Below are 71,202 nucleotides of genomic sequence, written 5' to 3' on the forward strand. Positions count from 1 at the left end.
GCCTATCGAATCTGATTGGGCGCCGATCATGGAGTTTACCTCCGCGGATATCTTTCAGCACTCGCCGTTTGGCGATGTGCTAAATTCATTAAGGTCTCTCTCCTTGTCAGGAGAACCTTGGCCGAACTATATCCGGCTAGAATGGGATGCGGACAAAGAAATTCGCTCCCCACCCACCACCCACTTAGTAGCCACTGTCAACGATTTAACCGACATGCTCGATTTCGACTCCGAAGACATCGACGGCATGGACGACGATGCAGGAGAGGAACAGGAACCATCGCCCACAGGGCGCTGGACAGCCACTTCATCACATGACATATACATGGTGGATACACCCAAAGAAAACAATGACGAGGAATGGAAGGACGCAGCAAAGGATAGCTCCCTCGAGAAGCAACCCAAGCGTCGGCGTAGGCGCCGCTCCAGATCCCGCCTCGGCAAAAAGAGCGATAATAGCGCAAGAGAAAATAACACCCCAGTCGACTCCAGAGGAAACGACAACCACACTGACCCAGCGATAGAGCAGGATGAACAAGCAAACGGCGAACATAGTACGGATCCGCTGTCCGAACACGGCGACGCCGAGGATAAAGCTCATCAACCTCCCCCCGGAGAGGAAAACTGTCCAGACGAGGATGCACACATCATCCCGGAAAGGCACTTGGAACAAGAGAACCTCCGCAGAAGGCTTATTGCCACCGCGAGGAGTCTGAAGAAGCAGAAGCAAAGGCTTAAGGCCGTGCAGAATACGCTCAACAGTAGATGGAACAAAGTGCTTGACACTGAAGAAAAGTATGGTGGTAGTTCCCACACAAAGAGCTATCCAAAGCGCAAGCTGTCGTGGTTCTAAGTCTGACAGTAGAATGGGGGGTAGGGATGTAGAGGCAAGATCCTAGCTATGGAGAAGTTGTACGCACAAGTTTTACGAGTTCAGGCCCTTCTCGGAGGAAGTAACAGCCCTATGTCTCGGAGCCCGGAGCCGGTCGACTGGATTATATGCGTGTGTGTTACAGGGGGTGCGAACCCTTGTCCCAGAGGAGGGGGGTGGCTTATATAGAGTGCGCCAGGACCCCAGCTCCCCTCCGTTACACAGGGTTCAATGTTCATAAGGAAGGAGCGTTACAGGTAACATCCATAGTAAAGTGCTATAAATGACTATTAAGTCTAAGGGTAAATGCCCGACCGTTGTTGCGTGGAGTGGCTTTAGGTCTTCTGCACGTCGAGTGGTTTAGTGGTCGAGTGACCTAAATAAGGGGGGGTCTCCGAGTGAATGGTAGGTCGAGTGGATTGCACTCGACACCTTTGTTGGGTCCCCTCTATTTACTCTTGAACCTCTTTGCTTCTAGGACAAGGACCTTAGGTAGGACGTATAGGTCAGGCCTATTACCCTACCCCAGGTCTATGTCCTCATCATTAGCCCCCGAATGGATTGAGGCCCGAGTGAAAAGAAGGTTGAAGTTGACCTTGCTTTGACTCTTGCTGTCATCTCCAAATGGATGCGAGTTGTTGGAACTTTGGCTTCGTTTCAGTCGCCTTGATCGATTCAGAAATGGCCGACTGGTTTTTATAACGTCATCTGTCGAGTGTTATCCTTGACATGGAATCTTTGGTGTGATCGGTTGTAGGGGATCCCGGATTTCGCGGGATTCGAAATTTTGGTGGAAGTGCGCAAGGCGGAGCGCGCCGTGGTAAGCGGAGTAGATAAAATAGGGCGTTTCAATTTCTGCACCACCTTTTTCGCCACGTATCCCGTGTGCGACTGTTAAGGGATTTGACAGGATCGTCCGGGCCCATGCGTCAGCCACTCGGAAGTAGGCCTTTAAAAGCGGTGAGGCTGAGGCATCCGCACTGTGCGTGCCCATTCTCCTTCTTCTTCCTCTTGCTCCTTTACCTCGTTCAGCTTCTCCACTCTCGACGCCGCCGCTCCGCCGCTATGGGGAAGGAGAAAACGGCGGCGCTGGAACGCGCGAAGAAGGCGACGGGGGTGGCGAAAAGCAAGAAGATGAATCGGGGATCTTCATTACGCTCGGGGCTGCCGTCGAGTTGGATCCAGGGAGATTGGATCCGATCCTCACTTCGGCAGGAAGACTTGGACGATATGGCCGAGTTAGGGCTGATCGTCCATGAGTCCGCGCGGCTGCCGGAGGGGGAAACGGAGCCACAACCGCGACCGGGTGAGTGTGTTCTGCTCGCCACTCATGTCGACCGCGGCTTCTCGCTTCCTCCACACCCCTTCTTTCGAGGTTTCTTGAATTTCTTCGGGGCTCAACTCCATCATTTCACTCCCAACACCATCACATACCTTGCCGCATTCGTGTCCATGTGCGAGAATTTCCTGGGGTGTCAACCGCACTGGGGTCTTTTCGAGCACATTTTCACCATCCGCTCCCAAACAATGAAGAAAGCGAACTCGAACGACGAGAAAACCCATGTTATCCAGATGTGTGGGGGTCTGGGTATTCAGAAGAGGAAGAGGAGTTCCTTCCCTTCGATGACTCTTCCTGAGTCGGTCAGGGGCTGGCAGTCGACCTGGTTCTATTGCCAGGATATCGTGACCCCAGGCCAGTCGACTGGACTTTCCCCTTTCTCTTTTGATCGTGTTCAAACTCCATCTTCGTTGAAAGTGACCGCCGCGGAGAAGGCGGAGACGGGCATGCTGGTCGAGAGAGTAGTTCAACTGATCAACCAAGGTGTCACCGGCATGGATCTGCTGGAGGTGTTCCTCAGTCGGCGCATTCAACCACTCCAAGCTCGTGACCACTCCATGTGGATGTACTCCGGGGCTGGTGATACCGCTCGGGTTCATCCGGAGGAGGTGGCGGCCAAAACAGTGGCCCAGTGGCTGAGGGGCATCACCGGGAACAAGGACAACCCCAGGGGCGCCAGGAGAGTCAACCCTTTCAGCGACAGCAACCAGCCAGACAAGGTTTGGCCACTACAACTGATTGAATTTGGATGTGTTTTCTGACTGTTTGTTGATCCGACTGATTTCCACTCGGCTCCTTGTTTTGTAGATTTATACAGAGATGTACTCAATGCCCAATGGCGAACAAGCTCTGGAGCAGGACCATGAAGGCGAGGACAGCGCGGAGGAGAGCGGCGAGTGGGAGTCACCAGCCGACGATGATGAAGATGAGAGCGATGAGTCGGACGACGAGGAGGTAGCCGACTCACCACCTCGTTCCGAACGTCGATCCAAGCAGCACCATGATCCCGCGGGCAGGCGCGGCAAGGCTGTGGCCTCGAGCGCTCCATCTCAAAAGCGCGCTCGGTCTTCGACTCCAGAATTGGCTGAGAAGGTCACCAAGCAGCCCAAGATCAATCCTTCGAAGGCTCGGAAGACCTTGCCTAGAATCAAGATGGACGTTCCTGTTGCTTCTGGGTAAATGTTCTCCCCGTATTTTCTTGTTCTGACCGATTCTCTTGTACTGACCGAGTGGATGATGAACCTTTACAGCCCGGCCTCGGCTGCGACTGATATGGATATCGACAAGACCCCAGACGACGAGGAAACCGACGACGCAGCTACCTCCAAAGCCAGTAAGTCTGCCCGACTCGAATTTATTTGGACGACTGGATTGTTTGTCAGCTATCTCTTTGACTTTCTCTGTTTGTTGCAGCACCACGGGACGTTGTTGTGCTCCCGGACGATGAAGAAGAAGTACCGCTGAGGGGAAGGAGGAGGAGGGACAAGGAACTGAGCGGGAAAGCGCCTGAGGCCCAGGTTCCTCAGTCGACTGAGATGCCTGGGATGGCAGTCGAGCGATCGACAGATCCGGCACGTACCAACGTCACTTCCGTTATCCCGCTGTCGACTGATTGCCCATCAGGATCAGCTGCTCAGACTTCGTTGCACCAATACAACTCCACGCATCAGACCCAGCGGTTGCTCCGACTGCTCTGCCATCATCGCTTTTCACTGCGTATCAAACCCCAGACGACCCACCGACTGCCGCCAAGGAAGCTCTTCTTCAGTTGAACCTTGTGATGGGGCAAATGAAAGTGGTGCATGAGGCCAGTCAGGTGGCCTTCAATGCCGGAGCTGCTCTGCAGACCAATGTCCAGGTTAGTTGATTTCTGATTGATCATATTTCTCATCCGATCACCCACTGGGGTGTGACTATTTTGAAGTTGCACGAGTCAATTTGAGTCGTCTTGAATTGAATCTTTGAACTGGGTGTAGTCCCCGAGACCATAGTTGACTGCGGGCAGTCGACTGTGGTCTGAGAATCTGAATTTTGTCACTCGGTCTAGACTAGCCAGGTCGAATGACACCAGAACCTGTGGGGGCACGCTAAGTGCACCCACTGGGTGTAGTCCCCGAGACCGTGGTTGACTGCGGGTAGTCGACTATGGTTTGAGAACTGCTTTTTTTTTACTCTCGCGCTGGGCAGACCATGTCGAGTGTTTATTCAAACCAGTGGGGGCACGCTAAGTGCACCCACTGGGTGTAGTCCCCGAGACTGCCGTTGAATGTTTGATTCGGTGGTAGTCTTAGAGTAGCTATCACTGTGATATCTTTTTATCTCGGTCAACTGATATGGCTTATACTGCAGAAATCTTGTGATCTTGGGGCTCAGCTTTCCACAATGAACAAGCAGCAAATCAGCCTCAACCTTGATCTGGAATTGGCCAAGAAGAATCTCAAGACTGCTCGTGATGAAGTAGCTGCCATGGGAGGTAACCAATCGTCAACTGTCTTTCTCACTGCTGGCACTTTTCCTTTCCATTTTTTGAACGGAGTGACTCCACTCAAGCAGATGTATGTAGTGAAAACCATCAACTCCAAGCCCGTCTGAAGAATGTTATTTATTTAGAGAAAATGAAGCAGGCTTTGGAGAAGAAGGATCTGGATCTTGCTGCTGCACAGAAGGAAGCGTGAGAGAAAACGGCGCTTGCTGACAAGAAGCTTGCTTCAGTCGGCAAGTTAGAAGAGGAGAACTCCAAACTGAAGACTGCTGTCTCTGACGCCAATCGGGAGGTCGAGCGACTGAAGAAAGACAAGGACAAGCTGACTGACGAGCTTGGGAGCCTCAAGGCCAAGAAGGGCGAGTTGGAGTCTTATCTGGGCCAGCTTGCTGCAAAGCTGGTCCTAAAACTTGAAGGTACTGATGATTGACTGACTTATTACGGTCGACTGTCAAGCTTGATTATATCGTCGACTCACCATTTACTCAACTGTGTAGAGCTTTGCCAAGACTTTGAAGCGGAAACTGGGCGGGTCGAGACGGGTCTCGATCCCATAAATTGTCCAGTCAAGGATGATGTTGCGATGAATGTGCTGCGGTTGGAATCTCGCATGGACAGCGCGGTTGCTTATCTTGCCCGCCTGAAGGCAGCGATGACTCGGGTTGATACTGAACTCTGGCCTCAGGCGGAACTGTCTCAAGACCTCGAGTCTCTGATGGCTCGACTGAATCAAATACCTGACCGAGTGCAAGAGTGGAAGAAGTCATCTGCTCGCTGTGGCGCTGATGTCGCGTTGTCCTTGGTCCGAGTGCACTGCAAAGACGTCAAAGAAGACAAGCTGGCGGAGCTCAAGGTTGCTAACACAAAGAGGCACACCTTCCAATCCTTCATGGACACTTTCCTTGACGCCGCCACTCGCATTGCAGACAGCATAGACCTTGACAGTTTCTGCGACCCAGCCAGTCCTTCTCCTGACGCGTGACCGAGAAACATTATGCTCCACCTTTATTTGCCTCGGAATGCCGAGTGATTGTGTAATCGTTAAACTTCTTCGGGCTTGATGCTCGAATACTTTTGATCCATCGTCCGGAACTTTAGGATTTATCTGAACTTGGTTTATCTCTGAATATGCTTGTGTTTGCCTTCGAGTGGAATTCGCTTTTCAATTGGAATAATCTTTGTACTTGAGATGCAGCTATTGTACTTATGGCGCAGCTCCGAGGAGAAGGTTGCAGTCGACCTGCACCTCGCCGTCCTTGCGGATAGGGAGGGAGCACACGTTGTACTTGTGGCGCGGCTCCAAAGGAGAAGGTCGCAGTCGACCTGCACCTCGTCGTCCTTGCGGATAGGGAGGGAGCACACGTTGTACTTGTGGCGCAGCTCCGAAGGAGAAGGTTTCAGTCGACCTGCACCTCGTCGTCCTTGCGGATAGGGATGGAGCGCACGTTGTACTTGTGGCGCAGCTCCGAAGGAGAAGGTTGCAGTCGACCTGCACCTCGCCGTCCTTGCGGATAGAGATGGAGCGCACGTTGTACTTGTGGCGCAGCTCCGAAGGAGAAGGTTTCAGTCGACCTGTACCTCGTCGTCCTTGCGGATAGGGATGGAGCGCACGTTGTACTTGTGGCGCAGCTCCGAAGGAGAAGGTTTCAGTCGACCTGCACCTCGTCGTCCTTGCGGATTGGGATGGAGCGTACGTTGTACTTGTGACGCAGCTCCGAAGGAGAAGGTTTCAGTCGACCTGCACCTCGTCGTCCTTGCGGATAGGGATGGGTTTCAAACTTGGGCGAGTACTGGACTGCAGCTAAGCCCCCGAGTGGGAGGGTTGCTCACCACTCGGTAGGATTTTTCAAACTTAGGCGAGTACTGGACTGCAGCTAAGCCCCCGAGTGGGAGGGTTGCTCATCACTCGGTAGGATTTTTCAAACTTAGGCGAGTACTGGACTGCAGCTAAGCCCCCGAGTGGGAGGGTTGCTCACCACTCGGTAGGATTTTTCAAACTTAGGCGAGTACTGGACTGCAGCTAAGCCCCCGAGTGGGAGGGTTGCTCACCACTCGGTAGGATTTTTCAAACTTAGGCGAGTACTGGACTGCAGCTAAGCCCCCGAGTGAGAGGCTTGCTCATCACTCGGTAGGATTTTTCAAACTTAGGCGAGTACTGGACTGCAGCTAAGCCCCCGAGTGAGAGGGTTGCTCATCACTCGGTAGGATTTTTCAAACTTAGGCGAGTACTGGACTGCAGCTAAGCCCCCGAGTGAGAGGCTTGCTCATCACTCGGTAGGATTTTTCAAACTTAGGCGAGTACTGGACTGCAGCTAAGCCCCCGAGTGAGAGGCTTGCTCATCACTCGGTAGGATTTTTCAAACTTAGGCGAAACGGATTCGCGGCTAAGCCCCCGAGTGAGAGGCTTGCTCACCACTCGGTAGGATTTTTCAAACTTTAGGCGAAACGGATTCGCGGCAAAGTCACCCACTGGGGGATTTCAGACGCAAACAAAAGCAACAACAACCATTTAGGAAGACTGTAAAGCTCTTGTCTTTGATAAACAAACTACAAAGGTATTTCTTATTACATCTCATCCGAATGAGTACTTAAGTATAAAAGGGGCGGAGCAGCTCCGCGTTCCAAGCCCGTGGCTCGTCTTTCTGATGCTCGACATTGTAAAGATGGTATGCTCCATTGTGGAGAACTCTGGTGACAATGAAGGGACCTTCCCAAGCAGGGGCGAGCTTGTGTGGTTTCTGCTGATCCACTCGAAGAACCAAGTCTCCCTCTTGAAAGGCTCGGCCCCTCACGTTTCTGGCGTGGAATCGACGCAAGTCTTGCTGATAAATGGTCGACCGGATTAAGGCCATCTCTCTTTCCTCCTCTAGGAGATCGACTGCGTCCTGCCGGGCCTGTTCTGCTTCATCTTCAGAGAAGAGCTCGACTCGGGGTGCATTGTGAAGCAAGTCACTCGGTAGAACAGCTTCAGCTCCATAAACCAAGAAGAATGGAGTTCGGCCAGTCGACCGATTGGGAGTTGTCCTCAATCCCCAAAGAACTGATGGAAGTTCATCGACCCAGGCGCCTGCTGCGTGCTTGAGATCACGCATCAGTCGGGGTTTCAGTCCTTTGAGAATCAAGCCATTTGCTCTTTCTGCTTGTCCATTCGACTGGGGGTGGGCGACTGAAGCATAGTCGACTCGTGTGCCTTGGGAAGCACAGAAGGCTCTGAACTCATCAGAATCGAAGTTCGACCCGTTGTCAGTGATGATGCTGTGCGGAACTCCATATCTGAATGTCAATTCTCTGATGAAGCTGACGGCAGTACTGGCTTCAAGATTCTTGATAGGCTTGGCTTCAATCCATTTGGTAAACTTGTCGACTGCTACAAGCACATGAGTGAAGCCGCTCCTACCAGTCCTCAGGGGTCCAACCATATCCAATCCCCAAACAGCAAAGGGCCAGACGAGTGGAATAGTCTTCAGGGCTGACGCAGGCTTGTGGGACATATTGGAGTAAAACTGGCAGCCTTCACATTTGTCGACTATATCTTTCGCCATTTCATTTGCTCGTGGCCAATAAAATCCAGCTCGGTATGCTTTGGCCACAATGGTCCGAGAGGACGCATGGTGACCACAGGTCCCCGAGTGGATGTCGTTGAGGATCACTCGACCTTCTTCTGGTGTTATGCATTTCTGGCTGACTCCGGTTACGCTTTCCCTGAACAGTTGTCCTCTTATCACAGTAAAGGCTTTGGATCGACGGACGATCTGTCGAGCCTCTTCTTCATCCTCTGGGAGTTCCTTCCTAAGGATATACGCAATGTATGGCACTGTCCAGTCGGGAGTGATGACCAAAACCTCCATGATCAGGTCGACCACGGCTGGGACTTCGACTTCAGTCGGATCTGTGGCACTCTTAGGCTGCGGGGGCTCTTCAGTGAAAGGATCTTCTTGAACTGAAGGTGTATGAATGTGTTCCAAAAACACGTTGCTGGGAATGGCTTCCCTCTTGGAACCTATCTTTGCCAAATCATCGGCTGCTTGATTTTTCAGTCGGGGTATATGATGGAGCTCTAACCCCTCAAACTTCTTTTCCAACTTCCTCACCGCATTGCAGTAACCAGTCATAGCTGGGCTTCTGACGTCCCACTCCTTCATCACTTGATTGACTACCAAATCTGAGTCGCCGTAGACCATGAGGCGACGGACGCCGAGTGAGATGGCCATACGTAACCCATATAAGAGTGCTTCATATTCCGCTTCGTTATTGGAGGAATCAAAGTGAATCTGGAGAACATATCTGAGCTTGTCTCCTCGGGGGGATACCAGTACCACCCCAGCACCGGAACCATTCAGCATCTTGGAACCATCAAAGAACATGGTCCAGTGCTCCGAGTGGACTTGAGTCGGCAGTTGCTGTTCGATCCACTCGGCGAGGAAATCTGCTATTGCTTGGGACTTGATAGCTTTCTTTGCCTCAAACTTAATATCCAAGGGAAGGAGTTCAATCGCCCACTTTGCCACTCGACCAGTTGCATCTCTGTTGTTCAGAATCTCTGATAATGGAGCGTCGCTGACGACTGTAATGGAGTGGTCAGAGAAATAATGTGCAACCTTCTTCGTGGTCATATAAATCCCATAAACAAGCTTCTGATAATGTGGATATCTTTGCTTTGATGGAGTCAAAACTTCAGAAACATAATATACTGGGCGCTGAACTTTACAGGCTTTTCCTTCTTCTTCCCGCTCGACCGTAAGTACTGTACTGACGACTTGTCCAGTGGCTGCAATGTAAAGCAGTAAAGGCTCTTTGCTGATTGGGGCAGCAAGCACCGGCTGGGTGGAAAGCAGGGCTTTGAGCTCTGCAAATGCTGCATCAGCTTCAGGAGTCCACTCGAACTTATCAGACTTCTTCATCAGTCGGTAAAGAGGCAATGCCTTTTCACCGAGGCGAGAAATGAATCGACTTAAGGCGGCCAAACAACCTGTAAGCTTCTGGACATCGTGCACACGCACAGGGCGTTTCATTCGGAGAATGGCACCAACTTTCTCTGGGTTAGCGTCGATCCCCCGTTCGGAAACGAGGAAGCCGAGTAATTTTCCGCCCGGAACTCCGAATGTGCACTTTGATGGATTAAGCTTGATATCATACCTTCTGAGGTTGGCAAAAGTTTCAGCAAGGTCAGCCAACAGGTCGGAACCTTTACGTGACTTGACCACAATGTCATCCATGTATGCTTCCACATTCCGACTGATTTGAGTGAGTAAACACTTCTGAATCATCCTCATGAATGTGGCTCCAGCATTCTTCAGGCCGAATGGCATGGTGACATAACAGAAGCACCCAAATGGAGTGATGAAAGCTGTTTTTATCTCATCGGGTCCATACAGTCGGATCTGATGATACCCGGAATAAGCGTCCAAAAAGGACAAGCGCTCACACCCTGCAGTCGAGTCGACTATTTGATCGATGCGGGGGAGAGGAAAGTGATCTTTCGGGCAGGCCCGATTGATATGCTTGAAGTCAATGCACATGCGAAGTGAGTCGTCCTTCTTGGGGACCATGACAACATTGGCTAGCCACTCGGAGTGGTAAATCTCTCGGATAAACTCAGCTGCTAGGAGCCGAGCCACTTCTTCACCGATTGCTTTTCTCTTCTGTACGGCGGACCGTCGAAGATGTTCTTTAACTGGTTTCACTTTTGGGTCGACTCGCAAACGGTGCTCAGCCAGCCCCCTGGGAACACCCGGCATGTCAGAAGGTTTCCATGCAAAGATGTCCCAGTTCTCACGGAGGAACTGGATGAGCGCTTCTTCCTATTTGGAGTCGAGTGTTGTCGAAATGTGAGTCGGAGCAGCATTGGGATCGGTCGGGTGAATATGAATCGGCTTCGTTTCACCAGACGACTGAAATGCTGAATCCGTGGCAGGCTTCTTAGCTCGCAACAAATCACTCGGATCTGCATTTTTTTGATACTCCTGCAATTCCACTACTGCCATTTGCGCATCGGCGATCTTTGAGCCCTTCTGGAAGCACTCTTCTGCCTTCTTCCGATTGCCAGTGATAGTGATCACTCCTTTAGGACCAGGCATCTTCAATTTGAGGTAAACGTAACATGGTCGAGCCATGAAACGTGCATAAGCCGGCCTGCCCAGAATAGCATGATAAGCACTCTGGAAATCCACGACTTCAAACGTCAACTTTTCTTTGCGGTAATTCTTGGAATCACCGAAAACCACATCGAGGGCGATCTGGCCGAGTGACTCAGCCTTCTTGCCAGGAATAACTCCATGGAAACTCATATTGCTTTCACTGAGTCTGGACATCGGAATGCCCATTCCTTTCAAGGTCTCCGCATACAGTATATTAAGGCCACTGCCACCATCCATCATAACCTTAGTCAACCGAGTGCCTTCGACGACTGGGTCGACCACCAACGCTTGCCTCCCATGGGTGGCTATGTGTGTCGGGTGATCAGACTGGTCGAATGTAATGGCAGTCTGAGACCACTTCAAATAACTGGGCGTCGCCGGAGCGACCATGTTCACTTCTCTGTTGATGACTTTCAGTCGACTCTTGCTCTCAACATCAGCAAAAATCATCAGAGTGGAATTGACGTGGGGGTAACCATCATCGTCCTCTTCCTTATCCTCAACTTTGTCCGATTCTTTCTCCTTCTCTTTGGGCTGTTTCTCTCGGAACTGCTGGATTAGGAGCCGACATTGTCGAGTGGTATGTTTCGGGTAAATGAGATTACCCTCCTCATCTTTTTTGGTGTGAATGTGGCATGGTAAATCCAACACATCATTTCCATCTTGATCTTTTACTTTCTTGGGGTTCCATGGCCCTTTGGGCTTCCCCTTGAACTTTCCTTGAGTCACGGCTAAGGCTTCTCCGGGAGCAGCTGGCTCGGCTTTGCGCTTCTGCTTCCGACTGGAGTTCCCTCCCCCGGTTTCGTGGGCGACTGTTTTGTGCTTGCCACTCCGGAGCCGATCCTCCTCTTCACCATTAGCATACTTGGTGGCAATTTCCATCATTCGACTCAGAGACATATCTCCGGTCCGACCGAACTTCAGATTCAATTCTCGATACTTGACGCCTTCCTTGAAGGCACAAACTGCTTGGTGATCAGACACATTCTCCACCGTGTGGTGCAACGTGATCCATCTCTGGATATAATCTCTCAAAGTTTCATTCGACTTCTGCACACAAGACTGTAGCTCTGTTAGCCCTGCTGGCCGTTTGCATGTACCTTCAAATGTTCTGACAAACACTCGGGCAAGCTCTTCCCAGCTATAAATACTGCCAGGTGCTAACTGATTCAACCACGCTCTGGCCGAGCCCTCTAACATCAGAGGAAGGTGCTTCATGGCCACTTCATCATTGCCACCACCAATCTGCACAGCCACTCGGTAGTCCTCAAGCCAAGTGTCAGGCTTGGACTCACCAGTGAACTTGCTGACTCCAGTCGCCAACCTGAAGTTGGGAGGAATCACTGCTGCTCTGATGGCTCTGCTGAAACACTCGGGACCTGAAACATGCACCCTGCTGCCGGTCGGGTAATCTCTATCGTGGCCATCTCTGTGTGCTCTGTTCCTGTCAACCAGACCTTGAACGAGAATGGATCTCGCGTCAAAGCCCGGCTCCCGGGGGTCGACTGGAATCCTTCGCCCACCACTGTGAGGGCGTCTGTCATCGTGTTGCCGAGGCGCGTATGACCCACTCCTTGGGGGAGGCGTGGGTACTCGACGACGATCATACTGCTCACGGTTTCTGTACTGATCCTGTCGATCTCCACGTCCCTCACGCCTTGGAGGTGATCTTGGGCTGTGAGCCGACTGAACTGTGTCTGCCATTACAGATCTACTATGAATCCTATTCCGAGACTGTGACACTGCTGTGTTCTGCTCCCCCGCCGCCCGGAGCAAAGCCCGGATCTGCATCAAACCTCTACCAGCCTCCGACTGGGAAGGCTGAATCGACTCTGCTATTCGGGCAGCAGCTGTGAGATTCTGGATCGGAGTTCGATATACCTGGGTTGGAGGCGGAAAAAGTTGTCGTCGACTGGATTCAGGAACTCGCTGCCGAGCACGCTCGTCGAGTGCGTGCTGGAGATTCTCCAGTCGAGTGCGCTCAGCCAAGTTGGCCAGGCGCGCCTCCTCCAAGGCCCGGGCCTCGGGGGTTTCTCCAACGATAGGAGTGTGAAGTGCATCCATGTTACGGCGGCGAAGCTCTTCCCTCTGCTGTGAAGAGAGGGGCTCGGGGCGGTACTCCTCGTGGAAACGCGACGGATCGCCTCCGCCATCACCACCGTCGTCGCGGGGGAAGCCAGGAGGACTGCGTGGTCCGTTGACCATCAGGACTTCCGCCGCGGGGTCACTGCTGTCGCACTCGGATGCGGTCTCAACGGAGCCAGTCGAACAGGCCGTAGAGAGTTTCGTCGGGCTCGATTGCCGCGACTTGGGGGGTGGCCGACTGGCGAGCCACCGCGTGCCTCACCCACCGCTGGAGCCTCGACCGACCGGAACGCTTGTGCCGGTGAGCAGCAGGGAGTGAAGACGCCACAGGAGCCGGCCGATACTGGGTCGACGGTTGCCGCAGGAGGACACCGCGGACGCACGCGCGAAAGTGCGTTGCCCTGCGGATGGGGAGCACCTCGACGTCGAGTGGAGCTTCTTGGAGCCAAGCGGAGTCGTCGGCGACGAACACGAGCGCGCCGAGACGGATCTCGCGGCCCTCGGCCAATCCTCCGCCTGAAACCATGCTGATGGGGATCGGAAAAATTGCAACTTCTCCAACAAGTCGCTAAGACACCTGCCCCACGGTGGGCGCCAACTGTCGTGGTTCTAAGTCTGACAGTAGAATGGGGGGTAGGGATGTAGAGGCAAGATCCTAGCTATGGAGAAGTTGTACGCACAAGTTTTACGAGTTCAGGCCCTTCTCGGAGGAAGTAACAGCCCTACGTCTCGGAGCCCGGAGGCGGTCGACTGGATTATATGCGTGTGTGTTACAGGGGGTGCGAACCCTTGTCCCAGAGGAGGGGGTGGCTTATATAGAGTGCGCCAGGACCCCAGCTCCCCTCCGTTACACAGGGTTCAATGTTCATAAAGAAGGAGCGTTACAGGTAACGTTCGTAGTAAAGTGCTATAAATGACTATTAAGTCTAAGGGTAAATGCCCGACCGTTGCTGCGCGGAGTGGCTTTAGGTCTTCTGCACGTCGAGTGGTTTAGTGGTCGAGTGACCTAAATAAGGGGGGGGTCTCCGAGTGAATGGTAGGTCGAGTGGATTGCACTCGACACCTTTGTTGGGTCCCCTCTATTTACTCTTGAACCTCTTTGCTTCTAGGACAAGGACCTTAGGTAGGACGTATAGGTCAGGCCTATTACCCTACCCCAGGTCTATGTCCTCATCACAAGCTATTGCCTGAATTTGATGATGAGGCCTTAGAGCCCACACAGCCGAAAAACAAAACGGCCGACCGGTCGGATCAACCACCTCATGGCCGCGATAGAGCGGCTAACAAGGCCGCACATAAGTCAGGACACGACTCACGTGAGGACTTGCATCAGAAGACCGGCATGACCAGATCCATCTATGGATCAAGGAAACGCGCTCTAGCGCACAACCAAAACCAAACACTACAACTGTCAGAACGCCATGACACATCCAAATACAGGGGTGTCGCACACCCCCTATGTTTCACCGATGAGGTGTTGGACCACGAATTTCCGGAAGGATTCAAACCCGTGAACATAGAGGCGTACGACGGAACCACAGACCCTGGGGTCTGGATTGAGGACTTTATCCTCCATATCCATATGGCTCGCAGAGACGATCTCCACGCCATCAAGTACTTGCCCCTCAAGCTGAAAGGACTAGCTCGGCACTGGCTGAAGAGCCTCCCCAAAAACTCAATTGGAAGTTGGGAGGAGCTTGAGGATGCTTTTAGGGCTAATTTTCAAGGGACCTATGTCCGACCTCCGGATGTAGACGATTTAAGTCACATAATTCAACAGCCTAGAGAGTCAGCCCGAAAGCTTTGGAACAGATTTCTCACTAAGAAGAACCAAATCGTCGACTGCTCGGACGCCGAAGCCTTAGCAGCTTTCAAACACAGCGTCCGAGACGAATGGCTCGCCAGACACCTCGGCCAAGAAAAACCGAGAACAATGGCAGCTCTGACAAGCCTCATGACCCGCTTTTGCACGGGCGAAGATAGCTGGCTAGCCCGTAGTAGCACCAGCGACCCAAGCACATCCGAAGTCAGGGATGGCAATGGAAAACCATGACGTAGTAAAAGCAAGCTTCGAAATAACGAAGACAGCCGAGACAACACGACGGTAAACGCCGGATTCAGGGGCTCTCGACCGGGTCAGCGGAAAAATCCTTTCAAAGGCAGTAGAGATGGACCGTCCAGCCAAAACAAGATTCTAGACAAATTATGTCAGATTCATGGCACCCCCGATAAACCTGCAAATCACACCCACAGAGAATGCTGGGTCTTCAAGCAGGCCGGTAAGCTAAACGCCGAACACAAGGGGAGGGAGACACCAAGCGAAGACGAGGACGAGCCTCGCCAGCAAAGCACTGGGGGACAGAAAAATTCCCACCAGAGGTCAAAACAGTGAACATGATTCACATGACGAAGAGGAGAAGCAAACATGCACTCCGAGACACACGCGCCGTAGAGCCCGTCACCCCTAAGTTCAACCCCTGGTCGGCCTGCCCGATCACTTTTGATCGCAGGGGTCACCTGACAAGTATCCGGCACGGAGGATTGGCTGCCCTGATGTTAGACCCAACAATAAACGGATGCCATCTCACACGAGTCCTTATGGACGGCGGCAGTAGTCTTAATCTGATATATCAGGACACAGTCCGCAAAATGGGGATAGACCCAACAAGAATCGGCCACAGTAATACTACCTTTAAGGGAGTAATACCAGGCCCAGAGGCCCGCTGCACGGGCTCTCTAGTACTAGAGGTTGTATTCGGTTCTCCCGACAACTTCCGAAGCGAAAAGTTAACCTTCGACATCGCTCCATTCTGAAGTGGCTATCAAGCACTACTCGGAAGAGCAGCTTTTGCTCGTTTTAATGCAATACAGCATTACGCTTCTCTTAAGCTTAAGATGCCCGGTCCACGTGGCATCATCACAATTAGCGGAAATATCGAGCGTTCCTTATGCGCGGAAGAACGTGCAGCGGCTTTAGCAGCCGAACACTAAACGGCCTCTCCAACCAGAATAAATGATCGGTCGTCAAGACCGCGGACACGGCTAGATGAGTCCGGCACATCACTAGCTGTAACAGCTTAGATATACCTAAGATTGGTTCAATGGATTTACCCTCATAGGCGGTACCAGGGGCTTCCCGCATGTAAAAGGACTACAGTTCGGCTCGACCTTACTTATCTTGATTTATAATGGTTTATTGAGAATAACCAATATTTTCGCACGACAACTTTCACCTAAGTTCTTATCTTTTACAGATGGTAATCGTGCTACACCCTTCCAGGATACGGCACAACAGAGACACAGGCGCAGACGTGCAGCAGGGCCCCGCTCAAAGGCTTCTTTCTAGATTAAGACCCTACGTAAACCTTTTTTACTGTCTCTGTTGCTTCACATCCTCCGGATACTCAGCATAACCGAGAGCGATGCTGACGTTATTGGCATTTCACCACGTCAGAACGATGCACGTACCTGGACACTCAGGGATCATCATCAAGGGCATTATTCAGCCCGACATATGTTGTAAAGACCGAATACCTTAGGGAGTGTTCGGCGTCGCGAGTTTGGCCTTATATGCATCAGCTCCGAATCATGTCTTTGGTCAAATGTTGGGTTTGCCCGGCTCCCGTGTTTTGCTACCTTACGTTCCACTCTATCGGCTAAGGTGGCACCGGGAGAACTATTGCGATTGTGCCCTGGTTCATCCGGATGAGCACCTCAGTAGAGAAAAGCCGTAACCTAACTGTCATGATAAAGCGCAAGACTGGTCAACCACTCGATGACTTAGCGGAATCTTCGGGATTCCTCCGCATTAACGAAGGGCCGTTTCCCGGTCATGTATGTACGTGCCCTGTATTCGGATGAGCGTGGAGGTACCAGGGGCTATATAGTAGTCCCACCGTCAAACTCTTATGGCTAAGTGAAAGTGTTAAAGCAATATAGTCCGATTGTCTCGTTCGCTGCGCTATCACCTCCTTAATGGACCAAGACGTTGGATCAAGTGTGAATACGCATTTTTTTTTTTGCGAACACTCCCGCATTATATGCGTGGGGGCGGAAGCCGACGACTACAAACTTTCAGGTTATATACATATATACACAAACGGCCGCACAGGAGGCATCATAATACTTTCAGGCAAAAGTATAAACACAGCCTTTATAATTTAATAAGCATTGTTCTTACAATTGAGATACATGTCACTAGAACATGATACGCTTCAAGCACTGAGCCTCTATTACACGAGCGCCTTCTAAGACTTCCTCAAAATAGTGCTCGGCTGATACCCGGCCTACCGTCGAACTCTGGGATGCAATAGTGGTGGCCTCCATCTCTGCCCAGTATGTCTTGACACGGGCAAGAGCCATCCGCGCACCCTCTATGCACGCCGACCTCTTCACAGCGTCGATATGCGGCACAGCACCAAGGAATTGTTGCACTAGGCCAAAATAACTATTCGGCCTCGGTCCCTCCGGCCAAAGGTGATCCACGACGGACCTCATAGCAAGTCCGGACAACCTATGGAGCTCGGCCCGCTCGGCCATTTGTTCATTTAACAGCAGCGGACGCGTCGGAGTGCGGAACTGTGACCAGAACAACCTTTCCACTACATGATCCTTCTGATCTTTGAAAAACTTGGTCGCATCAGCGGCACTCGCCGCTAAATCCAAGTACGCGTCTGCAGAACTCCATAATTTATCCAGAGGGGCATACTTCGGGTCTCCAAACCTCGTCCGCAACAAAAAGGGCTTCCCAGCCGCAATATCTCCGGCTTGACGGAGTTCTTCCTTCACCGCTCTGATTTGCGAGCGGGTTTCCTTGGCCGCTTCCATGGCCTCCTTCAGTTCCGCCGCCTTCGCTTGACTTTCCTTTTCAAGAAGCTCATACCGGTTGGCGGCATCTTTCAGCTCAATAGCCATCTTGGCTATTTTCTCTTTGCTCTGGCAATGGGCAGCCTGTTCGGCTCTTATCTCTTCGACCGCCTTTAGGGTGGCCGCATCACTCTTCCTGGCTTGTTCCTTGGCTCGGGCAAGTTCTGCCCGAAGGGTCTCCACGGCGACAGCTCCATCTGCAGTCACAGCACATTACAGATACTAGCATCATGCTCCTCTTAATATGTATTGATCCTAGGAGAATACGTACCATGTGCCTCGTCAAGCCGCTTGTTTACAAGCACGATGTCGGCATCTGCCGCTTCAGTTCGGCAAACTTACCAGTCCGGCTAGCCACCGGACCCGCAGCCACCTGCACATGAAAGCAGCACGGTTATTACTTGGGACTATGATCCTCTATTCGCCGTCTTTTTTTACAGCAACCAGAGTCTCAGGGGCTACTATCTGCATAGGCCACACCTAGCGTGTGCAGTATCGTCCAAAAAATATATATTACTTCACGTACCTCAAAGCCTTTCAGCAGACTCATAAAAGCTTCATGCAACCTGCTTTCGGCGGATGAAATCCTCTCAACCACCGTGCCCATTAGCGCACGATGCGTTTCTGAGATAGCCATTTGCTCCAGAAGATTCATCAGTGCGTCTGATCACACACCGGACGGTTCCGGACTCTTTCTGTTGCTCTCCTTAGGAGCCGAATACCCCGTACTTCGGTTGGCCGAAGGTTTACCTTCTGGCCTTGGCGGGTCAGGAGAAATCCTCCATGACGACACCTCAGGGTCGCTCGCTTCACGAGGCAGGGAGGCACGGGGAGGTGTTTCGCTCTCCATCATCTCCAAAAGAAGATCCCCCGAAGACGAACTCTGTCGAGAAGGGCTACGATCCGAACTACAAGATACACGCCTCGGTTATCATTCTCGGAAATAAAGCAGGATATATTTACTATAAAGTACTTTCGTTTACTTATAGCTCGGTAGAGGGCTGGTCCCCTTGCGGGTACTGTGCGGTAAGGATGCCCTCCGGGGTAGGACCCTCCGACAAAGGATTCTTCCCTCGCTTGGAAACCATTACTTCCAAGCCTTCAGAGGCGGTCCTCTTCCTTCCCTGGGGAGAGGGAATTTTAGATTCTTCCCCCCAGTTATCCTCCTTCGTGGAGGCACTAATTCCCCGGTTTGGATGAATAGTGAGTGAGGCTCGCTCTCGGCTTCGTTCTTCCTCCCTTTACCTCCCCCTGATGGCGCTTGATAAGGCGCAAGCTCAAGCATCCTGGCTAGTACAGGATCCGGTGAGCCCTCGGGAAGGGGGGCCGGACACCTGATCATCTTCGCCTTTTTTATCCAGTCCTGGTTAAAAGGCGACTTTTCAGAATGATGTTGTGATAAATTAAAAGACAACGTGTTCGGCCGCGGAATTACTTACTTGAGTGTCTGGACGATTGCAGTTCAGACCCGCATCCTCGGAGGTGTCCGGACGCTCTATTTGTCATCCGAAGAATGATCTGTACATCTCTTCGAGCGTCACGCCGAAGAAGTGCTGAATAGTTCGCGGTCCTTCCGGGTTGAACTCCCACATACGGAGAGGTCGACGTTTGCAGGGCAGGGCTCGACGAACTAGCATAACTTGCATTACCTTAACAAGGCCGACATCTCTCTCGAGGAGATCTCGGATGCGGCTCTGCAATGTCGGCACATCATTTACTGGCCCCCAGTCCAGCCCCTTGTTGGCCCATGCGCTAGTTGTGGCGGGGGGCCCGAGCGGAAGGCAGGGGCGGCTACCCACTTAGTACCCCGGGGAGCTGTGATATAAAACCACTCCCATTGCCATAAACTGGACACCTCCAGGAAGGAACCCTTTGGCCATGGAACATCAGCGCCTTTGCTTATTACGGCACCTCCGCACTCTGTGTGTCGCCCCTCAATCACCTTCGGCTTCACACTCAAGGTCTTGAGCCATAAGCCGGAGTGTGGGGTAATGTGGAGGAAGGCTTCACACACGACGATGAACGACGAGATGTGAAGGATGGAATCCGGAGCCAGATCATGGAAATCGAGCCCGTAGTAGAACATGAGCCCTCTGACAAAGGGATCTAGACTGAAACCTAGCCCTCGGAGGAAGTGGGAGACAAATACGACACTCTCGCCAGGTTCAGGAGTGGGAATGACCTGCCCTCGAGCAGGCAGCCTGTGCGAGATTTCGCCGGTCAAATACCTAGCTTCTCTTAGCTTCTTGATGTCCTCCTCTGTGATGGAGGAGGGCATCCACCGACCTTGAAGGTTGGATCCGGACATGATTGTAGGTCCGAAGCGCCTAACCTGAGCCTTGGGTGTTGGAACTCGAGGTGGGGGAAGGATTCGATTGAGCGCGAGAAGAAGGGGACAGGCCTAGGCCTCTTTATAAAGGGGATGAATATCAAGCATCCTCCGCGTGGCCGTTTGGGACTTGCCTAAAATCGAGGAGTCATACCAACAGGCTCGATGGGGTTACCCAAACCCGTATTGATGAGAATCCCGTGAAAAAAGGGACACGGTCTCTGCTTCGACAGGACGTGCCAATAAAAACCGCCTCGCAACGCGTGCAATGGCAGGCTCAGAAAAACGGTTCATCATGACCAGTCCACGGCAGTACGTCACATTATGAAAAGCTGTCGGCATATTAGATTTGTGGAAATATTATTCTCTCTACGGTGGTATGTGGAATTTGTTTTGCAGAGCCGGACACTACCCTTGTGTTCAAAATCTTCTATGGAGTATTCGGAGGAGGAACCCGCCTTGCAATGCCGAAGACAATCTGCGCGCCGGACTCATCGTCATTGAAGCCCGGTTCAGGGGCTATTGAGGGAGTTCTGGATTAGGGGGTCCTCGGACAGCCGGACTATATCCTTTGGCCGGACTGTTGGACTATGAAGATACAGGATTGAAGACTTCGTCCCATGTCCGGGTGGGACTTTCCTTGGCATGGAAGGCAAGCTTGGCAATACGGATATGTAGATCTCCTCCCTTGTAACTGACTCTGTGTAACCCTAGCCCCCTCCGGTGTCTATATAAACCGGAGGGTTTAGTCCGTAGGACAACAACAATCATACCATAGGCTAGCTTCTAGGGTTTAGCCTCTACGATCTCGTGGTAGATCAACTCTTGTAATACTCATATCATCAAGATCAATCAAGCAGGAAGTAGGGTATTACCTCCATCGAGAGGGCCCGAATCTGGGTAAACATTGTGTCCCCCGCCTCCTGTTACCATCCGCCTTAAACGCACAGTTCGGGACCCCCTACCCGAGATCCGCCAGTTTTGACACCGACAGGCTTGATTAGTGAATGAATGATTGTAGAGGCTTTTTGTTGATGAATCCAACATCTTTGGTTGATCCGGGACCCGCAACAGGGTTTATCTCTGCCAAACTCTCTCCTCAAGGTACTTACTTCTGAGTCTTATGCAACCCGCAATACTCTTCCGTAGTATTTGTGTTCTTATTGACTAAAGCAAGTTCGAAGCCTTTGCACTTCCGTTCACCTTTTTTTTCGTAGCCTCTACGGTACCAAGCATTTCCCACTCTCACACTGAGACTTGGTGCACACTTCGCAGGTACATCCAAAACCCATGGGAGGACTTTCTCTCGTTATCCTACACATAAAAACACCCCGTTTGAACAAAATAGCCACCATACCTACCTACATGGCATTTTCATAGCCATTCTGAGCATATCGCCATGCCATATTACATTACATGATTAGAGCCATGTTTTCATCTGCCTTGCATGATTATAGTATGGCTAGCTCGATATTTTCATGGCTTGTCTCTTTTTGATATCTATGCTACGCCGGATCATTGCACAAGCTAGTACACCGCCGAAGGTATTCATCATAGAGTTTCTCTCATGTTTCGGTTTTGACTTATGATTACATTCAGTTGAAGTGAGTCATTGTAAGGTGTTGCTCCTACCAAAAAGAGAGAGAGACAAAAGATGCACCACGGAGGTGCCACAGAAAAGAGAAAAAAAAAAGGAAAAAGGAAAAAGGAAGAGGGAAGGATCAACACCATTATTCTTTTAGTATACACTCATGCTTCAAATTAGCATCACTTCATGCATTGTCAAGTAGAAGTTTCATGAGCTTCATGTTTCATACTAGTTGGGAACCTACAGTATAGAACTTTGCTTATATATTTCAATGACGAGCATCCTCAAAAGCTCGAGATCTTTATAAGAAAACAAGTTGGATGCACCCCCACTTAGTCCTTTGGAGAGCTTTCACATATTCATAGCTCTATGTGCATCCTAGTTGCATGGTGATCCCTACTCCTTGCTTGACATCAATCATAAGGCCTTCTCCATAGCCTAGTGGATAGTTGCGTTGATGCAAAACTTTCTTTGTTTTTGACTTCTCAAAACCCCAACCATTTTTTGTTTTTCCCTTAGGTGCGAGGCATAGGCTTGCGCTCAGTGTTGCATAGGTAGTTGAGTGGTTGAATAACGCAGACAGTCGATCTTGCTATTGTACCTGGTAAGCCTCGGGTTGGTGTTTTTGAAGCAATCGCTAATGCTTGATTTCTTTTGTCTATGATAGTTATTGTTGTGTTCCTAAGATAATATTGACCATCTCTCTAAACCTTTGGCAATGGGAATTTGGGCTCCACAAAAATATTTTCCTCTATCTTGACCTCCATGGCAATGGAACTAAGAGGATAACTTGTATTACCCCCTTGCTGGTTAACTTTTGCATGCTTGCACGATGAACATGGATATCACTTTTGGGGTTTGGTTCAATGTATGCTTTAGAGTTGGTAGGATGAGCTTTTGGTAGTCAACCTTCTTACTCGAGAACAATCAAGGTTTAAGTGTGGGGAGGTGATGGCTCTATATTTTACGCATTTTTAGAGCTTATTTGTTGCATGTTCTCTTCATATATTATGTCCCATGGAACCAAATAGTTGTCCATTATGCATGATTACCGATATTTATACTTTTCCTTGTGAGCATTGCACATATAGTATTTTATTTTGTTTTTATTAGTTTTCTTTCTTTTCTTGTGTCTAGAGGTATTTTGGAGCAACCGGACCAATCACGATGAAAGGACCAAGGATGCGTTCAATACAGAGTCACCCATGGGCCAAACTTAGCCATTCCAGAGGTCAGAAAAAAGTGATTGTTTCCCAAAGTGCTCCAAATCAATATCTAAGACCAGGAATGGATCGACGTCATTCATACAAAACGAATGAGCCCAAGAACGTCAAATTTTGAGTTCATACAAAGAAATGGAGGTCGTTTTACCAGAGAAGGTCAGAATAAAAGACGGTGTTTCATGCCACCGTGGAAGCTCGTTTCGCTGGTCGTATGACGTGCACACATCTTCGAAAGCTGCCTCTCCAGACGGGATTCTTAACCGATTTCGTCCCCATTCGATCCCATGAGATCCTTGGCTCGTAAAGAAGGAATTCAAAGAGGATAAGGCTCATCCAGAGCCCTTGGATGTAGCCCATCAAAGGAGGAGGCTAGGGAGGCACCTTATATATCATCTACAACCCTAGCCGTTGTCTAGACCATGCCATTTATCAAGAACACATCCATCTCCATCTCCATTGCTGCTCCATCACCACCATAGAGGAAGGGATAAGATCAAGGGAAGAAGAGAGGGATCCACCATCGCGAGCACCGGCCTTGGGGCCGGTGCCATCTCCACCGCATCGGCACCTCCATCGGCGCCGCCCCCGTCATCACCACCGGCGCCGCAATGCCTTCTTCCTTCACCGACTCTAGGTCGGCTTGTAACTTAACTCTCTCCTTTATGTTTGAGTATATGTATTTCTTCTGAAGGATACAGATGAACTACTTTATGATTAGAATCATTATGATTCCTAAGTGATCCAATATGCTCTTGTTCATGTTCAAGTTAGTATTCTCGCGAGTGTTGAGAGGAGGTCTCACTCGCACTTTTGCCGTGATTGGCTGTGGAGGAACTACTGTCGTTGTACGGGTTAGGATGATGAGGGAATTTGAGGTGATACTAAAACCTCACTTCCTTAATTGACTGTTTGTGATAACCGGCAGGGGAAGCAACGGTTGGTGGCATATGTAGCATGAAGTCTACTTTAGAGTAGAACATGTCTGTACCGAGGAGCAGCCACTTATGCATATGAAGGGTGGATAGAGGATACGAAAGAGAGCGTTTGCTCTGCACTACTTGCACGGGTCATATTTGTGGTGATGACTCCGGAGTCCTAGAGAACACTTTGCTAGTCAAGCACCTTCATTACTAACGTAGTATATTTTTATTACTGTTTACCTTCTTATTCGTAATTTAGTTAAACACCATTTTTATCTAGTTTCCCTAGCAAGTTATAGAGTATACTATTTCCAAACTCCGGTTTGGGTGCGTACGTAGCCGCATGAAGTGACAACGTAGTTGTGGGGTCTGTGATGCCTTCCAATCAACTCCTTGTGGGTTCAACACTTATCACGAAAGTGCTACAACAGCCCTGTGCACTTGCAGGACATCAGATGTTTACTTTTTCATACATGCTCTACATTTTTTGTATACAACTAAAAGAATGTTTTCACATTTTTTAAATACATATATAACATTTTTTACAAAACACATTTGTTTAAAATACACATTGGAAATTTTTCTAAATAACAGAACATTTTTTCTGAACTATGCACTTTCTACATTGTACAAACGTTTTTCTGAAAATGTCACGAACACATTTTAACATTTTTGAAACAAATTAACATTTTTTAAATGTAACAAAAAATTTCAATGTATGAATCATTTTTGAGTTACACGTACATTCTTTTACAATGTATAACATTTTTTTAAATGTCACGTGCATTATTCTAAAACATTTTTCGTGTACATGATTAAGATTTTTCATACACAAGAATAAAGTTCATGTAAAGTATGTAATTTCATGTAAAATTACGTATATATAAAAAAGGAAAACTAATATGTGAATAAAAAAGGAAGAAAAAAATTACACAAACTAAACATGATGGTAAGCCATGGTAGGACTCGCCAATCCCTATTTGGCACTGCAAGCGCCGGCTCAGGGCATTTTCGTAGTGGGCTGGCCCATATACATTCTGTCTTTTTTCTTTGTTTTTTCATCTTTTTCGTTTTTTTCTTTTCCGGTTTCCATTTTTGTTTTGTTTTCTTTTATGTTTTCACTGAACAATTTTCAAATTTGTGGATTTTCCCCCAAATTCATGAACTTCTTAAAAAACTTTTAAAATAAATCGTGAAACATGAACTTTTATGTCAGGATTTTCTTTTCAAATTCACGTCTTTTTCAATTTTCATAATATATTTTTAAAAATTATGACCTTTTCAAATTTCACAAGCTTTTTTAATTCATGAACTTTTTTCACATATGTGAACTTTGTCATCATGAACTTTTCTAAAAGGTAATGAAAATTTTCCATTTCCACGAACTTTTTATAGTTTGTATAAACCTATTCAAATTCATCAACTTTTTTCAAGTTCATGAGTTTTTTTGCAATTTTTGCGAATCCCTTTTTAAAAACTTCTTTTTAATTTTTGTATGATTCATTAGTGAATTAATAATAATAACAATAAAAAGAACTAAAAGCAAAATTCTTAGTAAATCTGCACGTTCTACATTCATTGACCACCACAAACTAGAAGGAAATGCAAACGAAAAATAAAGCATTTTTCAGAGTTGATGACATCAAATTGAGAGATGAGAATACAAAATAATAATAAATCTGAGAATTACACAAAAGAACAAAAAAATTATTGGCTAATGGAATAGATCTAATTAATTACTCCATCCGTAAACTTTTATAAGACATTTTAGATCACTATTTTACATAGGTACTCCCTCCGTCCGGAAATACTTGTTATCAAAATGAATAAAAGGAGATGTATCTAGACGTATTTTAGTTCTAGATATATGTCTTTTTATCTATTTAGATGACAAGTATTTTCGGACGGAGGGAGTAGTAATTAATTGGCATGCATCCATGCATCTGAACAGCAAAACATCTCAGATACTATAGTGGTACATTTGGCGGCAAGTGGGCAAGTCGGCAAGATCAGCCCCTTTAGGAAGCTACTTGCCTGGAAATATTCATTCGTGAGCCACCTGCAGCTGGTTGTTAGAGTATCGGCAGTTTTGTCTTGTGTATGTTGAGCTCTGGTGTGCTCGTTATCTGCCTCGTCGTCCACACACAACGAGATCCTAAAACCAACACCTATAGGCCCAGGTATAGTTCACGTATTATTAATTTCTGCATGACCCAAGGCTCACATCTGGCTACCAGTAACATGAAGCCGTAAGGCACGGAATATCTTATTTGACACTCTTTGCGTCAAACTGCCGGCGCTTCTCACAGGCGAGCAACCAAGCAGCGACACAATGGGCCGGCCCAGTTTTTGCGCGTACAACCGCAACTAGCCAGTCGGTGTTTTTTTTTCTTTTACTGGTTTTTCTGTTTTCTTTTGTTTTTTCTGTTTCTGTTTCTTTTTCTTTTTCTTTTTCTTATTTTTCTTTTCTTTTCTTTTTTTCTGTTTCGTTTCTATTTTTCCTTTTCAAGGTTACTTTATCTTTTTTGAACTAAGTTCATGTTCGAAAATTGTTCTCAAATTTAGAAAAATGTTCGACATTTAAAAAATGGTCATATTTCAAAAATTCGAAAATGTTCGTGATTTACAAAAAATGTTCTTGTTTTTCATAAAATGTTGCGAATTCTTTTGTTCAGAATTGTCACAACTTTTCAAGAAATGTTTGGGTGTTAAAAAAATGTTCGTGATTTCAAAAAATGTTCATGCTTTCAAAAAACGCTTTTGTTGAAATTTTATTGAATGGTTCTTCTTTAATTTTTTTCACATTTTCAAAAAATGTTCATGCTTAAAGAATCTACAGGAATCTCAAAAACAAATATCATTTTCAAAATCTGTTCACAATTCAAAAAATGTTATTTATAAAATTTGTTCAGGATTTCAAAAAATGTTCGGGTTGATTTTCATCTATATTTTGTCGCGCACGAAAGGAAACGAAACAACAAGCGGGTTGGTGGGCCAAGCCAGTTGTGCATCAACCCTGTGCGTCGAGCTGCTGTATGACACAAAATGCGTCACATAGGAGGTCCTGTAAGGCACTATAGGACCGGTTCGGAAGTCAGTCACTAAATGGGCATGAACGGAGAGATTTTGGACTACAACACTGCCAACCCATTTATTTATTGTCATATTCCTAAAAAAAAAGTCATACTGCTCAATTTTGATTATTTATTGTCACCTCCCTCAAAAAAAGATTGTTTATTGTCACCGTTGCAGTTACTAATCTTCTAGTGCACGTCTCGCCTCCTTCCTCACCGGCTAAATCCAACTCCGGCCAGATCGGCCACTCATCTTCAGTCCATTAAGAGAAACCAGATCGACGGTGCTCTTCCACTGCCCGATGTGTACCTCTTCCTCATCTGCCGTTGCCGGTGATTCCCTGCCCGGATTGCGGCAAGCAGATCAAAGCTTGTACCAATTTTGAAACAATCAAATTGTCTCCAGGATTTTCGGCAAAACCGCAAATCGCCTTCTCGAGTGCATTAGCTCGATTAGGACACAACATCCTGCCTGATGCGGCAGCACCAATCCCCACTCTGCAAAATAATCCATGTAAACAACGAGTGTCAGGTGTAATATATCACATAAACATCACAAGTCATTTTACAACCAAAAAATTGAATACTCTGGTGCACCGCATAACAGTTTACTCAGGATGCATTCTTACAGCCATGCAGTTCAGATCACGCAGCAGATTTTAACAAATGTACGGGCTAATTTATTAATCTGTCCATTCTTTTCATACTTAAGGCTTAGTATCAGACACCAGACAACAATCAGGATCAACAAGAGCACAAACTGTTATACTAAATCTGACACTTTCTTTACTCAGGGGTAGACTATGTCCATAGTTCACAGCAAACAAGACTGATTCCTCCAATTTTGGTGGGTCGAACACAGCACGTTCCTGGTTGCTACAATTTTCCACTTACATATGAAATCATTCAAAAAATCACCACTCATATACTGTCTCGCTTTTACATATGAATAGCCCAATGTGTCCCTACAAATTGCACATCTGCATAATGCCATACCTACGCGTCCACCCCAGGAGCTTTCGGGTCGTCCTGCTTAATCGGCTGCTCAGATCCTTGCAGCGAATGCATTCGTCGCCGCCTCCGCCGCACAGATCTCCCCGTCTGCACTCACTTTCCTCATGGGCGCCAGCTGTTCCATAACCAGTGCGACGAGTGGGGTAGTGCAGAGGCTCCATCGGAGCTGTCAGTCACCTCTTTCAGCATGTACCGCGTAACGAAATCGGCAAAATGTAAGATCCATATCAGGGTGCACTATCAAAATCACTCGGAACACATAGAAATTGGTCACCCGCAAAAAAAAAATCACTCGGAACACATAGAAATTGGTCACCCGCAAAAAAAATTCACTCGGAACACATAGAAATTGGTTATATTCGAGCAATCTAATTGGCTGCATCAAAAACTCCATCTTCAGCACCTACCTTCTTGTTTCGTACAGAAGTTTGTCCGCCGAGGCCACCGCTCTCCCTGGAAGGATCCACGCGCATGAGGTAGGAGATAATTGTATCCTGCACCCCATCCATGCATTAACTCGGTTGCTGTCGCAATTCACGGAAAGCAAGTTTCCCGATCCACGGACCGGCATGGACATCGACGCCCCGAGCCATGGCTCTGTTTCACTGGTGTCAGCCTTCGAGCCATATTAGAGTACCCTTGGTTCGTTTGGGCTTTCAGTTCATTAATCTCTTTAAACTTGCATTCTTTCACAGAAATGGCCTGATGTTCCATTGTCTTCTCTTTCCTTGCAAACTAAAATATCAGATTTTTTTAAGATAAGATGTTACATAAAAAAATACAATAGCACGAGAAAGGGAATACAGTCAATACACCATCACATAATTTCTCTAGATACTATTCAAAAATAACCTACAATATATTAATCCAAAAGGCAAAAACATGCTAAGGGAACATTGTGAGGTGTGGTACCTTTTCTTTTTCTTGCAAACATTAATTGCCTCTCTTAATTTGGGTGATACAGATGAACTTGCAACCTGTTTCGTTTCCAAGTCATCATCTGCAAGTTTTTGAACATATACTATGAAGTACTTCGGAGGAGTATTGATCTGTATATTTACTATGAAGGACACCATTAGAGTAGCCGAGATGTAATTACCAGGTAATTCCCTGTTTTAAAAAGACGAAAATCATATGTTGAAAAAAAAGTCAAAACATGCTAGAGCAGGAAGTAGTTTCTATTACGTGAGGAATTCATTATGGAAGGCGCAAGGCAGCAGGGGCAGGTTAGGCTGTGGCTAGACAAGGGCAGTTCGATGTCCTAGAAGGATGCATCTGTTTTGGTAGTCTCCGGATTCTAGTAAGGTAGTATTTGAGTCAGATTCCTGTTAGAGTCCGAAGTATGTCGAAGTAGTACTAGTCCATGTCCTATATAAAGGACCTACCCGTGTAAGCTTAGAGCATCTCCAATAGAAGATGCAAATTTGAAGATGTAAAATTTACATCTCCAAAAAGTGCTTTTTGCATCTCCAACAGATGATGCAAAACGGAGGTGTAAAAGAGCAACTCCAATAGAAGATGCAGATGGAGAAGTAAAATTGTACTTCAACTAGTACTCAGGCGGCGGCGGTGGGCGAGGCGGCGGTGCGGGGCTGCGGGTGGCAGGGCGGGGCTGCGGGCGGCAGTGCGGGGCTGCGGCCGGATCGAGCGGCGACGGGAGTGCGGGGCGGCGGCGGTGGTGGAATCGAGCGGCGGCGGTGCGGGGATGCGGCTGGTAATGCGGCCGGTGATGCGGGCGGGGCGGGGATGCGGCCGGTGATGCGGGCGGGGCGGGGATGCGGCCGGTGATGCGGGCAGGCGGCAGCGGTGCAGGGATGCGGCCGGTGATGCGGGCCGGGTGGTGGCGGTGCGGTGATGCAGGCGGGGCAGCGGCGACGGTGGAATCAAGTGGCAGCGGTGGAATTGAGCGGCTGCGGAAAAACACCCGATTCGCGGCGTGCGGCGATGGCCGGCGGTCGAAACTGGCGGTGGGGTGCCGGAGGGGTCGGGCGGGCGGCGACGACAGCGAATTTGGGCGAATTCGGCCGGCAGTGGAGTTGGGCGGGCGGCGGCTGTTCGCACGGAAGTGGAATGAATGACAGTTGGGCAGTTGGCGGGCGGTTGCGTTTTTACCTCTCCATATGGCGGAGATGCAAATTTGCACCGCGAGTTGTTGTAATTTACATCTCCGGAAGGCGAAGATGTATTTTTTTGCATCTACATCATCTGTTGGAGAAGGGTTTTGGGGCCTCGGAGATGCAAAAGTTAGTTATTTTTGCATCTACATCTTCTATTGGATATGCTCTTAGAGGCAAGCAATAATCAACAAAGTCTAGTTTCCCTGATCCCTGTTCTCTATCTCTAATCCCTGCTACCTTCTACTATTGCAGCGGCGACGATGCCGCACCGTCGACAACCCGTCGGCCCCCAAGCACCTCCAGGCCACGAAATAGCCCTTAGATCCAGAGGTTGTTCCAATGTGGTATCAGATTCCATGTCTGGCCCTGGGGACAACACCGAGCATGAGATCGTGCTTCCTGGCGCCAAAACATGGGCGCTGCATCATGAGCAACTCGCGGCCCTCTAGGAACAACTCTGTGATTTGTCAACTCGGATCCTGGGTCCTTTGCCTACCTCTGTTACTGAATCAATCACATCCTCTGGTGTAGCATCAGCTGTCTCCGCCAGCGCCTCACTTTCAGCCACTGCCGCCGTCAATCCGCCATCGCTAGTGCCTACCATGTCCCCTTAGCAAACACCCTACCAGCCCTACTCGCCATACTACTTTCCACCCCACCAGTACCCCTGTCCTACCCAATCCAGCACAACAAACCAATTATCTCTATCCCTCTAGACCCAGCAAAACAACAGCTTCCAAACTACCCGCCTCCATCATATAGCTTTGCCCACTTCGACCCATCATCATTCGTCCCAAACCAACACTTAATTGACATGCTTCACCCAGGTGCTTCGCCCCATGTACCAAAGTATGCCAAGCTGGAGTTTCTACTATTTGATGGCAAGGAAGACCCTTCTGCGAGCAATTTTTTGAAGGTTAGTGCACTCCAAATGCAAGTCAGGTTTGGCTGGCATCGTTCCATCTCACTGGTGATGCTCACCTATGGTATCACAAGTATGCCAAAGCAAAGGGCCGCCCATCTTGGGATCTCTTTAAGCAATTGTGTGCCAAGAAATTTGGACCACCTCCACACAGCAATAAGCTTGGGGTTGTAGCACGTTGTCCGTCCAATGGCAACGCCACTGACTACCAGGAATGGTTCACTCATTTGCTACACCTCGCGCCCCCTCAGTAAGTCGAGACTGAAGTGGAATTGTTCACCATGGGCCTGCCCGAGCCCTTGCGCACAGATGTGGAACTAGCTCATCCCGAGGACCTTGATGATGCCATCAGCCTTGCACTTGCATATGAACGTCGTGCATATCCGACTCAATCCTCCATAGCAACCACTCCTCGCTCGTCTCGTTCGTTCACACGACCATCTCTGCTGATTCCTGCCACCAAACAACAGCTTGGAGGACCAACTGTACTCGGGGTAACCATTGCAGCAGCCACCACGCAGGCCGGCCGCACCTTTCGTCGTCCCTCTCCCACAGAGATTGCAGAATGCCGAAAGCAAGGCCTCTGCTTTAATTGTGACGAACAGTTTGTGCGCGGTCACCGTTGCGCCAGTCTGTTTTCGATTGAGGTTGATACATCTTTCAATGATGATTTTGAGACACTGCCCAAGGAAGAGAACTGTGTGAAGGTGTCTATCCAAGCTATGACCGATCTGTGGAGCATCCAGGTGACCGACACCTTGCAGCTAGAGGTTCTGATTGGTAATTCACTCTTCACGGCGCTCCTGGATACAGGTTCGACCCGCAATTTCATCGATGAGAGCGCTCTGGCCCGCGCTGGTTTGACCCCATGTCCTTGTCCTTGCCTACGTGTGATGGTTGCTAATGGCAACCAAGTGGCCAGTGGTGGAGTTTGTCGTGGCCTTCCATTGCATATTGGGGAGCAACAACTTACAACAGACTGTTTTGCCATACCCCTTGGCAGCTTTGATATTGTTCTTGGTGTTAGCTGGTTGCGTAATTTGGGTCGTATCCTCTGGGACTTCGACAACATGACCGTGTCATTCCACTGGGAGGGCCAACCTGTGACTTGGACATATCGTGTCTTGTCACGATCGGCCGTTGACCGTGCTTTGGTTGCTCCCGAGCCTGAGGATTTGATGACTGAACTGCTCGCAGAATTTGACGACATCTTCACCAAGCCTTCCACCTTGCCACCTGCCCGTGCACATGATCACCGAATTCAACTGCAGACTGATGGGTCTCCGGTCGCTGTACGGCCCTACCGCTATCCACAACTGCAGAAGGACGAGATTGAGCGCCAGTGCACCGAAATGTTGCAGCAGGGCATTATTCGCATCAACGATTCAACTTTTTCCTCACCAGTTCTTGTTAGGAAGCAAGATGGCTCGTGGTCCTTTTGTGTTGACTATTGTGCTCTCAATGAGCAGACGATTAAGGGTAAGTTTCCAATTCCGATGGTGGATACACTTCTTGACAAGCTTCATGGCGCGCGCTTCTTCACCAAGCTCGATTTGCGTTCTGGTTATCACTAAGTGCGCATGTACCCAGATGACATCGCGAAGATAGCCTTTCACATGCATGATGCCCACTACGAGTTCCTAGTCATACCTTTTGGTCTGACCAATGCCCCGACAACTTTCCAGGCCATGATGAACGAGATCCTTCGGCCCTTCCTCCGCCGTTTTGTTCTCGTCTTCTTTGATGATATCTTGATTTGTAGCTCATCATGGTCAGAGCACCTCCGCCATCTTCATCTTGTGTTTCAAGTTAGGCAGCAGCATACTCTCTTTCTCAAATGGTCTAAGTGCACATTTGGGATTGCATCTGTGGCATACCTCGGCCATGTGATTTCTGCAGATGGTGTGGCCATGGATGTCAACAAGGTCCGTGCTGTGGCAGATTGGCCAAACCCACGGTCGGTGCGTGCGCTACGAGGTTTCCTTGGCTTTGCAGGTTATTACCGCAAGTTCATCAAGGACTTTGGTACCATCGCAGCCCCACTCACCAAACTACCGAAGGAGGGATTTCGCTGGTGTGCAGAAGCTCAGGCCGCATTTGGTTCGCTCAAGGCTGCCCTCATTACAATCCCAGTCCTTCAGATGCCTCGCTTCATCATCAAGTATGATGCTTCCGGCTCCGGCTTTGGCGCGGTTCTTCACTAGGGTGATGGTCCGTCAGCTTTCTACAGTCAGCCCATAGCACCGCATCATGCTAAGTTGGCAAACTATGATAGGGAAGCTAATCGGCCTAGTCCAAGTTGTGCGGCATTGGCGGCCATACTTGTGGGGACGTGCATTCACTGTCCGCACTGACCACTACAGTCTCAAGTTCATCTTAGACCAACGGCTTTCGACAATTCCACAACATCAATGGGTTGAGCAAGTTATTTGGCTACGACTTCACAGTGGAGTACCGTGGGCGCCTTAACACCATCGCCGATGCACTGTCTCGACATGACTCTGATGATAGCCTTGTCACAGTTTGTGCCATCTCATCACCGCAATTTGCTCTTTTTGAAGACTTGCGCAATGAGATTGTGACATCTACCGAGCTATTTGCTTTGCGTGACTGTATTATGTCTGGTGAGCTCGGTGACCCTTGGTCGTGTTGTGATGATCTGATCTTGCACTGTCGACATGTTTATGTGCTTCCATCATCGCCATTGGTAGCTTCTTTTACTGGAACAGGCCCATGCAGCTCATGATGGCATTCAGAAGATACTTTATCGCTTGCGTGAGACCTTCCCCATACCAGGTGACCGTGCATTGGTGCAAGAATTGGTACGTTCCTGCCAGATTTGTCAACGGAACAAGACTGAGACTCTTCATCCTGCTAGTCTCCTTCAGCCTCTGATAGTACCCGCGTCGATCTGGTCGGATATCTCAATGGATTTTATTGAGGCCCTTCCCTGTGTCCATGGCAAGACAGTGATCCTTTCTATTGTTGATTGCTTCTCCAAATATGCATACTTCATACCATGGGCACATCCGTACACTGCTATCCCGGTGGCACGCGCTTTCTTTGACGGTATTGTTCGGCTCCATGGGCTTCCACAGTCCATCGTAAGCGACCGTGACCCTGTCTTTACCAACAATTTCTGGCGTGACATCTTCCGCCTTTCCGGAGTTTGCTTGCATATGAGTTCAGTGTTTCGCCCTCAGTCCAAAGTTTGCTTGCATATGAGTTCAGTGTTTCACCCTCGGTCCGATGGTCAGATCAAGGTGGTGAACAAGGTGATGTCTATGTACCTTCAGTGCATGACAGGAGATCGACCTAAGCAGTGGCTGGACTGGCTTCCTTGGGCAGAATACTGCTACAACACATCATATCATTCTTCGCTTCGTGATACTCCTTTCAAGGTGGTCTATGGCCGTGACCCTCCTGCTCTACCAACTTATAACAGGGGCGAAGCCAAAGTTGAGTCGGTAGGGACAGCTTTGCAAGAACGTGATCAGTTTCTACAGGAGGTTCGTGAGCATCTACTTCAAGCCCAACAACGCGGCAAGAAGTATGATGATGACCATCATCAGGATCTGTCACTTGATGTTGGTGAGTGGGCATGGCTGCGCCTTCACCACAAGCAAGCTACTTCATTGACAGGCCATACACGTGGCAAGTTAGCTCAACGCTTTTATGGACCTTACAAGATTCTGGAGCCCGTTGGTTCTATTGCCTACAAGCTGGATCTTCCAGAAGGCTCTCGAGTACATGATGTCTTCCATGTGAGTCTTTTGAAGAAATTCCATGGCGTCGCTCCTAATGTGACACCACCATTGCCATTAATTCAGGATGGCCGCGTCATTCCGGAGCCTGCCAAAGTATTAAGCTCATGCATGCGCAGAGGAGTGAAGCATGTGCTTGTTCAATGGGTCGGTTCTTCAGAAATGGATGCCACTTGGGAGCCCCTTGCTGACTTCATCAAGCAGTATCCAGATTATCAGCTCGAGGAGGAGCTGCTTGTCGAGGGAGAGATGTTACGTGGGGAATTCATTATGGAAGGCGCAAGGCAGCAGGGGCAGGTTAGGCTGTGGCTAGACAAGGGCAGTTCGATGTCCTAGAAGGATGCATCTGTTTTGGTAGTCTCTAGATTCTATTAAGGTAGTATTTGAGTCAGATTCCTATTAGAGTCCGAAGTATGTCAAAGTAGTACTAGTCCATGTCCTATATAAAGGACCTACCCGTGTAAGCATAGACGCAAGCAATAATCAACAAAGTCTAGTTTCCCTAACCTTTGTTCTCTATCTCTAATCCCTGCTATCTTCTACTACTGCTGCGGCGACGGCGCCGCACCATCGACAACCCGTCGACCCCCAAGCACCTCCAGGCCACGGAATAGCCCTTAGATCCAGAGGCTGTTCCAGTTTCACTTGTACCAATCCTAAATAAGCCTCTTGTGGTTTTGTCGAACAACTTTGACTTACAATTATTTACAGTCCACCTACTACCTAGGGCTAGTTACACTTCATGATCTTGCTTTCCATCCCGACCTGCATCACTGGGCTTTTAGATTGGATTTTCTGGTGGTAGCACTTAATCCTCACATAATGCAAATTACTTAATCCTCACTCTGTATCAGTTAAGTAACTATGCTGTAGCATTCTTCAAGGTAAAACAAGCATTCAAATTCGCACTCTGGTTGTATTTTCTTAACTATGTTCTAGCAAAGGCATTCAAATTTGCACTCTGATTATATTTTCTTACCTATGCAGTAAGACTTGTTTTCAAGGTAACACAAGCATTGAAATTCGCACATGTTTATTCAGTACTGTCACGAAGTGGCTGCAGTGTTCATGCTTAGAAAATGCTATCACAACCAAATTGCTTAACCCTTTCAGTATCTAAGTTCCTGATATAATCATATATTCTTGTAGCAGACCCAGTTCTTACTAAGAAGTCATGCTACCTCCATGTACAGCTTGTGTGGTAGGTATCGCAGATCCTTCAGACTACCATGATTAAAATTCAAGAGTTGTACAACTACATACTGCCATACCTTTGGTCCAGCCAGGGGGTTCAGGATTCATCTCACCAATCGACTACTTGGATGCCCATGGTGAACCTCCTCCCTCCGCAGCCGCTGCCCCCTGCGCCTCACAGATCTACCCTTCGGGTTCAGCTCCTGCATCGGCGACAATGTTTGCTCGGCAACTGGTTTGGTCATCGGACAATCTAACGACTCCATCAGGACATCGCTGTGCTTAACAGCCTCGAACATGGTCAATCTTCTAGTGCAGACGAAAGAAATGGGAAATCGATAATAGCTCAGAAGCAAAACTCAAATGAGACCAGAGACAACTGCTCCACACGCTGCCCTGGAGCGCCTCGACATACATGCGTGCCCTGTCCCTGACGGAGTCTAGCTCGGCCACCGTCATCAGCGCCTGTCCGCAGCTGAGTATCGCCCACTCCTGCAGCTACCATAATACTGCCTAAAAATACACGTATATTTATACCATAATATTGCCTAAAGAAAAACAAAACCGAGACAAGGAGGGGAAATAATTTCAAAGCACATTACTAACATGACCCAACATGCAAAATAACCATCAATAATACTCTGTAGACATATTTTTAAGCCATACCAACACAGCTGGATATCATAATGCATCTTTAGACAAATTCACACGCAATGTATTATTTTTTTGGCCACATAGATCATCAATACCGGATCAGGCACGAGACACATCAAGCAGAAGCAAAATATACATATATGTAAGCATCAGCAGTACAGAAATTCAGAGAATGAAATAGGAGAGATGATTCTTGTGATGGATTACAATGTGACATAATGATTATTAACATACCTACAGAATGATTAATGGAGTTACTCCTGTTTCAGCTTGCTCAACAAGAAGGTTGCAAATGGCATCACACATTGCCTGAAAGACATTAATCAAGCACATCTCAGATGATACCCCAAATATCGTTCTTTGTTAAAGAAGATGCATAAATAATGGGATTGCCCTTACCAAAATTCAACATAGTAAGCTTGATGCAAATTACTGTATCATGAATAGGATATTTAAGACCAGAAAACAAAAGAGTTGCTGTTACATGCATATGCAAAAAACTAAGCTCCAAAATTTATATAGATGCTATTCTCTTGCTAAGCACTTAAATTTTTCTCCCGGAACAGAGATACTATTCTCTTGCTAAGCTCTTAAATTTATACACAGTTTTGATAGAAACATGTGATATGTCCCTTGCTTATTGCTGATACTGCAACTGCAGTTTATATGATTCTACTTTTGTGCTTCCATACACCTGTTATGAAGCATTCATCTTGACAAAAAATACAAAGGATGACATATGACTCTTCTACCAATTCTAGAACTTGTTCCTTTCTAAACCAAGCATCAATCAAAAAGTCATGTCAAATTTGAACCAAAACACAAATCAAACATCATACAGAGAGGGAGAGAGGTCAGAGGGGAGGGAAGGACTGGGAGCAGGTCACCTAAGGTAGATCACGAGCGCCAAAATCCTACATGAGGCAGCATGGTGCAGAACAAACTATCGGGAAATTCGTGGATGCCATATACTTAGAAATGATGCCTGAAATGGAAAGGTTGCCTCAAAAAAAATTCATCTAAAGCACTTTTAAATCTAAAACAATGGAATATAGATAGCAGGGAGATGAGAACGTATTCTTAAATTCATAAACCAGGAACACTAACTGGGCTTACACACGATGCTAACACTTGAAAACCCGATGATTATTTTCTGTAGAAAAATCACACAATGAAATGGTATCAATGCATCATATGGGGAAATTGCAAATCATAGGGTGGAAGTGGAGAAACCAATCACATACCTTGGCATTGACAAAATCCCAAAAGTTTGTAAGCATAGAGCACCAAAACCCAATCAACAACACAAGAGTCTAGAGTCCGCAATGTGTGCACCGCCTAGAGCTCGGGCCTCACTGCTTCATCCCTCCGCCGCTAGCCTAATGACCCTCCCTACTCCACCCCCGCCGTTAAGACCCTGTCGCCCAGGGAAAGGGGGCAAGCAATGGGGAGGTGAGGAAAACGAGAGGTACAAGAGTAGCCGGGATACGAGGTGTAGATGGACGACGACGGATGAGGGGTGGAGGAGGGACAGATGTGGTGGTTGTGATGGGAGGCTAGGGTTCAAATGGGGTTTGCATGTAGCAGCGGAGACGCCCACGACGAGCCGCACGACGCGTGGCGTGCGAGGACAAGGTTGCTCGCACCCACGAAGGGCTCACCCAGCCAATAAGGAGAAAGAATGAGCCCACCGGTCATAATACTGAAAACTAACCGTGCGGTGAAAACTAGCAGAACAAATCTAATGGCCGTGATGAACCAGTTGACCAAAAGCAACTCTATCGAATGGCCAACAAAGCTTCAATCTGGGGGAGCACCAGGAGGCCAAGTTGGCGAGCCTCATTATAGGTTAGAATGTTGATGACATGATCATGAATGGTGACAACCTTGAGTATATTGCCTTTGTGAAGGCACATCTTAGGGAGCAGTTTATTATGTCTGATCTTGGCCCTTTTCAATACTTTCTTAGGACAGAGGTCTCTTCTACCTCTGATGGATATATTTTTCTGATCGTGGTTGGGCTCTCCTTTTCTATATGTTGACGACATGATCATCGATGGCGACGACCCCAAGTATATTGCCTTTGTGAAGGTACGTCTTAGTGAGCAGTTTCTTATGTCTAACCTGGGCCCTCTTCTCGACTTTCTTGTGATAGAGGTCTACCTCTGATGGTTTTTTCATTTACCAAGAAAACTATACCCAGAATCTTGCTCGTGCTCTTACTGATGAGTGCATTGTTGAGACTCCCATGGAGCTCAATGCTCACCTTCATGCTACTGATGGTGACCCTTGTCTAATCCGACGCGTTATCGTCATCTTATTAGGAATCTTGTTTATCAAGATGTTACTCGTCCAAATATCTCCTATCCTGTCCATATTTTGAGTCAGTTTGTCTCGTGGTCCGCGTGTTGTGGATTCTTCTGATGAGCCATCTCCCTTGACTACTATGTTTTCTTTTATTGGCAAGGCACCGGCTCCAACTCAGCCTACTTATGGCTTCCGAGCTCGCCCGCTTCAGCCTATTGACCGCTATGGTCACTGCGCGGCTCTTCCCGGGACGACTTATCATGAGAGTTGTTGTTCATCCGGAATGGCTGCATGTGATGGCATTGAAGATTGATGCTCTTGCCCGCATCGGCACGTGGAACTCATTTCCGTCCTCGTGCTCGTTTCATCACTTGTAAGTGGGTCTACAAGGTTAAGACTGGTGATTCTCTTGAGCGTTACAAAGCTTGTCAAGTGGTTAGAACATGGTCATGACTACGATGAGACATTTGCTCCTATATGGCCCACATGATCACTCTTCGCACACTTCTCAATGTGGCTTCTATTCGTCGCTGGTCTGTCTCTCTTGATGTCAAGAATGCCTACATGTAGCCACCACCTGGTTTGTCATCTTCATCACTCTCTATATGGCTCTAAGCAAACCCCTTGTGTCTGGTTTGAGAGCTTCGCCTCAGTGGTGATTGCGGCTGGGTTTTTGGCAAGTGCTCGTGATCCTGCACTTTCGGTGAACCATTCAACTTGTGGTCGGAAACTTCTACAAGTCGATCATCACTGGCGACGACTCTAAGTACATTGCCTTTGTGAAGGCTCGTCATAGTGAATTTCTTATGTATGATCTTGGTCCTCTTCGCTACTTCCTTGAGATTGAGGTTTCTTCTACCTCTAATGGCTTCTTTATTTCCCGCACTTCTGTCCACCATTCAACTTGTGGTCGAACACTTCTACATGTCGATCATCACTGGCGATGAAGTACATTGCCTTTGTGAAGGCTCGTTAAAGTCAATTTCTTATGCATGATCTTGGTCCTCTTCGCTACTTCTTTGAGATCTTGCTCGTGTTGCTCTTACTGATGAGCGCACTATTGAGACTCCTATGAAGTCAACATCCACCTTTGTGTCCACCTCCGCTCCCTGCCTGTCTGGATGGGCATCTTTTACCTTGCTGCGGGTTGCTATAGGCCCTGTCTCAATCCCGCATCCCGTGTTCCCTTGTTGTGCGACACCATAACCGCATGCTCGAGCACAACCAATGGTGAGCATGGTGAGCAGGAGCTCGGACAGTCGACGCGTACCTGGATTATGCACGGGACGAGCCGAGGACAGGCGCTACCTAAAGCTGGGGCCAAGGGCGCACAGTAGGAGAACCTGGGTGCTTAATCAAGTGTGTCCCACAACCTGCAAGCAAGAGAAGAACACCAATCCGGATCGACAGGGTACAGAGAGTGCACATGCACCTGGGATGCTGGATCAAGTCTCTCTTTTGCCACCGCCGCCAGTCTCTGCCTCTGTTGCCTTGTCTACCAATTATTTTCAGCAGTGGCATCATCGCCTTGGGTCAATTGTGATCTCTCATCCTTAGTTTGACGTGGTCTTCTTGGATTCGTACCCGACGATGTCTCTAAACCGTCAAGGTTGTCAGCTTGGTAAACAGGTCCAATTACCTTGTACTCATAGCAAGACAGTGTCTCAGCCACCTTTCGACCTTCTTCACTCTGATGTCGGTGGTCCATCTCCCATTGTCTCCAAAGGAAGTCATCACTTGGATATATATACTTTATTTCTTGTCGTAGTGAGGTCTTATCTATAAGCGTTTTGTTGCCATGCTTCATACTCAATTCTATACGTCTATTCGTGTGTTCTGTGATGACTCTAGTGGAGAGTATATCTCCCAAGCTGTTGCATGGAATCCTTGTTGAATAGGGTACTCTTGCATTCGGTTCTCTTATCCATGTGCACATGCTCAGAATGGTGTGGCTGAGCACAAGCATCGTCACCTTCTTGAGACGGCTCGTCCGTCGATGATCACTGCCTCTCTTCCCTCGCACTTTTGGGCCGAGTCTGTCTCCACTTCCATCTATCTCCACTCCTGTTGGGCCCAAATCCATTCGTCGTACTGCTCCTGCTTCTCCAATGATTGCAGATCCAATGCCATCATGGGATTCTACAGCATCATCACCGGTGGCTTCCTTCTTGTCTCCATCACCTTAGTTTATCCCGATGATTCCAACATGTATTCCTCCATCTTTTCCTCACTTTTATACACATCGTCCGCATGTTGTGGATGTCTCTACTGACGCGCCATCTTATCGTAAGGTTGTTTATCCCGAATGGATGCATGTGATGGCATCGAAGATTGATGCTCTTGCCCGCATCGGCACGTAGAATCTCATTTCCCTCCTTGTGCTCGTCTCATCACTTGTAAGTGGGTCTACGAGGTTAAGACTGGTGATTCTCTTGAGCGTTACAAAGCTTGTCTAGTGGTGAGAACATGGTCATGACTACGATGAGACATTTGCTCCTATATGGCCCACATGACCACTCTTCGCACACTTCTCAATGTGGCTTCTATTCGTCAATGGTTTGTCTCTCTTGATGTCAAAAATGCCTACACGTAGCCACCACCTGGGTTCTCTTCCTGATGGCATGGTTTTTCATCTTCATCACTATCTATATGGACATAAGCAAACCCCTCGTGCCTAGTTTGAGTGCTTCCCCTCAGTTGTGATTGCGGCTGGTTTTTGGAGAGTGCTCATGACCCTGCACTTTCGGTCCACCATTCAACTTTTGGTCGAACACTTCTACATGCCGATCATCATTGGCAACGACTCAAGTACATTGCCTTTGTGAAGGCTCGTCATAGTGAATTTCTTATGTATGATCTTGGTCCTCTTCGCTACTTTCTTGAGCTTGAGGTTTCTTCTACCTCTAATGGCTTCTTTATTTCCTGCACTTTCGGTCCACCATTCAACTTGTGGTCGAACACTTCAACATGTCAATCATTACTGGCGATGATTGTAAGTACATTGCCTTTGTGAAGGCTCATCATAGTGAATTTCTTATTTCTTCGTCCTAGTTCTTCGTCCTCTTCGCTACTTCCATGAGATCTTCTTGCTCGTGCTGCTCATGCTGCTCTTACTAATGAGCGCACTATTGAGACTCCTATGAAGTCAACATCCACGTTTGTGTCAACCTCCGCTCCCTATCAGTCTGGATGAGCATCCTCTGCCTTGCTACGGGTTGCTATGGGCTCTGTCTCAATCCCACATCCCGTGTTCCCTTGTTGTGCGACACCATAACCGCACGCTCGAGCACCACCAATGGTGAGCAGGAGCTTGGACAGTCGACGCGTACCTGGATTATGCACGGGACGAGCCGAGGACAGGCGCTACCTAAAGCCGGGGCCAAGGGTGCACAGTAGGAGAACCTGGGGTGCTTAATCAAGTGCGTGTCCCACAACCCGAAAACAAGAGAAGAACACCAATCCGGATCCGCAAGATACGGAGAGTGCACAGGCACGTGGGATGCTGGATCAAGTCCCTCTGCTGCCACCACCGCCAGTCACTGCCTTTGTTGCCTTGTCTACCAATTATTTCGAGCAGTGGCATCATTGCCTTGGGTCACTTGTGATCTCTCATCCTTAATTTGGCATGGTCTTCTTGGATTCGTATCCGACGATGTCTCTAAACCGTCAAGGTTGTCGGCTTGGTAAACATGTCCAATTACCTTATACTCATAGGCAGACAGTGTCTCAGCCACCTTTCGACCTTGTTCACTCTGATGTCGGTGGTCCATGTCCCTTTGCCTCCAAAGGAGGTCATCACTGGTGACCTCTCTCGACACACCTCTTCTCGTAGTGAGGTCTTATCTATAAGTGTTTTGCTGCCATGGTTCATACTCAGTTCTATACGCATATTCCTGTGTTCTGTGATGTCTCTGGTGGAGAGTATATCTCCCAAGTTGTTGTGTGGAATCCTTGTTGAGCAGGGTACTTTTATTCGGTTCTCTTATCCAGGTGACATGCTCAGAATGGCATGGCTGAGCACAAGGATCGTCACCTTCTTGAGAAGACTCGTCTGTTGATGGCCACTGCCTCTCTTCCCTCGCACTTTTGGGCCGAGGTTGTCTCCACTTCCATCCATCACATCAACCTTCAGCAATCACTGCTCTGCAGGGTGGTGCTACTTTTGAGCATCTATTCGATCCTTTCATGATTATTCGGCGCTTCAATTGTTTGGTTGTGTTGCTATGTCCTCCTTGCCCCACGTGAACGCAACAAACTAACTGCTCAGTCCGTTGTGTGTGTCTTTTTAGGATACAGCGATGAGCATAAGGATATCACTGTTGGGATCATGTTGGTCTTCGGATGCCTATTTCTCAAAATATAATTTCTGATGAGTCTCGTCCCTACCAGCCTCGTCCATCTTCCTCAACATGTTCAGTGGAGTCTTTCCACAATTTTCCCAACACTACTATCATTCATGTTGAGCCCTTATCCATTCGTCGTACTACTCCTGCTTCTCCGATTATTGCAGATCCAACGCCATCATATCCAATGATTTCCTCACCTCGCTTATCACAGGATTCTACAGCATCATCACCGGTGACTTCCTTATCTCCATCACCTTAGTTTATCCCGATGATTCCAACTCATATTCTTACATCTTTTCCTCACTTTTATACACATTGTCCGCATGTTGTGGATGCGTCTACTGATGTGCCATCTTCCCCATCTCGGCCTACTTATGGCTTGCTTCCTCGTCTGCTTCCACCTGTTGACCGCCTTGGTCTTCCAAGCGCTGGCGCTATTGTTCTTGAGCCGACTTCTTATCGTGATGATGTTCATACCAAGTGGCACACTGCGATGGCAGAGGAGATTGCTGCTCTTGAGCGCTTCGGCAAGTGGGATATTGTTTCTCTTCCCCGTGTTCGTCCCATCACTTGGTGGGTCTAGACTCGCTCTGATGGTTCTCTTGAGCGTTACAAAGCTGTTATGACTCGCTCTGATGGTTCTCTTGGGCATTACAAAGCTCGTCTTGTGGCTCGTAGCTTTCAGCTGGAGCATGGTCCTGATTATGAGTCCTGATTACTATGAGGCTTTTTGCTCGTGCAAACCATATAACCACTGCTCGCACACTTCCCTTGTGGCCTCTGTTGGCCACGGGTCTATCTTGGCTTGATGTTAAGAATGCCTTTTTTAATGGTGAACTACATGAGGAGGATTACATGCAACCACCACTTGGGTATTATGCTCCTGACGACATGCTTCGTTGTCTTCATCGCTCTCTCTATGGCTTTAAGCAAGCCCCTCGAGCCTAGTTTGAGTGTTTTGCCTCTAGGGTGATTGCCGCTGGTTTTCAGCGAGTGCTCATGATCCTACGTTGTTTGTCCACCTTTCTGCTCTTGGTACGAGTCTTCTATATGTTGATGATATGATCATCGGCGGCAAAGACCCCGAGTATATTGCCTTTGTGACAGCACATTTTAGTAAGGAGTTTCCTATGTCTGATCTTGGCCCTGCTACTTTCTTGGGTTTCAGGTCTCTTCTTGCTCAAAATTAATAATGCATGATCTTCTTGCCCTTGTTGCTCTTACTGATGAGCGCGCGCACTGTTGAGACTCTCATGGAGCTCAATGTTCACCTCGGTGCTACTAATGGTGACCCTTTGTCTGATTTAACGCTTTATCGTCATCTTGTTGGGAGTCTTGTCTATCTGGCTGCCACTCGCCCAGAAGAAGAAACAGACTACAGTGCCCCCGTTCTAGTGCACCTCCTACAACGTCATCGTTGCCAGGATTGTGGCAAACTCGCTAGAGTTGATGCCTCTCACACGATGTTGCGAGAGCCTTCAGCTTATCAAGTGGCATGAACGGCCTAAGGGGACATGCCGCCAAGGCTGCTAGCATTCCCTGTCTTGAATCGTGAAGTGTTTGGGAGTGAGACTAGGAGAAATACGGAAAAGGAGACGGTGACTAGTGTATTAGGGGAATGAGGCCTAAACAGAAGTGCCGAGATAAGTTATAGGCCCGCTGCTAGAATGGTAGGTGTATTCTTCTCCAAAGTGGGCCACACCTTTGATGCAAAACATGACTGAGTGGGATATAGTCATATATCAAACCCAAATGATAATCTTGTCTTTCAGGCAAACTCTAACCCCTTCTTGCAAATAATAATTTGACCCAAACACTAAAAATAGCTTTGACCCAGACACATGGATATACTTTATTTCTTCTCGTAGTGAGGTCTTATCTATAAGCGTTTTGCTGTCACGGTTCATATTCTGTTCTCTACGCCTATTCGTGTGTTCTTTGATGACTTTGGTGGAGAGTATATCTCCCAAGTTGTTGCATATCCTTGATGAGCAAGATACTCTTGCATTTGGTTCTCTTATCCAGGTGCACATGCTCAGAATGGCATGGTTGAGCGTAAGCATCATCACCTTCTTAAGACAGCTCGTCCGTTGATGGCCACTACCTCTCTTCCCTTGCACTTTTGGGCCGAGGCTGTCTCCACTTCCATCTATTTCATCAACCTTCAGCAATCCACTGCTCTGAAGGGTGGCGCTACTTTTGAGCATCTATTCGATCGTTTCCTGATTATTCGGCGCTTCAATTATTTGGTTGTGTTTTGCTATGTCTTTCTTGCTCCCACGTGAACGCACCAAACTAACTGCTCAGTCCATTGCGTGTGTCTTCTTAGGATACAACGATGAGCATAAGGGATATCGCTATTGGGATCATGTTGGTCTTCGGATACCTATTTCTCAGGGGATAACTTTTGATGAGTCTCGTCCCTACTATCCGCGTCCATCTTCCTCGACCATTTCAGTGGAGTATATCTCTTTCCACAATTTTCCCGACACTCCTACCAGTCCTATTGAGCCATTATGCATTTGATGTACTACTCTTGCTTCCCTGATTATTGTAGAACCAACGCCATCATCTCCTATGATTTCCTCACCTCGCTTATCACATGATTCTACACCTTGTTGCTTCCTTGCCTCTCCATCACCTGAGTTTATTCCGATCATTCTTGCTCATATTCTTTCATCTTTTTTCCTAACTTATGTCTTATATACACGTCATCTGCGTGTTGTGGATGCGTCTACTGATGTGCCATGTTCCCCGTCTCCGCCTACTTATGGCTTGCGTCTTCTAACGCTTTGGCCTGTTAACCACCTTGGTCTTCCAAGTGTTGGCGCTGTTGTTCTTGAGCCGACTTCTTATAGTGATGTTGTTCATACCAGATGGCATATTGCGATGGCAGAGGAGACTGCTGCTCTTGAGCGCATCGGCACGTGGGGTATTGTTTTTGCTCCTCCTCGTGTTCGTCCCATCACTTGGTGGGTCTACAAGGTTAAGACTCACTCTGATGGTTCTCTTGAGCCTTACAAAGTTCGTCTTGTGGCTCGTGGCTTTCAGAAAGAGCATGGTCGTGATTACAATGAGATTTTTTTCTCTCGCAAACCGTCTGACCATTGTTGCACACTTCTTATTGTGGCCTCTATTCGCCACTAGTCTATGTCTTGGCTTGATGTTAAGAATGCCTCCATTGGTCTGTGTATCGGCTTGTTATTAAGAAAGCCTTTCTTAATGGTGAGCTGCATGAGGAGGTTTACATGCAGCAACCACCTGGGTATTCTGCTCCTGACGACATGCTTTGTCATCTTCATCCCTCTCCCTATAGCTTTAAGCAAGCCCCTCGCGCCTGGTTTGAGCATTTTGCCTCTATGGTGGCTGCCGCTGGTTTCAAACAAGTGCTCATGATCCTACGTTGTTTGTCAACTTTTCTGCTCTTGGTAGGACTCTTCTTCTATATGTTGATGACATGATCATCACCGGGCGAAGACCGTGAGTATATTACCTTTGTGAAGGCACGTCTTAGTTAGCAATTTCTGATGTCTTATCTTGGCCCTCCTCGCTAAATTCTTGGGATTGAGGTCCCTTCTTGCTCAAAAATAATCCATGATCTTCTTACTCGTGCTGCTCTTACTGATGAGCGCACTCTTGAGACTCCCATGGAGCTTGATGTTCACCTCCCTGCTAATGATGTTGACCCGTTGTCTGATCCAACGCTTTATCGACATTTTGTTGGAAGCCTTGTCTATATGCCTGTCACTCGCCCGGAAGAAGAAACAGACTACAATGCCCCCGTTCGAGTGCACCACCTCCCGCAGTGTCGTTGTGCCACTTTGCTACTCTACCCTCCACTATATACTCAACGGCATTGTCGTCGTGGCTAGGATGGTGGCAAACTCGCTAGCGCCGATGCCTTTCACATGAGCCTTCATCCTCTCAAGTGGCATGAACGACCGAAGGGGACAATGCCATGGTTGTTGGCATTCCCTCTGTCGGATCATGAAGTGTTTGGGAGTGAGACTAAGAGAAATACGGGAAAGGAGACGATGACTAGTGTATTCGGGGAATGGGTAATTACATGAAGTGCTTATAATGCATGAGATGGACATGGACCATGTCACTCCGTTATCAAACCAAGCAAGAAAATAAGGAATGGAGTTGCAATAGGAGTAAATGGCCCGAGGTTAAGCCTTTAAAGCTTCTAGGAGACTGTAAACAGTATTTGTGTTAATGTTGCATACCTCCTCAACATGAAGAGGTTTGGATCATGAACTGCATCTATTTTCTCAGTTGGCTGGTACACCTGAAAAATAAGGCAATGACTGATAATGCATACAAAGGTCAACCGGATTATTGTGAAGTATGTGCATCATCTTAATGAAAACTGGATTCATAAAGAGAGACAGAACTTTGAAGAAGTTTAATGAAATCACGAACCATGATAAGATAATTTGTACTTTCCTTGCAGATAGCCAAAACCACATATTTTACAGATGGATATCCATGGTTACAATTAATATTTAATTCATTTTTATTACACGGACTGCAAAAGAAGTGGGGTTTGTAGCCCCATCATGGGGTAGTACCACCCAGGCAAGGACTAGTGCACTGCCTTCCTAATTCCTGCCAACATACTGCCATCAGCAGTCCCATTGCATTCGTTTATAAGGGTGTACCATATTCCAGCCATTGCAACCTACTAAACTAAAGACATGCATCATGGTACAAGTTGACTTCCGTGATAATACAATCTACTGTTTCCGAACCAAGATTTCAATAGTAAAAATCTATTCTAGAGGAATTACAACTTCCATGGCACAACAGAGATAACAAGTACCTTCGATATCTTGTTATTGTTGACCTGAAATAGCTAAGTCCAGCATCACTTTGTGATAGCTCAACCTAAGAAAAGGAAAAATTGAAAAATTCAAGATCAAATTGGCAGAACATAAAAAACCCTTTCAGAAAAATAAAAAAACCCTAACAGTATTTACAGTGAATTCAACTTTGATTTTAAGTTGCCAATCAAATCAGAAAACGTACTGCCTTTTGGCAATCATATAACGTGAAACAGCGCCTGATAAACAAAGGTTATTGCAGGACATGTTTATAGACACATAAAAGCGGCTGCAAGCACAAAATTTGGTGCAAACAACCTCATTGTGTGTAGCTTGGTGAAAAGCAACTCAATGTTATCGGACCTTGCAGTTCTGCAAAGGAATGTCAGTGTCTCATAATAAAAAATGTCAGACATCTGCAAGTAAAAAGGAAGCTCAAGATGATCAATACTCCCATGCAATGTAGTAGTAAATAAATAGGAAAACATTAAAAAAAAAAGGTGCCTGACCTGGTTGCTGTAAATGCGGGATGTGCTTTGTAAGGCGAAGTTTTGAAGGATCATCCATACCAAGATGCTGTGCAACTTTCTCAACAACATATATGTGGAACGTTTTGATCTACAAGTATGAAAGTAAAATCAGTTATCAGTACTTTTTTATGTGAGAAGTCAATGTGTTAAATGAAGGTTCAGAGATTCCTGACACATACAGTTCTAGAGAGTTATCAAGCAAACTGAAATGCACAACCTATAGATAGCAGCAATCATTTTTTTCTCAGTAAAAAAAACATTATACAACAACTGTAATGAGCTTTTGAAAATAAGTAAAATAAAACAGCCTGGTGTATATATGACAATCACTATTGAAGGAACATCAAACACCAGACTAGCACACAACTACAAGTGGCACACAAATTAAGAGATCACACAGAATTAAGAATCGCCTATCTTCCCTGAATCAACTAGATTAAAAACGTAATGTTCCACTCGTCTGCTCTACTACTACGAATCATAGTAAGGGCCCGTTCAGAAGCAGTCCACGAGCTAGCTTCCGAAAATCGCTCCAAGAAGCCGCACCGAACGGCTCCACTTCGAGAATCTGGCTCCGCGGAGACGAGGATTCGGCAGTGCAAAAATGAGCATGTCAGTCTCAACTGGAGCTGGATTTCCAACATACAACTTCCTTGCCCCACCTGAAGCTGCTACACTAGCTTGGTAAAACAAAAAGTCTTCCATTTTGTGACAAGAAACTTATTCTACAGTATCACCCTGCACAGAAAAGCAGAGTCTGTTTTGCAATATGGGGAGCATGTCGGTCTCAATTGGAGCTGGATTTCCAACATACAACTTCCTTGCCCCACCTGAAGCTGCTACACTACACTTGAAGAAGCGCCACCGGTTGACCAAGAAGCAAGATTTAAGTCGGATTGGGCGGTCCAGATTGCATACCTATTGGTTCAGATGCGTTCAGGCGGCGCCGGCGGCTTTGGGGCTTATCGCTGAGCTGGCTCCGGTGATCCTTGCTCCTCGGGAAGGCGTCCAGGAGACTTGCCTTGAGTCGGCGGTTCCGTTTCTTTCCTGGGAGACGTCGGTGGTGTTCTCTGGCGTCGGTTGGGCTCTGTCGGAGCTTTAGCGGCGCCAGGGAGTACTCGAACTCGAATTCGGGAGGCTCGGCTTGACTCGGCAGTTCCGTTGCTCTCCTCGGAGACGGCGGTGGTGGTCTCTGGCGTCGACTGGAGCTGTGGCGGCGGCGGCGGCGGCACCGCAAGAAATTGGAGCTCGGATTCGAGTGGTTTCGAGGACTGCGAACTCGGGTCGAGGTGCGGTGGAGCGCCTCCATTCATGCAGGGATCGAGAGGCCGCGCGGGGCTACACGGCGAGGCGGTGCTCGGGCCGGACTCCGCCATGGAGGTGGACACCGGCTCGGGGTCGGGGATGACACGCCGGTCCGGGCGTCAGCGGGAGAGGGGGTATGGTTCAATGACGGGTGGGATCAAGGGCTGGCGTCATTGCTGACGTGCGCGCTTGGGGACGGGCTCGGTCTTCCTGGCCAGGGCCTGCTGGGTTGCAACTGCGCGCGCAGCGCTCTTCACACCAGGCTCAAACCTAGCGAGCAGCCCAGTACATTCAGCCCACTGACGGCCCACGACCCCACCCTTATCACCTCATCCTCTTTCCCCTGCGCAGAGTGTCTGCTGCCGTTGCTGGCTTGCTGCTGCTGCGTTTCTCCGAGCGACAGAAATGGCGTTCACGCTGGTGGGAGCCTTCAAGGGCCTGTCCCTCGCGTCCTCCTCCTCCTTCCTCCGCGGCGACCGCGCCGCGCTCCCCGGCAGCGCCACCGGGGGCGTGGGCGTGGCGACGCTGCCGGCGCGCGGGCTGACCATCCAGATGGCGCACAAGAAGGGGGCCGGGAGCACCAAGAACGGCAGGGACTCCAAGGGCCAGCGCCTCGGGGTCAAGATTTACGGCGACCAGCTCGCCAAGCCCGGCGCCATCATCATCCGCCAGCGCGGCACCAAGGTCTCCCTCTCTGCTCCTGTCTGTCTGTACGGCCTGTCTATTCTCCCTCCCGCTTGCTCCTGTCAGTGAGTAATAAGGCGTTTCTGTATGGCGAGCAATGGTGAATTGCGGTGAAATGCTAGTGTATACAAAACTAAAAACTAAATGCCGTGCTGTACTTCAGACCACGAAATCGATTTTAAATAGGAGGAGGGGATTTGTGGAGATTGGATTGGGGTGACAAGAGTGTGTGTTCTAAAGGTCAGGGAATGACAGGGCTTAGATTGGGTACGTTTGTTTGTGTCCTGCTGCCTCTGGCACTGTCCACATTTTCAGTTCTGTCTGTCAGACCGCGCTGAAATCAGAGACTATGAAGTGGAGTACTTATTTAGAGTCCAATGTTGGGTTCCTGCTTTAGCTGTATATATACTACTTGAAGCTCCATCCATTCATTTTAAAAAGAAATGGCATCTGTGATCTGTGGTCACTGGTCAGCCGATCATTTTGCAGGTAGCAGGTTAGAAGCTGCTATATTCATGTTCACTTGGTTGAATGCTTGCTTCATACATGTGAATGGCATGACTATTCATTCTTTAAATAAAAACATGACAATGACCATGTTATAAATATCGTCTTAGAGGAAGGATCATTTTTATGGCTACGTCAATTGTTTCATGGCTGCATGTAGTACAAGCTTAGAAGCATGGTGGCCTCTAGTCACGCTCTTTCAGAAGCCGTGGGTACTGATAAATACAAGACTACAGGTCTAAATTCTGCAATGGCAGCGAATACAACCTCCGTCCCAAATTACTTGTCTTAGATTTGTCTAGATACGGTGATGTTATCTGTTTCCAGTGATGTTCGGCTTGCAAATGCAATTTTCTTCCCAACTCTTTGTGCTATTTTCCTGAACTGTGAGTTTAACATGACTTTTGGTCTTTTGACACCATGCATTATTCTGGATTTATGCATGTTATGGGTGATAGAGGATTTCTGTCACTTGTACATTTTTATAAAGTATGTTGGTGTATGAAAAGTGCGCATTTTGTAAGTCACTGACAAAATGTGTCTTTATGTTTTGTGTCTTCTTAATTACATGTATGTTGAACATTTCAGGTCTATCCTGGAAATAATGTTGGAATGGGCAAGGATCACACCCTCTTTTCCTTGATTGATGGACTTGTCAAGTTTGAGAAATATGGACCAGACAGGAAAAAGGTCAGGGTCACTAGTTTTACTGGATCTAATTGGTTTCTGGGGGATACCAGATATCTGAATATCCAGTTGTTTCTTTTACAGGTAAGCGTCTACCCATATGAGAAACAGCCTGAGAACCCAAACAGTTACAGAGCAAGGAAGAGAGAGAACTTCCGCTTGCAGCGCGAACGCTTGAAAGCCAGAGCAGAGGGAACTTATGAACCAGAATTGGTGTTGGCAGCTGCAGATGCAAGTGTTGAGGTCAATGCAGACTGCTGATAGGTTTACTGTAATGTACTTCTCTTTTTACACAATACATGCTTGACAAATCTTTCTCGAATGTAAATCATCAACTGCAAGATGAATGCAAGTCCAGCACTCCAGCTTCATTTTTAATTTTAGCTGTGTCCTGTCTATGTTGTGTGTTTTCGGGATATTACACTTCCGTGACCAGGTAGGCCAACTTCCCACAAACTCCACGTAATATTGTGATGGTGCCAATGCATCGCAACAATCATTACTGGGGCGTGTTATGTGGTTCAGGTCGTATTAGGAGCGACTTTCCAGAGGCTCTCTTTGCAGAAAAGTTTCTTTTGGTGTGTAGGGATGTAAACGGTTTTAGGCTAGTTGGTGCATGCAAGACAACCAGGTTCCCTGCATTTATCTGTATCTATTATCACTACTCTGGAGACAACATAAATTTCTGCTAAAGTAAATTAATTTGTAAATATTTACTTACTTAGAGATGGTACATTAGATTTGGCGAATGCAAAAAGGCAAAAAAATGTAGCACATACTAATTCTGCTTGACCACCTGGAGAGGGGGGGGGGGGCAAATACGCCTCAGTATTAGAGACAAAACAAGGAAGTTTAGGTTCTGTTTTATGGAACCTTATGGATTAGGTGCTGATTATCTATCCAACAAAGAAATATAGTAAGGAGCATTTGTATAATGTTTTGGCCCCTCTTTTGTGTCTCATAGGGCAGCAAATACGCCATACGCCTAATTATTAGAGAGAAAACAAGGATGTTTAGGTTTTGTTTTATGGAACCTTATGGATTAGGTGCTGATTATCTGTCCAACAAAGAAATATAGAAGGGGCATTTCTATAGTGCCATGGCCCCTCTTTGTGTCTCATGGTTTAGTCTATCAGCCGTCTCACTTTTGCTGAGGCAAAGCATGGAGGAGCATGATTGGGCTCAGGTGGGCTTTTTGTCAAATAAAATTGGCCTACTAAAGGGTAGATGGGACCCTTTTCTTGCCCTCTCGACTCTAAGGCCACAAGTCTTCATCAAAGAAACACAATACAAAGAAAAGGAAAGGGCAATGGAATCAAGAAGCATGATCTTTGTTTGCTCTCTCTTCTCTGTGCCATCCTATAACCCAGGAGCTAGCAGCAATGGTGAATGGTGGTGCCAAGGCAAGCATTATTGAGAGCCCACCATGTTATTCGACAAGCTTTGTGCAAGTTGGATGATGGAGAGGGGCACAAAGTATGTCAATTACTGGATCTTTTTTCTCTTTCAATGTCCCCATATGCTCCTCGCGTGTGGAATCTTGGAAAGGAATCGGTATTGGCATTGCATGGTGCCAATAAGTCTAAAATCATGTGTCGTGGTCTCTTTTGACACCCAAAGATTACCATGCTGACAGGGCCTATTAACACAGTATTGGGAGCCATCTGACCCATTTTAAGTCACAGTTTGTTTTCCCAGTTACATATGCCGATGATAATGATGCAACTTGCAGAATAAAATACTGCTTCATTACCCTCACCCTTGGCATCAAAGTTCACTAAAGTAATGCAAGAATATGATCTGTCGCCATACATTGGGTCAATAACCTTAGGAGACCAATAACTTCAGATGAGTTAAGCATGTGCAGTGTCTGAAATGGCTGTACTGCAGATTCACTGAGCACTTGGTGCCATCTCTTTATCTCTTGTCACATTTCTAGGACCTTTCAAATGTTCTTTTCATGATGGTTGATTTCTAAAATGCATATCCATCGGTGATTTTGCGTGATCTACTTTGTTGAGTGGAATATTACTGAGATCTAACGTATTATCCATATATTTTTTCTCACAAATGTCAGAATTGGCCTGGCAAGTTTGAGTTTTTCTACTATGATTCTGTAAACCAAATTCATGAAAATGGTTGTTTGTTCATGGTGTAGAAGACAGTGTTAACCTGTTAGATGCAGCTTTATTGAATTAATTTCAGTCATTTCTTGCTGACAGTAATACGTAGTGGGCATAAAAACTAAAACCCATACATATTTTTTTGCAAGAATCCCATTTGCATAATTCCATTTGTTTGCTGTATAGAGCTGCTTAACACTGGATTTTTAGTGTAAAACTACAAATAAGGAATGAGATGAAGAATTCCTTGATGTGACCCTGTCTATTTTCTTGAAACTACATAAGTCCCCCTAGATAATGTATATAACAAAGTGTAGATACGGACTTGCAGCCTTGCACCAATAGCTAAAGCACTTGAAGAATCATCTGTTAGGTGCAGATCCTGCGTACGAAGCTCGTGAGATCTCAAGGATCTTCTAATTTGGGAATGGAACTTCTCTGCATTGCTGAAAGAGCCTTGTTCGTCTAAAGAGAGCGGGCAAAGCTAATTATCAAGAAAGCACTTCCAACCTTCACCCCATGAATGGACTTCAAGAGAGAACTTTGTGTTCCAGGGTAGGAGAGCAGCAATGGAATCATCCAGCCATCACCCATGCAGCCATGCTTACCTCAAGTTCTTCCTTTTCACACAGACTCCACACTCCACACCACATAATAGTAAAGCTGAGATGGATCCACCAACTGCTAATAATAATCTTTTGTCAAGCATTGGGCTCCTTTTATCTGCTCAATTATGAGCCTAAAGCGCATTTTGCTGGTGTGGAGGCCATAATTCCAGAACCATTCCTGTCTTGCAATGCATGCCATATTGCCATGACAGGCAAAGTGCAGGGACAAAGAAACACCTTTGTGGTGCCTACTTGGTGGCTTGCCCAATGCCCAAGAGTCAAGACTGATCAGTTACACACTGGCACACTTGGACTCAATTAACAGGCACTTCACCAGTCTTGTTAAAGAGAGAAGCTGGGTCCTTGGGAAGGAGATAATGGGCACTACTGCTCTGCACTAGTGTTTGTTGGACTGGACTGAAGTGAGCCTAACCCAGTCTTTCCTTAGCCATCAAGTCTTCGGTTATTTGCAACTTGCAGACTGCTTTGGTATAAGACGACAAGTTTGTGTTGGATGTTCCGTGTTCGAACGGTTTGCTGATGCAATGGTTGTAGACAGAAAACATCATTTCTATGAAATTAGGAGAGTATACGGTTCTCAGTCCTCACCTCCTCAGTTTCCCTTTGATTTGATATAGAAACACAAGATCTCAGGATCTAACTTGAACTCCTTGTGTTGCATTAGTTTACTAAAGGAAAATATGGAACATGGTTACTAAAAGGCTATATAGTTCAGATGGTCCTAGTGCAAACATATTCTGGTAGAAACTTTTTAGCATGGTAGACTGTTGTGTATTAATCTTGGCTTCTTGTTTAACCGATCTTTTGTTTCTTTAGGCCACCAGTTAATTGAAAGACATTGCCCTTTTATCACATGATGATCCCTTTCGGTCAGAGTTTACTACGCAACTTGGTACTATTTCTGCGACTCGGTAGGATCGTCTGCTTTCATAGCAAATTCACTAAAGTTTCTAATTACCAACTTGCTGGGTTTGAGTTCCAGACTGGAAGTACAGTTGAGCACTTGGTCATGGCAACTTGACCTCCTGACACAAGGACCTCTTCTAGAGAATCCATACCCAAACCAACAACTTCATGTGCACTTGCAGCAACTGTACCACCAGGGTCTAGTTTCTAGAATGCATACCACATGAGCAGAAAGGTTCAGCAACTCTTGCCACTATTGGATCTGAAGGTGAATCATCCATCCTCTACCATGAGTCCATAACTGCCAGAGAGGTCATACTTGCCAACTATTGGTCCATGACATAGCTGTGGCCTGTGAAGCTTATCCATGTCCATTTAATCCTACATGTTTTGCCACAACTTGTTACTGTAGATCATCTGCAGTGAGCTAGATCACAACTTGAATCCAGGGCGTTTTGGAGGCATCCAAGTTGTATAAATCCAGGTCACCAAAAGTCCAAGGATCAGGATCATGAGGGCAGAGGGGCCCAAAGCAGAGCAAGGGAGGGAAAGGAAAAGAGAGGGAAGGGAAGGCAGACAGCCACCATATATCTTTTCTGACAAAGAAATGCCCCCACCCACAACACACCAATTTCATTCATTTGTTTATGAAATCTCAAAGTGCAAAAGCACCATGCATCTCTACCACCAGTAGGATAAAGATCTGTGTCCCTGCATGGTTGGTTGGCCCCTCTCTTCTGCCTTTCCATGGCCAGCCTCCCTCTCAAGCCACATATAAAACCCTCCACCACCCTGCCTCCCCCTCAGGCCTCCACACCAGCTTCTTGAGCCCCCTCAGGCCTCTTGTGCATACATTTTCCATTGCAGGAGCTTGACTGCTGTCCAAAGAAATGGACCCCATCAGCATAGAGAAGATCAGGGCCATGAGGAAGTACAGGAGGAACAGGAAGCAGCAGCAGCTGCTGCTGCTCCCTGCCCTCGCACCGTACCTGGTGGCCACCTGTGCCGTCCTCTGCCTGCTGCTCACCAGCCCTGCCTGGTTCCCCGGGGTGTGCTCGCTCCTCGTCTCCTTCCTCCTCACCACCCTCCCTGACCTGGCCATCGCCTTCCTGCTCAGCCCCAAGTGCCTCTTCGTCGTCGGCAACCTCATCGTCGCCTTCCTCATCGCCCAGTCTAGGCTAGCTCCGAAGAGCCAGCCCGCTTCCGTTGTGGATGTCAACGACGTCCACGAGGAGTACGTGAAGAGGAGCGTCGCGCCGATGACCGCTAAGGCGACAGCTACCACGGTGGTGTTCACCGATCATGGCGCCTCGGTAGAAGGAGTTTGGGAGGGAGAGAAGGAGAAGGAGGAGGAGGAGGTGGTGGAGCAGGGAGAGGAGGAGCTGGAGAAGAGGGTGGACGACTTCATCGCTAGGGTGAAGAGGCAGAGGAAGCTCGAAGGCAAGAGCTTCTTCGACACCGATCGATAGGCGACCATGCACGATCAACCTTGCTTAACCTCCTTGGAGCTGGAAGATGCAACATGCAAGAGAAGATTACGTCCGAATTAAGGATATGTAATGCTTTGTGCTACCATGCTTGCTTAATTATGTCTTGTTATTAATTAGGGTCAGAGGTAAGAGGAAGAAGAAGAGGAGAAAGAAGAACCGGTTCCAGTGTCTTCTCTTCTCACGTTGTAGCTGGTTAATTCTGGGTTGTAAGAATGCCCCGGGGATTAGGCAGAGAGGAGGAGAGACAAGGAATGTGTGTGTGATCTTTGGAAAAGTTGAGGAAAAAAGAAGTGATGCCTGTTGTCTTTCAGTTATCTTGCTTTGTGTCTAGCTGGTGGCATGATGCCATGGTTATTGTAGTGCTTAGAGAATCTGATGGTCACAAAGCTGCCGGGATGACACGGGACGCAAAAGCTCAGTGCATGTATGAAGTGATCAAGTGTAAACTAGAGGTTGACACATGCATGAATGTACTTTCAGATCAGCTGCGAAATCGTCCGGTGACCGGTCGCCCTTTCGCAGTAAATAATCAGGAAAATTAGTGATGGAAATAATGGTTCTATTGTCCTACCAGCAAGAATTAAAAGTAAAGTCATGGTTTCATACTTCCATTGATAATATTAGTAGTCACATTATCCTGCCAGCAAGAAGTAAAGGAGGAGACATAAATAAATGGCGCAGTTGTTGATCCAAAGATTTTTTTTCTCTTTCTTTACTGATAAAATAAGAAGATCACACGCAATGCTGATTGTTCAGCCATCATAATAATAATAGCTATGTTATCCTGCCAGCAAGAACTAAAAGAAGAGGAGACATGAAAAGATGACGCAGGTGTTGATCCAAAGGCTTTCTCTCTTTTCATTTCAAAAATGTCAACAGTAAAATAATAAGATCACACGCAATGCTGAATGTGCAGGCATCATAATGGTGGCAAAAAAGACTACCGACTGCCTGCATATCAGCATATCTGCATATACACATGCAGCTTTTTCTTGAAATTTATCAATGGCGCATTGGCGCACACACGCAAGATCGAAAGATGCAGTGGGTTTTGAGTTAAATAAATACGGAGGGTACTACTCTGAGTGGTGGTTTATCACAAGTGATGGGAACCCAGCCACTTGTAGATGCTGCCGGGGGGCGCTTTTCCGGCTGCTGATTCGGACAGGCGATAGTACTGCACAATATATCGAAAGTGATGTTCTAATCCCGAGCTCACATGAGCTCGGGTGAACAGTAAAACAGAAAAAGTTCAAAAAATTTGAGATCTATTTTGTGTGAAACTTTGACCAATGTTTTCATATCTTGTAAAATTTAATCACCAGATGACATTCGTGTAAAATGTGAAACCTGGCAGTTCGTTCTTGCGAAGATCTGTGTCCCTGCATGGTTGGTTGGCCCCTCTCCTCTGCCTTTCCATGGCCAGCCTCCCCCCTCATTGCGGCCATAGCTTCTTGAGCCTCATCAGGTCTCTTGGGTGTTGTCCATTGCAAGAGCTTGACTACTCAACTGCAGTCCAAGAAATGGACCCCATCAGCATAGAGAAGATCAGGGCCATGAGGAAGTACAGGAGGAACAGGAAGCAGCAGCAGTTGCTCCCTGCCCTCGCACCGTACCTGGTGGCCACCTGTGGCGTCCTCTGCCAGCTGCTCACCAGCCCTGCCTGGTTTTTTTGAGCACCTGCACCCGCCCTGCTGTCCTGATCCTCCAATGTGCTTTAAGATCTATGCCACACAACTAACTTTCTACATGAAATTTTCTTTTTTTTTTCTCTTGCATATAGAACATGTCTTGAAGTCAAACATTTGCAGTACGATAAAGCTTTTTAACTAGAATCTAGGATAGATCTTTCAGAATGTTTGGTCTGACATAAATACTAAAAATATTTTTTATTTAATCAAACAAAACTTATTTTATACTTCCTCCATCCAAAATAAGTGTCTTAACTTTAGTACTAACTTTGTACTAAAGCTAATACAAAGTTAAGACACTTATTTTGGGACGGAGGGAGTATATTTATGTTTGACTAAAAAATCTAAAAAATTTATCCTAGATTCTAGTTAGAAAGCTTTGTTGTTCTACAAAGGTTTGAACTTCAAGACATGTTCTATATGAGAGAACAGAAAAGAGAAATGTATTACATGAATCGCGATGCGGGGAATGGGTGGCTAGATAAGAAGGGCCTGGGAGCAGGTGCTCTAAAACATGTTTTTGCCTGGTTCCCTAGGCTGTGCTCGCTCCTCGCCTCCTTCCTCCTCAGTCCTCACCACCCTCCCTGACCTAGCCACGGCCTTCCTGCTCAGCCCCAAGTGCCTCTTCGTCTCGGGAACCTCATCGTTGCCTTCCTCATCGCCCAATCTAGGCTAGCTCCGAAGAGCCAGCCCACTTCCATTGTGGATGTCGACAACGTCCACGAGGAGTACGTGAAGAGGAGTGACATACCGATGACCACAAAGATGGCTACTACCACGGTGGCGTTCTCTGGTCATAGTGCGTCGGTTGAAGCAGTTTGGGAGGGAGAGAAGGAGAGGGAAAAGGAGGGGCAGGAGAGGGTGGATGACTTTATTGCTAGGGTGAAGAGGCAGAGGAAGCTCGAAGGCAAGAGCTTCTTCGACACCGATCAATAGGCGACCATGCACGATCAACCTTTGCTTAACCTCCTTGGAGATGGAAGATGCAACATGCAAGAGAATAGAAGATTACGTCCGAATTAAGGATATGTAATGCTTTGTGCTACCATACTTGCTTAATTATGTATTGCTATTAATTAGGGTCAGAGGTAAGAGGAAGAAGAACCGGTTCTAGTGTCTTCTCTTCTCACGATGTAGCTCGTTAATTCTGAGGCGTAGCAAATGCCCAGGGATTAGGCAGAGAGGAGGAGAGACAAGGAATGTGTGTGTGATGTTTGGAAAAGTTGAGAGAGAAAAAGAAGTGATGCATGTTGTCTTTCAGTTATCTTGCTTTGTGTCTAGCTGGTGGCATGATGCCATGATTATTGTAGTGTTTAGAGGATCTGATGGTCACAAAGCTGCCGGGATGACACGGGACGCACGCAAAAGCTCAGTGGCATTTATGAAGTGATCAAGTGTAAACTAGAGGTTGACACATGCATGAATGTACTTTCAGATCAGCTGCAGAATCGTCCGGTGACCGTTGAAAACACCGTACCCTTTCCGAGTAAATAATCTGGAAAAAATATAGTGATGGAAATAATAGTTCTATTGTCCTAGAGCAAGAATTAATCCTACCATAAAATATTATATGCGAATTGAAGTACATGAACGAGAACAGGGCAGCCGCCCAATGGTTGGGATCGCAGTGTTGCGGCCAACAACCAGAGTTCGACTTCTGTGTGGAGCCGGTATCTGGAATCCTCAACAGTTTCAACTTCAGGAAAACAAAAGCGAGGCTCGGCGACCCTTTGAACATGTTGGAACAGATCGACTACCAAGACCAATCAGCAAGCCAGCTCTGCCCGAAGCCGCCATCGCTGCCACACAAGAAGCCGCGCAAATCAAACACATTGCCGGATGGGCACCTGCCCAACCGCAATGGTGCGAGCGTCCAGCCTATGCAGCGCACAAACAGGATCCAACGTTTTTCCAGGCGACGCCCCAAAAAGGGAAGCGACGATACCGGCATTGTCGCCCGACCCGGCCGGGCCTTAGTCTTTTGACCGAAGAACTGGATCCAAGGGTCCGCAAAAAAGGGTGGACTCCATGGCGGCGCCTCCAAAGAGGAGGTGAAACAACGTTCACAGACACTGACGCCATTGGCCGGCAAGAGCTTGACGCGCTTTCGCCCAGAGCATCACCCAAACCCACACCCCCACGCACAGCACCTCCGCTAGCCCGCACACCTCCCGCGGAGCCACCGTGCCATGACCAACTATGAGGCCACCACAATCCTCGCCGTTGGTAAGAAAAAAACCAGCAAGCCAGATCTAGTAGCTTTCAGAGCTAAGACGCCGAAGAAGAACCGAAGCCGACACGATGCACATCACCGGAGAGCCAGGAGGGCAGGCTGCCGCCAAATACACCAAGCAGGCGAGCCGCCAGCAGAAGCAGTGGTCACCACCGACGTAGACCCAGCAGAGCTTCGGCTTAAGCCTCCAGCCGCCTGAATCGCGTCGTGGGGTGGAGGAAACGCACTGCCGGAGCTCACACCACACAGATCGTGAAGGGCCCGAGATTCCCCTTCGCCAACAACACCGACGTGCATGATGAATCCCGCCGCCGCAGCGCAACCACTGAGAGCGGGCGCGCCACGCACCGCCACCCACGTAGCAAGCGCGTCACACGGAAGAGTGCCGCTGCCACCAGCCCGGGGCCACCGCCTCGGCGAATGTGCTCTGTCGCACAAGGATGATCGGATATCCCCGTCCCCCTTTGGGAACGGGGCCCGCCGCCACCGCGGCAAGGCTCGGCGGCGGGGCTAGGTTTTCCCCCGAGCCGCCGGAGCTAGGCGACACGGGGGTTGGGGTTACGACACCGGTTTTTTTTTACTATTATGACGCTCAAAAGTACCGTGACGCCCCCCAATTCCTACCAGCAAGAATTAGAAGTAGAGTTATGGTCTCATTGATAACAATAGTTATATTATCCTGCCAGCAAGGGGTAAAGGAAAGACGTGAACAAATGGCGCAGATGTTGATCCAGAGACTTTCCTCTCTTTCCCATTTCAAATGTTATGTTAATGATAAAAATAAGATCACACGTAATGCTGAATGTGCAGGCATCATAATAGCGGCAAAGGGCGTGTTTGGTTGCCCGCATTAGGCCCAGCCTGGCCCGCGCGGGAATAAAGTGGCCCGTTTGGTTGTTTGCTTTCACTGTGCGGCCCGCATCGCACGAAACTTAAAGCACGTCCAGGCCAGGCCCAAGGAAAACGCCCGAATCGGCAGTAGCTCGCAAGCCTGGCTCGTGCGAGGCAGGGGAGGGCGACGCGCTTCTCCCCTCGTGCGAGCAGGGGAGATGGCGCAAGCTCGCCTGCGTCGCCGAAAAATCGTCGGGAGGATTTCGGCTCACCTCCCGCCGAGTCCACCCCTATTTAGCCCCTCCCTCACCGCCCCAACTCCCGCCAACATTCACCCTCCGTTCGAGCTTTCCCGCCGACGCGCATCGGCACCGACGACCAGGTAAGCGGCGCATCTTCATCGGCCGGCGGTCCACGGCGTCGGCGCTCCTTCACCGGCCGGCGTTGATCTTCCACGACCGTCCCCCCTCGTCCTCAAGCTGCAGCCATGGCCTCTGTGAGTTCAATCCCCTTTCTCTCTGTTCCTTCTAGCTAGATCTGAGCTGCAGCTAGGGTTTGATCTAGATGCATGGTTGATTAGTGGTCTGATCTGTGAGCTGATATGGTTGATTGCTATGCTGCGGTTGCAATTTGTGGTAGGGCTAGATGTTCAAGCATGTGGTAGGCTAGATTAGTAGTAGAGTTTGAAGTTGAACCTTGTGCTTGTGATGAATCATGCTTAGATCTGTGATTTGTAGCTATTGGTTGTCCATTTGTAGCATGCTTTTTGTTGTAGTTGTATGTTCCTGCTCATAGATTGTCCGGTCTGCTTGGTAGGGTAGCGATGAAGCATGTGCTTACTATGATAGTGATGAACCATGTACATGTATGCTTCTGCTTTCATGGATTGTCCGGTATGTTGTGTGCTATGCTTACTGTCAATGCGTGCTACGATTGTAGGACATGACCACGCAGACGCAAGATCTTAGTCAGGCCCTTGTCTTGTCCGACAGCCGGTTTGCTCCATCGTTTGTCGAGGACTCACAGCCTATGTCCCAGATGGCACCTGATTCAAAGGTGTTCGCCTCTGATTCCCTCTATGTGCCAGTAGTGCTCGTTGAGCCAACTACTACTGCTACTGCCGCTGCACTCAAGCTAGCAGCAGCAAAGGCAAAGAAGGATGGTAGGTCGAACAACATGAAGTGGCAGACATTCATGTCCACGTTCGTGCTGAACAAGATGTGTGAGCTCATCTCTAGTGGAGTTAGGACTGACAAGGGCTTCAAGGAGGTGCACTTGGACACCGTTGCGAAGCAGGTGTTCGAGTTCTGTGGGCAAGAGGTGTCTGCCCCCAGGTGTACAACCACCTGAGGAAGTGGGGAAGTCGATGGATCCAAGTGTCCAGGCTAAGAGACCTTAGCGGTGCCTCATGGGATGAGAACACTTGCTCCATAGTTCTGGAGGCAGAGCACTACGCCGGCCATGTCGCGGTTAGCTCACAGCCCTCTTCCTTTTCATACTGTCCACCATTGCCTACTCCTAATCGCAACTAACAACACTCGTGTTTCATTCTTAGGACCACCCAAGGGACGCTGAGTTCCTCAACACACCCATACATAACTACAACCAGATGCAGCACATCTTCTCCTTCGGGCTGGCAACTGGGAAGCATGCCATGGGCTCGGGGGAGCCTCTTGGTTCTCCCATGCCAGACTTCCCTGGGACCCCGGACGTCGAGGTCCTCGATGGCCCTAACAAACCGCTGCGAAGCCCTTCGACAAGCCATTTGACCCCGTCCATGATAGGAAGAGGAAGAGAGGAGGCCTGATGGAGGAGGAGATCAATGTCTTCTGCAGCATGACTGAGGCGGTGAAGGAGGTGGCAACAACCATCAGGGAGTGCAAGCCCCTCGACGTCCACCCTGACCTGTATGGCGCTGTCATGACCCAGGGTGGCTTCAGCGACGAGGCTCTCATGGCAGCTCTCAGCCACCTGCTTGACAACAAGGCCCAGGGTGTTGGGTTCGTTGCCATGGCCGACGCTCACAGGGTGTTGTGGCTCAGGAGCTGGCTGGGCAAGCACTACTACTAGAGTAGTGCTGCCTGCGAGCGTGCATGATCCCCGACGGCGATGGCGGTGGCGACGACGACAATGACGATGACGACGTACATTTTGTGTAGCTAGGGCTCAAAAACTATTTCATGGTCTGTATATTTTGGTGAGGTGGTATATACTAACCCCTCACACCGATGGTGAACTTACGGTGGTAGGACGACACCCTTTTTTGGATGTGGTGGTAGGTTAACACCAAGGTAGTGCTAGGAAGAACTTGCTATGCCGTATGATCATGCATGCTTTACTTCTCTTCTGCTCCATTGTTGTTTGTGTGCTACTTTACTTGCTACTTGTGTGCTCCATTGCTTTGCTGCTTCAACTCTTGCTCTTGTGCATTGCTAGGGCAAGTGGTATGCCGTGTTCGTCGGTAAGGTCCCGGGGGTTTATAGTTCATGGGAAGAGGCCAGTGCACAAGTGGCATCTTATAGCAACAGCACCCATAGAGGGTTCAAGACTAGGCAGGCAGTAGAACAAGCTTACTCCGACTGGGTGCGAACGCACGGCAGCAGTGTTGACAGTCGCAAGGTTGGAGGTGTCAAGGTGGATTGTCAGTTTGGGCTGAAGCTGAAGAACTTCATCATCTTCGCCCAGTTCATCGCCATTGCTGTGTTGTGGCGTTGGTGTGCTAGGTGTGGGTAAGCTCACCAACTAGGGTACAAGGTAAGCACAACATGTACGCCGTATGCAACCAAACGCCGTGTTCATGTGCCACTCGGGTCAATGCAGGCAACCAAACAAAGTGCACTTGGGTATTACCTAATGCAGGGACACTAGATGCAGGCAACCAAACAACTGGCAGATGGCGTATTAGGGCCTGTTTTTGCTCAACCAGGCTGGTTTGGGAAGTATATGCGATGCAGGCCCTGTAGCAAACGGCAACCAAACACGCCCAAAAAGACGACCGCCTACCTGCATATCAGCATATGCACGCGCAGCTTTCCTTGGGAATTATCAATGGCACATTGGCGCACTGCGCACAGGAAAACATGCAAAAGGCACACAAGTCACAAGGGATCAAGTTAAGGAAAATACACAGGAGCACTTGTGTTGTAGGGTGGAACCCTAGATGGAGATCTTTCACGAATTGGAGGGGAAATCCCCAAGAACACGAAGAACACAAGAGAGGGAAAACACTCAAATTGACTAGATCCAATCACACATATGCTAGATCCAAGAACACACAAGAGGTCACAATGATCCAAGAACAACAAAGGAAAGATACAAGGTACTAGTTCATCCCAATCCTATGAGGAGAGAGGTCTTGATGATCCTATAATGGGGATCCTTCCCAAGATGGGGGCTTGATATCCACTAGGGATCTTCTCCTAGGAGGTCTTGATCTCCTAGAGGAGTGGGTACAAGGAGCAAAGCTCACATAATCATCTCATATACTTTGCTATCCTCTAAATGAGCTAGGTGGGGGGTACTTATAGTCTAGGGACCAAATAAGAGGAGGAGGGGGGATACATGGGTAAAAACCCAAAGAGGCACGCAGGCCCTCGGAGTGGACCGGGCACCCGGGGGCAAACCGACCGGGCACCCGGACCAGTCAGGGCCATCACCCAGGGGTGGCTGAAGGGGGACCGGGCACCCGGGGCCGAAGGTGCGGATACCCGGGCCGGCGGCCTGTGGCTGGGCGGGCGGCCGGGCACCCGGGGCCTCAGGGCTGGGCACCCGGGGTGGCCTGGGCGGCGGCTGGGCCTTGTGAGGCCAGGCACCCGGGGCCTTGGGCCGGGCACCCGGGGCTGGCTGGGAGCAGTGCCGGGGGGGGCCGGGCCTCCGGGGCCAAAGCGCCCGAGCACCCGGAGTGTCCAGAGCCTCTCCTTCTTCTCTCTTCTCGCTTCTCTCCTCCTTCTCCATGGTTGCTTGAATCTCCGTCCTCGTGTCCTCCCGGTCATCTCCTTGGTACCTAACAAGGCACAACGTTTCTATTTGAGGTAGGACCCGAGTCTCATATGCAACCGAATGAAGTTTGAAGAGGAAGGAGTTAACCTCGGTTTCGGTGGCACGTGCGTGTGCTCTTGTCATCGGTCTTCTCCGTCCTTGCGGTGGTGGTGTGACGTCCATGGTGATGGTCGAGGGATGCTCCGCATCAACTTGGTTGCTCCACCCCCCTATACGAAAATTAATTTCAAAAGGAGCAAGTACAACAAACACTTGGAAAAACAAATATGGTTAGCATTAGTGCACAACCAAGCATTCAAGAGGTGAGTCACCAAACAAGTGTCGTCATCAAGCATAGCATAAGGTGTGACAAGGGATTGTGACATGTCATGAAAGCGCATAAATGGAGCAAAATCCAGGACATCATGGAAACAAGCATGTAAATGTGAGGTAGAGATGCAAATATGTGTGACAAGAGAATAAGCATCTACCTCAAGTTCATAGAAAGCATTCACAAATTGCTCAATGAAAGGTCTATGGTAGGCATGAGAGTCATTCACAACACCAAATGAAATGAAATGTCTAAACACATGGGGCAAGTGCAAGACAAACCAAGCATAATGTGCATAGGGTGTAGTGAAAATCGAGTGGTACTCAACACAATAGAAAGAGCAAGTGTTCATCATGTGTGAGGCAATCAAATCATTCAAGCTAGTAGTGCAAAGATGCAACATGGTATAGGTAATCATGGCAATCATGTCATGTGAGCAAATAGTAGGCATAGGCAATGCACATGGAATATCACAAGCACGATTACAAAGCAAGATATCATCATAGGAATGGATCACAAAGGAAACATGGCAAGAACAAGCAATATCTCCACCAAGCTTGCAAATACACATATAAGTAGTATAATCAATCATCATGTGTAATGCAAAGCATGGGTCACAAATGCATGGCAAAGGCATAGGAATGAGCATATCATGCAAAGTGAACATGGCAAGATGGGCATATAATATGTAATGGACGATAACCCATAACTATGTGAGAGCCATGTAGAAGAAATGCGCGAAGAGAGCGATGGGAAAGGCAATCCATGGAATCCCAAGTCATCGTTGCTCTCTAGAGCTCGTTTTGTCAACTCATGGGATTGTGAGGTTGACAAGTATTCATGTGTGCCTACACAAAAGAGACACAAACCAATGAAATTGTGTTCGTGGTAAATGTACACATCATCCATCATGATGTGTATGTGCATGTGTGAGTTAGCATAAGATAAGCATCGCTCAAAGAAATTTGATGCATGGTATAAGAACATGTCATCCATCATGAAAGAATAGTTGTTATGTATAACACAATGGGGGTGCAAATTTAGCATACAAGTATATGGCACATCAATAGCATTTTGATTCATGGGGAGCATATTGTGCACATAATTATTGGGATCGTGCAATGGATGGGATGGATCCAAATCTCCTAACATGTATGAGGAAACTATGGGGGTCTCCTCATGAGCAATAGCGGAAACATCATATGGAGAATAAGGACAACATCCAAAACAATGCATATCCGAAGCTAAATGGTCAAGGCATGGCATATGAGATAAATGATGCAAAGGGAGCATATCAATATCATCACAAGAGAAACAAATGCCAATAACCATCGGCTTGTCATCTATGCCATATGTGCAAATTGGGTTAATTTTAATGGTATATGCATAGTCACTACGATGAGATTGCAAATATGACATATTGCTGATCTCATGCATAGCATATGACAAGGCAAGCGGATTGTCAAACATGATGTGACCAATAGGATTTTCACATGATATCCTATGAAGCATAGCATCACAACTAGGCAATTCAACATGCTCATCATCATATTCATCATAAATTGGTAAGTCATGACATGAGGAAGTCGCACTAGCGTGAAGCATGGGAATAGGTGGATCAACATCATGCAAGAAACCATTGTCGAGAATGTCCACTAGTGGGACTAGAGCATCACCTTCACCTATATTACCTTGTTCATTCCACTCAAGTGGTGTAGGTGAGGTGGCAAAGACCAAATGGTGGTCATCATCTTCATCTTGATGGAACCATGTGAGGGGTGCATCATCGTCCACCATGGCCATCGTCTTGTCCAAAGGATGGACGAAGTCATCGAGAACCGGCGCGTCATCATATATGGGACCTAACACCAAATGAGAAGACACAATAGAGGTAGAGTTCAAGTCGTTAGCGTTGAAAGTGGCCTCACATGACCTATCAACTATCTCACTCTCTCTATGTGGTGGTTCACTCACTCCCTCAAGGTAGGTGCACTCAATCTCACGTATGGTGGAGTCACTCATCTCACTCAAGTGGTGGGGGTTGTGGCTCTCCTCACATGTGAATTGTGGCAACTCATCATATATGGGGCTAGTGGTGAAGTCACTCTCACTCTCAATATGGTGGCAAAAGTCACTCAAGTCATCATACGTCACCATGGTCGAAGGGAAAATCCCATGCTCAACCATCTCGTCACCGTCGCCGTGGATGAAGGCCAAAGATGGCACATCATCACTCTTGCCTCCAAAGATGGAAGCATCATCCTTGCTCGCCACCATGTCGCTCGCCTCCAAAGCATGTTCCTTGATTGGCTCCATAGTCGTAGTCATCGCCGCACCATCTTGAAAAAGAGTCGTGGTAGACTCATCATCATCAATGCCACAAAGAGGGATGGCGGTGAAGTCGAACTTGGGAGCATCGTCTTGGAGCTCATAGGGCTTGGACATCTTGGTGGTACTATCCTCATGCTCGTTCTCGTGGAGCTTGGTCGTCGCGAAGTGAGCTTGGGTGGAGAAGCCTTGGCCTTCATGAGTTCTTGTTCCGCCTTGAGAGCACTAATGTAGTTGTCGTCGAGGGACTTGTAGTTCTCGAGGAAGATAATCTTGGAGATGTCGTTGTTCAATCCCATCATGAAGTAGAACTTCATCCAAATGGGGTCGTCCACACCGGCTCGTCGCAAGGCTTTCGTCATGTCGAGGAAGTACTTGTCTAGGGACTTGGATCCTTGGATGGTGTTCTCCAATTGGCGTTGAAGATGTTCCGTGTAGGTGGAGGGCAAAAACTCTTGCCGCGTAGCTTTCTTCGTCTTGGGCCAACTCATGTCGATTTTCGTAGGTGTATGAAGCCACCATGTCGATGCGTAGTCGTGGAAGTTACTTGTGGCGCACTTCACTTGGTCTTCGGAAGGGACTTGGCGTAGCTTGAGGTAGTCGTCCATCGTGCGCTCCCACTCGAGATACTCCTCGGGGTCTTGAGTCCCATAGAAAGGAAGCTCGTGGTCGGTGTCGAGGTCATAGTAGCTCGTGGAAGTCACGGACTTGAGCTTGGGGAGCTTCTCTTGAGCATAGTCTTGAGGTGCTTGCAGGCGAAGATGCCGAATGTCCAAAGGCGAAGATGCCTTGAAGTCGCTTGGTGAAGATGCCAAGGTAGATGGTGAAGTCATTGAGCGGTTGTTGGTGTTGAGCTCTTGACCTTCACGTTCTTGTTCGTGATGGTGTCGATGCCGATGTGACCTTGCCGGAGATGGTAGCTTGGAAGGGTATGCACTAGAGCGTCTTCTCGAAGATGAGGAAGATCTCTTGTAGGACTTGATGAGGACCTTGAGCTCCTTCCTTTGATCATCCATCTTGGCGTCCAAATTGTACTTCATGGCATCGAACTCGTCATTGTCGTGGAAGACCGGAGATGAAATTCCTTGCCTATCCATCACAAGACTCGAGCAAATGTGAGTGGAAGAAAGGAAAGAACTAGACCAATGTACCTTATCCAATGTTGAAGATGGATCAATGATCACTCAATAATGTATCAAGGAAATAGCACAATTGGTACCGGATCTTGTCAATTATTGCACCTACACAAGTAAGGCTTATGGAGGAGCTCAGTGAGGATAGTGGCATAAAAATTTGATGCAAAATGTTAGCAAGAGTCAATAATGTTGGAAAAGATTCACAAATTCGCAAGTGAAACAAGTAGACCAATAGCAATATGTGGCACACGGAAACACACACACATAGATAGATAAATGAGGTCGTGCAACCAAGGAATGAGCACAAAATGTGGAATCCACGGAAAACGCTCGTGTTGCACAACTCAAGAGAGACGCTAGCACGATTGCTCAATAGGCGGATACGACACTTGTGCACAACCTATAAGATGCAAAATGTATGAGCTTTCTATCCCAAGTATGCTATGTGTATGATGTTCCGGTGTTTCACACACGATGATCCAAGATGATCAATATGGTAGTATGGTATGCAATGTGGCGATGCTATGGCTCTTGCTTACAAGCTTCTTTGCTCTCTTTTGCTTAAAAGCTTATTCCTTTTTTATGGCCACTTATGTGAAATGCACAAACCAAGATAGCAATTGTGTATATGCGGGAACAATCTTGTGACACAAGAGATGATATGATACCAATATGATATGGTATGTATGCAATGGAAGGTACGGATCGCTAATGTGCACAAGTAATGTTGCCGGCAATACTCAATGGCTAGTCTCGATAGGCAAGTGACGCAAAATGGGCCAAGGGGTTAACAATGTAAAGGCAAGAATGTACAATGATGGGATACCACAATACCAAGATGATATAGAGGTTACCGTTCTTGCGTACGGTTAGGGTGCCAAAATGGTGAAGTGGTCGATGTCGAGTCCTTGTCGAAGGTGAGCAGCGGTGTTGTCGATGTCAAACCGTTCCTAGTTATCCGAAACACCCTAGGAAACGGAAGAACCGCAAACTCAAAATCTCAAAGGAAAATGTCAAATGGTGGTAGCAGAATGCGTTGGTGGTTCCGGAGTTAGCAATGCGGAAGTGGTGGAGGTGGTTGATGATGAAGCAATTGTCCCTAAGTAGCCGAAACACCTTAGGAGACTCAAGTCACCCCTCAAGTAACCACAAATGCTATATGGAACGAAATGGGTTATGTGGCGGAAAGCTATGGTGGTTTTGCGGATGATATGGTGGATGGCCTATGCAAAGAGGCCAAAATGCCAAATTTTTATGGAGTCAAATGGTGGTAAAACAAAGATGAGCAGCTCGGGCACGTCGCTAGCTTTTCAACGAGCCAAAGAACACCCAAATCGGAGTTCGGGAGTGAAAGTTATGAGTGAAAACGTAAAGTGCACGCGGCTGATTCTGGGGGGTGCGGGCACCCGGGGGTGATAGGTGCGGGTGCCCGGGGTGGTCAGGGGAGTTGGGCGGAGGAGATGGCCCGGGGGTCCGGGTGCCCGGGGGTAAGGGGTGCGGGCACCCGGGGTGGTCAACGGGGTTGCACGGGGGGTCCGGGTGCCCGGGGTTTGAGGTCCGGATGCCCGGGGGTGACGGATTTGGGCGGAAATTCGTGGGAAGATGCAAGAAATTGATGGATTTCGTGGAGGGAAAGGTGGAGATGGATGGGGGAATGCTAGATCCACTTGAAACCAAGCAAATCCATGGATCAAATCCAACAAAACCTCATCAAACCAACAAATCACAAAAAAAATTGGGGCTATTTTTGGTGGG

At 48.0% G+C, this 71,202-nt stretch overlaps 3 protein-coding genes and 1 pseudogene across 28 annotated transcripts; 3 read left to right on the forward strand and 1 right to left on the reverse strand.

Moving 5' to 3' along the window:
* Positions 1 to 26,915: 26,915 nt before the first annotated feature.
* LOC123080337 (uncharacterized) lies at positions 26,916 to 50,072 on the reverse strand. Of its 26 annotated transcripts, XR_006438330.1 has the most exons (12): positions 49,507 to 50,071; positions 48,568 to 48,676; positions 48,377 to 48,474; positions 48,058 to 48,122; positions 37,687 to 47,523; positions 37,467 to 37,564; positions 36,814 to 36,888; positions 36,003 to 36,423; positions 28,841 to 28,928; positions 28,494 to 28,663; positions 28,336 to 28,422; positions 27,424 to 28,107 (listed from the first exon to the last, which is right to left on the reverse strand). XR_006438330.1 is itself a non-coding variant. In XM_044503249.1 (4 exons), exons 1-4 carry the CDS (start codon positions 29,002 to 29,004, stop codon positions 27,232 to 27,234), a joined length of 594 nt encoding a protein of 197 aa, XP_044359184.1. In that variant the 5' UTR covers positions 29,005 to 32,166; the 3' UTR covers positions 26,916 to 27,231. The 26 variants fall into 26 exon arrangements, 1 of the variants encoding a protein (XP_044359184.1); XR_006438323.1 differs by lacking the exon at positions 27,424 to 28,107 and adding an exon at positions 26,916 to 27,412 and having other exon boundaries at positions 28,336 to 28,663; XR_006438311.1 differs by adding an exon at positions 26,916 to 27,412 and having other exon boundaries at positions 27,911 to 28,663; positions 49,507 to 50,070.
* Positions 50,073 to 50,233: 161 nt separating this feature from the next.
* On the forward strand, positions 50,234 to 52,149 carry LOC123080339 (50S ribosomal protein L27, chloroplastic). Its single transcript, XM_044503251.1, has 3 exons — positions 50,234 to 50,577; positions 51,673 to 51,774; positions 51,856 to 52,149. The coding sequence occupies exons 1-3, from the start codon at positions 50,299 to 50,301 to the stop codon at positions 52,030 to 52,032; spliced, it is 558 nt and encodes a 185-aa protein (XP_044359186.1). The 5' UTR covers positions 50,234 to 50,298; the 3' UTR covers positions 52,033 to 52,149.
* A 4,042-nt stretch (positions 52,150 to 56,191) lies between these two features.
* On the forward strand, positions 56,192 to 57,233 carry LOC123075280 (uncharacterized). The gene has a single exon (XM_044497928.1). The coding sequence runs from the start codon at positions 56,320 to 56,322 to the stop codon at positions 56,896 to 56,898; it is 579 nt and encodes a 192-aa protein (XP_044353863.1). The 5' UTR covers positions 56,192 to 56,319; the 3' UTR covers positions 56,899 to 57,233.
* A 1,209-nt stretch (positions 57,234 to 58,442) lies between these two features.
* LOC123075281 (uncharacterized) lies at positions 58,443 to 59,546 on the forward strand (annotated as a pseudogene).
* The last annotated feature ends 11,656 nt before the right edge of the window (positions 59,547 to 71,202 follow it).

Source organism: Triticum aestivum, chromosome 3D (assembly GCF_018294505.1).
Source record: "Triticum aestivum cultivar Chinese Spring chromosome 3D, IWGSC CS RefSeq v2.1, whole genome shotgun sequence".
NCBI lineage: Eukaryota > Viridiplantae > Streptophyta > Magnoliopsida > Poales > Poaceae > Triticum > Triticum aestivum.

What these genes read in the sequence shown, in the direction of transcription:
- LOC123080337 (XM_044503249.1), bottom strand. Translation starts at nt 29,004, where the DNA reads ATGGTGTCCTTCATAGTAAATATACAGATCAATACTCCTCCGAAGTAC. An exon ending in GTTTGCAAGAAAAAGAAAAG is followed by an intron (nt 28,656 to 28,840) that starts GTACCACACCTC and finishes TTAGTTTGCAAG; the next exon opens with GAAAGAGAAGACAATGGAAC. An exon ending in GGGCGTCGATGTCCATGCCG is followed by an intron (nt 28,423 to 28,493) that starts GTCCGTGGATCG and finishes GATGGGGTGCAG; the next exon opens with GATACAATTATCTCCTACCT.
- LOC123080339 (XM_044503251.1), top strand. Translation starts at nt 50,299, where the DNA reads ATGGCGTTCACGCTGGTGGGAGCCTTCAAGGGCCTGTCCCTCGCGTCC. An exon ending in TCCGCCAGCGCGGCACCAAG is followed by an intron (nt 50,578 to 51,672) that starts GTCTCCCTCTCT and finishes TGAACATTTCAG; the next exon opens with GTCTATCCTGGAAATAATGT. An exon ending in ATGGACCAGACAGGAAAAAG is followed by an intron (nt 51,775 to 51,855) that starts GTCAGGGTCACT and finishes TTTCTTTTACAG; the next exon opens with GTAAGCGTCTACCCATATGA.
- LOC123075280 (XM_044497928.1), top strand. Translation starts at nt 56,320, where the DNA reads ATGGACCCCATCAGCATAGAGAAGATCAGGGCCATGAGGAAGTACAGG.